The sequence below is a fragment of the Gossypium hirsutum genome, chromosome D12 (assembly GCF_007990345.1).
Source record: "Gossypium hirsutum isolate 1008001.06 chromosome D12, Gossypium_hirsutum_v2.1, whole genome shotgun sequence".
NCBI classification, from domain to species: Eukaryota; Viridiplantae; Streptophyta; class Magnoliopsida; order Malvales; family Malvaceae; genus Gossypium; species Gossypium hirsutum.
In genome coordinates, this window is record NC_053448.1 from 48,194,199 (window position 1) to 48,266,287 (window position 72,089).

Consider the following 72,089-nt stretch of genomic DNA (forward strand, 5'->3'; position numbering starts at 1 on the left):
CATTGGGTGCAAATGGTTGTTCAGAATCAAGAAGAATTCTGATGGTACTATTGCTCGACATAAGGCTCATTTAGTCGCGAAAGGATGTTCCCAAGTTCCAGGTTGTGACTTTAAGGAAACGTTTAGTCCAGTGGTCAAACCGGCTACTATCAGAGTTATTTTCTCTATTGCTGTGTCTAAGGGGTGGTTGCTTCGGCAAGTTGATGTGAATAATACGTTTCTAAATGGCGATCTGGACACTGAAGTTTTTATGCATCAACCTCCTGGTTATGTTCAATATGACTCACATGGTAGACCTTTGGTGTGTCGTCTGAAGAAAGCGTTGTATGGTCTTCGTCAGGCTCCTCGTGCCTGGTTTGAAAAGTTAAAAGGATTTCTACTCTCTGTGGGGTTTGTGGTATCAAAGTCTGATGCTTCTTTGTTTGTTCGAGTGGTATCAGCTTCAACATTGTATGTTCTGGTATACGTTGATGATATCATTATTACTGGTGATGTGCCTTCTGTTATAGAGTGGTTTGTTAAGTTGCTGAATAATAAGTTCTCACTTAAGGACATGGGTGATCTCTATTATTTTCTTGGGATAGAGGTTACTCGTTCTTCCTCCGGTTGTCTTCATCTATGTCAGAAGAAGTATATTCATGATATTCTCATAAGGTGCTCGATGGAAAATGCGAAGAGTGTTCACACTCCGATGATTAGTTCCTCTATCTTAACTAGAGATGGTGGGGAACGTTTGGAGGATCCAACTGAATATAGGAGTCTTGCAGGAGCATTACAGTATGTTACTCTTACGCGGCCTGATGTTGCGTATGCTGTAAATCGAATATGTCAGTTATGCATTGTCCCACTTCCATACATATGACCGCTCTGAAGCGGATTTTGAGGTATCTAGGTGGAACGATTGATTTTGGGATTGTATTTCGTCCGTCTACCTGTTTGTCATTAGTTGGGTATGCTGATGCAAACTGGGGTTTAGATTTTGATGACCGGAGATCTACTACTGGATACTGTGTGTATTTTGGACATTCTCCTGTCTCGTGGTGTACGAAAAAACAGCAGGTTGTTGCTCGGTCTACTGCTGAGGCAGAGTACCGAAGTCTTGCTGCAGTTACTAGTGAGGTTACGTGGCTTTTATCGTTACTTCAAGAGTTGCATGTTCAGTCTACTAGCATTCCTGATATTTGGTGTGATAGTTCTGGGGCGGTTGCAGTTGCTGCTAATCCTGTTCTTCATTCCAAGTTTAAGCACGTTGAGTTAGATTTATTTTTCGTTCGTGAAAAAGTAGCTAATGGTATTATTGCTGTTGGCGAGGTTCCAGCTTGTGATCAAGTTGCTGATGTTCTTACTAAACCGCTTTCACTTTCGAATTTTACTCGATTTCGGAGTTTTCTACAGGTGTTACCTGTGGAGAAGATGGATGAATATTAGAATATAGGAAGTTGTTAATTAGTTATGAGTCTGGTAAGGTTGTTGAGAAGTTTAGACTAGTCAAAAAAGTCTATAAATACTATAAGTTGATAATTCAGAAGTAAGCAATTTTGAATACAAGAGAAAGAAATTCATTTTATCCTCTCGTTTATTTCTGTTTGGCTAGTTCTTTCAAGGAGGGTAGAAAACAATGAAAAAGAAGAAAGATTTGTATTTTTAATTTTAAAAATCAAGCTCGTGTTTATAAGGTTAGTTTCTAGTTATTTTGTATGAAATTATTATTTTTTAATAGGAGCTACTATTTTTTTCATTTTTAATTTATTTTACAGATATTGTATTGAAAATGAATAACCAACTCTTCATATACGTTCAATTCAAGATTATTTTACAAATACTGGATGGTTGTATTTTTTAATCTTGCCAACAAATAGGAATGAGGTTTAGTAAGATGCAAAAGTTGAAGATATGAAACAAAATATATTAGTGCAAAAATAACTCAACATTGTGAGAAGAGGATGTTCAGACTATTTTACAAATTTATAGTTTCGTCAAATCATATCAAATTTATCGAGATGAAACTTGTAGATGATGAAGATGTTAAAACAATGGTTGCATTTTGTTACTCGACAGGGAACGTAAACGCTGAACCAATATTTTAATCATTTAATTTTATTATTTTAATCAAAATTTTATTAAATTTTTATATAAATTTTAATAATATATGTTTTACATAATTTTCTTAATTAATTATTATATTTATTTTTGTGGGATTACATAAAAAATAGTATATTAAATCTAAAAAAATAATCTTAAAACACTTCCATATCTTTTTCTCGTTTTCACTCCATTCTTCTAACTCGCGTTTCTTCTACTACAAAGCCTTCTCCACCACGACCACCACCATATCCACTTTCGCCTCAACTTTTTCTATCCCGAGGTAGGGTCCCACCGTCGAATAGAAATCTCGTCTTCCTCAAGTCTCTTTCTCATAAATACCTCTTCTTCTTCACCCAACTACCCCCTCCTCTTCTCCTCCTTTAACTTCCCTGTAAGAACTCACTCAAAACCACATTAAACCAACCAACTATTCCTTATTTCTTCTTCTCTTTCATTTTTTTTTCAAAACCCACATTTTTATTCTCAAGAAAAAAAAGAACAGAGAAAAGGGAAACTGAGCTGCTTTTAATTGATCATGAACAATTTTCTTCTCTTTACTCTCTTCTTCCTATTCTGAAACCTAAACCCTATCATTTCACTTTCCCCTAACGGTCTTTCTCTCCTCTCTTTAAAATCAACCGTCGACCTACCCGCCGGTCACGACTCACCTTTCACCGACTGGAACAAAAACGACGCCACACCCTGCCGTTAGTCTGACATTTCCTGCATAAACATTACAGGCTTCCCCGACCCACGTGTTGTCGGGATCGCCGTTTCCGGTAAGAATCTCAGGGGTTATATTCCGTCAGAGCTTGGAACATTAATTTACCTCCGAAGTTTGAATCTTCACAATAATAACTTTTACGGTTCCATACTGGGCCAGCTGTTCAACGAAACGTTGCTTCACAGCTTGTTTTTGTACGGTAACAATCTTTCCGGTTCGTTGCCTCCATTGATTTGCAATCTTCCGATGTTACAAAACCTTGACCTCTCCAACAACTCGCTGTCGGGTTCTTTGCCTGAGAATCTTAAGAATTGCAAACAGTTACAGAGGTTGATCCTAGCTCAAAACAAGTTCTCGGGTCAAATTCCCGGTGGGATTTGGCCAAAAACGAAAAACTTAGTTCAGCTCGATCTTTCCTCCAATAAATTTAATGGGTCGATTCCCATACCATCAGGGAGTTAAATTCATTGTCGACGACTCTCAATTTGTCTTACAATCACTTGTCTGGTAAGCTCTCGAAAACATTAGGTGACTTGCCGGTTACTGTCAGCTTTGATCTCAGAAACAATAATTTAAGCAGTGAAATACCAAAAACTGGATCGTTTGCTAACCAGGGACTAACGACATTTCTAAACAATCCTCTTTTATATGGGTTTCCTCTTCAAAAACCCTGTACAAACTCCAACATTAGTCTTTCAGGAACTCAAAGCTCGAGCCGTAATAATTTAAGCGAAACTCAAAAAAAAGGTCTTGGACCTGGACTAATTTTGTTAATCTCAGCAGCCGATGCCGCTGGACTGGCTTTCTTAAGGTTGATTATAGTCTACATTTACTGGAAAAGGAAAGATTCGTCAAATGGTTGTAGCTGCACTGGGAAATGCAAATTTGGTTAAAGTGATAGAAGAAAACTTTGTTCATGTGCTTGTATCAATGGGTTTCAAAATGAAGATTCAGAAAACGAAGAGCATGAGAAAGGGGAGAGATCGGCGAAGGGAGAAGGAGAGTTGGTGGCCATTGATAAATGGTTCAACATTGAACTGGACGAGCTGCTTAGAGCGTCAACTTATGTGTTGGGAAAGAGTGGGCTTGGCATAGTTTACAAGATGGTCCTTGGAAATGGGGTCCCTGTAGCTGTACGTCGATTGGGTGAGGGTGGATTAGATCAGCAGAGGTACAGGGAGTTTGCTGCTGAAGTTTAAGCCATTGGGAAGGTTAAGCATCCCAATGTTGTGAAGTTGAGAGCTTATTATTGGGCTCTTGATGAAAAGCTTCTTATTAGTGATTTAATCTCCAATGGCAATTTGACCAATGGCATGAAAGGTTAGCTTCTCTTTTCCCTCTTCTTCCACCCAACTCTACTATTTCCTTATTCTCCATACTTTTTTTATTGTTTTTTCAAAAATCTGTCTTCCTATCCTTCAAAAACATCATCCAATCAATCACAATTTGATTTAAGTTTTTATCATTATTTAATACAGTTTGCGTTCTTTTTTTATTATATATTTTTCTATGATGTTGAAGGTTCAACCCTGTTCATTCCTAACATTAGTTGATACATTTGCTTCTTTTAATCGTGTGTTTGTTATGTTAATAAAATTTAGTATTCCTTCCCTTTCTCTTTATTTGGTAGATTTAAAAGCATAAATAATGGCAATAATAATAATAATAATAATCTAACGTTGGTCATGCTTAATTATGATGATCTAGAAATGAAGTGGTCCAAAGTGGGCGACCCCTTATGAGTGTAATTACTCACCCACGGGGACTCATTAGGCCTGCCAGTGTAGTCCCTTTCCGTTACAATTATACTCTCATAGTGCGGAAACTTTTGTTAAAGATCTTCACTTTCCGATCTATTATAAAGATGTTGTATTTTAAAAATATATATTTAGAATAAATATTATTTTTAAAAAGATAAAAATGCATGCATAATAAAAGATCTTTTGAAGAAGAAACCACCCAAAGCGGGAATGGTTTAGTATAAATTTAGTGGTAAATTACAGTAGAAAATCTAGTAATTTTTGCTTCTCTCTTATTTGTTAGTGAGTTTGACAGATTTGTAGGTTGGTACGGTTGCTTTTAAATGAGTTGTATACCAAATGGTAGGTCCCTCAACAGTCACCTTTGGCCTTGTATGATATGGTTAAAAAAAGAAGTCAATTTAGTATTATCTTTTTAAGTTACCATACCACACATGTTACGTAGAAGAAAAAGAGTTTAGAAACTCATTTGATATATCTATAAATACACGTATGATTACCCATTTTCATTTTTTTCCAAATTATGTAGTTTTATTATGTCGCTAATAAAAAAATTTCAAGCAGAAATGGTCAGCCACCAACAAACCTTACATGGTCAACAAGGCTGAAAATCACAAAGAGATCCGCTCGTGGCTTGGCCTACCTTCACGAATGCAGTTCCAGGAAATTCGTTCACGGCAACGTTAAACCCTCCAACATCCTCATTGACCATTAATTCCATCCCTACATTTTTTATTTTAGCCTCAACAAACTCATCACTACCGGCAGTGATCCCTCTTCCTGCGGTGGCTTCATTGGCGGACTTCCTCACAAATCGATCCAAACCGAACGAACCAACATCTACCGATCGTCGGAGGCTCGAGCCATCGGTGGTCGACCCACCCAAAAATGGGATGTCTATTCATTTGGAGTGGTCTTACTTGAACTACTCATCAGGAAGTCCCCTGAGCTATCTTCGACCACATCCAGTTCTATGGAAATTGCAGACCTGGTGAGGTGGGTAAGGAAAGGACTCGAAGAAGAAAACCCCTTGTCGGATATGGCAGATTCGATGTTATTACAAGAAGTACATGCCAAGAAGGAAATGTTAGCTTTTTTCATGTAGCGCTTGCATGCATTGAAGCAGACCCTGAGATTGGACCCAGGATGAAAACTGTTTCCGAGAATCTTGAAAGAATTGGAACATAAATTAACAGCATATATATATCCTTGTTTTGTCTTTTGTCTGTGAAATAACATGGTATACTGATTTTTGTTAGGGGTGGAAGATTAACTATATTCATTCCTCTAAATGGTTTTCCAGATTAGGCCCAAAACTTTCTTGAAAATTCAACTGTCCCGGGAGAGCCAATAGGAGACAATGTGTCCTTTTTTGGCTACAATTTTTTTTTTGTAATTTTAAATTTCTGTTTATAGTGGGATGTGATTGTAATAATTTCTTTCTTTTCTAACAATTCAAGGCCACAGTGCTAAGGCATTAATTCTATCTATATAGGGTTAAATGCGCATTTCATGGGTTAAGTATATCATTTTTGTTAGATATTATTTTTCTGACATTAAGTTTGACCCTTTTACTTGACATTGTTGATCATATGGCAAGTGTATCCTATAAGGCCATGGAATTTGAGAAGAAAAATCTAGTACTCAGATTTTATGTTTTTAGGAAAACTAGTACTCGGATTTTATGTTTTTAGGACAATAAATAAACCATGAGGGAACTCGCCGGTTAGTTGGCAACTTCTAACTCTTAATAGAAAAAGTAAATATAGATGAAAGTTGAAACTCAATCATTCTAGACTTGTAATGAAATTAAGAGTATAGTCTTATTAGAAAACTCATTAATCTAACTTAACAATTATAATCGACATTCAATACTTATACTCCATAAATGAATCACTAACAAAGTAGAAAACTACCCTTAACTACTTAACTAACAATGAATTGCTCTTAATTAATTCAAGTTACTTAGTTACTTCTAATATTCCCCCTCCAGACTCAATAGCAATCACATTCATCTTAGCATGAAAAAAAAAAAAAACACCTATGGTTAACGGTATGGTCTACTTGATCATTCCCAAGTACATAGTTGACCTGAAGTTGTTGCTGAGCACCTTGTCACGCACAAAATGTAAGTCAAGCTCAACATGCTTAACATGAGCATGTAGCACTGGATTTGCTGCCAAGGACACCGTGCTGGAATTATCACACCAAATTACTAGTATGCCTTTAATCTTCATACATATTTCATCCAGCGGAGAACGAAATCATGTCAATTCGCATGTTACATTAGCTACACTTCTATACTCAGCTTTTGAGGTGGCCAACACTAATTTTTGTTGGGATATGGCGTTGTATGTGTTGGTATAACAAAATCAAAGTTGAATTCTTCAGTCTTTGGTGATCCCTACAATACAATACAATGGGATCTGAAATTATTCAAAGCAAAGCAAAGATAAGAAAAAAAACTGTCAAGTTGATTTAGATTCAGGGTTTCTTTTATATACTGAACTTAGCATACAAGTTTGGAACGAGGTTTATGTCAGTAAAGCAAAGTTAAAACAAATCCAAAAAAGAGGAATGATGAAACCACCCCCACAACACCTTTATTTCTTTTCCTGCAACGGCCATGAAAATAATAGTTCAGTAAGAAAGGTATCAATCATACAAAGATAATGGCACAGTATAAAGGCCAAATTAGGAGATCATTGATTATGGATGGACCCAAGCTAGCAAGCAGTGATATTTCTTTACTTTTAAGAGTAATTAGCTCCCCACTCCCTTCCCCTTATTTTGGTTGATTTAATTCAAGCAAAAAAGAAGAAGCTAAAACCCCATATTCCTATCCTTTCTCTCTCAATTTTCTTCTCTTTCTTTCTTGGCTTGCATTGAAGAAAAACAGGTTGGTTAAAGTGCCGCCTCATGAATGTGTAGTAAACAAAGTCATTGTCACAAAAAGACATGGGCAATTGCTCTAGAGTTTGCAAGAACAAAGATGCTATAGACATGAATCTTAGTGCCCAAATTCACTCCTCCATTAAGAAGAACATTTCCAGAAAGGAGCACTCCATTGTTGAACTCGGTACTAGACGTCAGCCATCATCAATAGAATAAGAAATCAGTTGTTGAGACTTGAGTTTGTTCTCTAACCTGGCTTTCTTAACCTTTCTTTTCTTTTCTTTTTTTGTCATCAATGGATTATTACATTATGCAGATCTTTAACCTTTATTGTTGCCTGGAAACTAATTTACTCAAGTTTTTAACATATCTAACTGAAGTGTGCCTATCATTTCTATGCAAGTAACATAGAAGAGAAGTTTTTTGATTCCATCCAATGGTTAGAATCTGACAGTGAAGATTTCTTCAGTGTGAATGGTGGTGAGATTTTCCCCAATTTTGTTGAGACAAACTATTTTCATTTCCTCATAATAATAGCATTGCTAAGTTTCTTAAATTCAAAATCACATCGTTGCTTTTGACAAAGCTTAGTTTCATCCAGATTTTACTTTTTCTTGCGGAAATAGCCCTAAAAACCTGAAAACCTGGAAGGAAAATTCTCTCACAGATACAAAGAAATAACTAATTGAGTTATTTAGAGAGAGCTCTAATGATTATGATGATGATGATGCTGTGAATAATTACCCAAATATGAAAGATGAGTTGGAAGACAAAGCTGTAATGTTGAACAAGCTTCTAAAGTCAAGAAGCAAAAGTCCACATGAATCCATCTCCAACTCCATTGGCAGCAATAAAGCAAGATGCTTCCTTGGGGAAGAAAAACCAGCCCACGAAATATGAACTTTAATGAGATAAAGAAAGGGCTAATAAACCCTCACAATAACTGATATTTATTCTGTATAAATCTCTTGTAAACAATCTACAATCTACAATCTCATAATTGAAAATAGTTCAACTCTAGTTTTTTCTTTTTACTAGTGTGAGTGTGAAATTTAGAAAAATTAGCAAAATGGCACAAAACACATTATTAACAAATAACATCCATGTACATACCATTAAAATTTAACCATAACAAATACATAAGTGTTAAACAATGGTATAAAGATTGTTAAGATGGTTAGTTTGTTATAAAATCTGTTAAGTAGTTGGTTAGGAGCTATTATTCCCATATGTGTATATAAACCTCATCAATGTGTTTATTCAAAGATAAGGAATAAAGACTAAAGAATTATACTATACTTTATCTTTCTATTCATACATATTTTGCGTAGTACCTTACATAGTATTAGTCGCCTAGTCCTGGTACGTACTTCCGCTTTCGCATTATGGCACCATCAACCGATTCTAACTCTGCTGATCCTATGAGTCTATCGTTTTCCAGTGCACTCCTGGTTCAATCTTTCCCTCGTCATGACACGGTGAAGCTAGAGGAAGAAAATTTTGTCCAATGGCAACAACATGTCCTATTGATAATAGATGGATATGAGCTACAAGGATCCTTGGAGGGTGTGTTGTTTGCCCCACCTAGGCTCGTCGCATCTCCAGAAGGTGCACTTACTCTAAATCCAGATGCATCTGTGTTTAATCAACAAGATAAGTTGTTAGCTTATTGGCTCTTTTCTACAAATAGTTCGTCGCTTCTATCATACTTTACATCTGCTAAATTTGTATGCAAAATATAGAGCACCGCAAATCGTCTTTTTGTTACTTTAATTAGTGCGAAAGTTTCTCATATTAAACATGATCTTCACTCTACAAAGAAGGATGAGTTAACTGTAAAAGAGTATATTGCGAAAATAAAAAATATTTGTGCGTTACTTGCAGCTTCTGGATTGGCAGTGTCAGAAGCCGAAAAGGTAAAAGTTATTTTGGCTGGCCTCTCGTCAAATTTTGACGTAGTGTTGACCTTGGCTTAGTTTTCGATGGAGTCTCTTCTTTTTCAGCGATTAGTTGACGTTCTTATGGATTTTGAAAGTCGACAAATGCGAGTGACGTGTGAGGTTCCAATGCATGCTCATCTAGTTGAAACGCCTATGGTTGTTGCGGTAGTCGATTCAGTTTCACGCGATGTACATGGAGGACGTGCTACAGTAGGTTCGCAAGGGCGTGGTTTTCGATCACAAATGCAGTGTCAAATCTGTAACAAATTCGGTCATGTGGCGCAGTGCTGCTTCTATCGTTTCAATTGCTCCTACGACGGCCTGAATGCTTCCACCAGGACGCGGTTTTCTTCTTCTACGCATAATAGACAAGGGCTACAAGGTTCTGGTTCGTTGGATAGTTCTGGATCTGGTGGTGATTTTTTGGGAGGCTAGATACCATTTCAGAATCGAGATGTTTATCCCCCGTAAGCTAGGGATTTTTACCCTAATGAAGTTGGTTATGGGATTGGATTTGCTGGTGGATCAAATGGTGCTTGGTTTGGGTCTATTGGTGGCCCATCTGAATTTTATGGTAGGCGTGATATGCAGATAGATGTGGGGCATGCTTTGGGCCAACGATATGCACAGCGTGTTGGGCCTTCTGCTGTAGCACACAGGCCGAGTTATGCAGGCCAATTTTGTGGGCAGCATACTGGGCAGTGTTTTGGGCCGAATGCAGGCCAGTCTCTTGGGTTTGTTAGTGAGAAAAATAATGGGTAACATTTTGGGCCAAATGTAGGCCAGTCTCTTGGGCCTGTTAATGGGCAGAATAAAAGGCTGAATGGTGGACAGGTCAATGTTAGTCAAAACTTTGGACTCAGTTCACTTGGGCCTAATGCTAATTATGTTAATCTTGAAGGCTCTATGCGAAATAATGCTTTTGAAGTTCCATGGCGGACTAAACTATGAGCCCGTGTATTTGATTTTGATTCCTCACAGTGTGTTGGGCTACCCCGAATTCATGAATTTTATGTGTCTAATTTTTCGGATGCCACACAATATGATTCCAAATTTGATAATACTAACTCATGTGTTCCTGTGCCGATAGGAATCTTATTATGGTATCCAGATTCAGAGGCCACTCATAATGTGTGTCAGAATGCGTCTAATTTAAATGCCTCCACTCCATATATAGGTATTTCTTCTCTTTTAATGGGAAATTGGGCTCCCACTAAAATTTCTTCTATTGGGAATACTATTCTACCAACAAAAAAGAAGTTATTACATCTTTCTAATGTTTTGTGCTTGCTAAGTATCCGAAAAAATCTTATGTCTGTTTCTCAATTTGCTATTGACAACAATGTATTTTTTGAATTTCACCCCTCTTATTGTGTTTTTAAGGACATCCAGACATAGGAAATTTTACTGCGGGGCTAAGTTCGTGATTATCTCTATCAATTTTCGACCGGTTCGTCTGTTCTTTCTGATTCAATTCCCTCTATTAACAACACTGAGATCCAAGATTATCGATTGAATGATGATGATGTCTTTTCACTGTGGCATAAAAGGCTTGGTCACCCTTCTTCTGTGATTGTTAAACTTGTACTTTACAAGTGTCAAATTGTTTCAAATAAAAAATGTTTTGATAATGTTTGTGTTGCTTGTCAGAAAGGGAAATCAAATAAGTTTCCCTTTCACACTCTACCACTGAATATATTGAATTGTTTGAATTGGTTGTCTCTGATTTGTGGGGACCAACTTCTGTTGACTGTGGCGGTAATCTGTATTATGTTTCATTTATTGACATGTGTAATCGTTTTACCTGGGTTTATCTGATTAAACATAAATCTCAAGCTTGCCATGGGAAGACTATTAAGAAATTTCAAAGTGATTGAGGCAGTGAGTTTCGTACTTTTGCTTCAGTTATAGCTAGCCATGGGATTCTTCATCGTCTTTCCTACCCTCATACTTCAGAACAAAATAGTGTTGTTGAACGCAAACACAGGCACATTGTGGAAAATAGTCTTACACTTTTGGCCCAGGCTAATCTACCTATAAATTATTGGGGCTATGCATTCTACAGTGCTGTGCATCTTATTAATCGATTACGCACTTCAGTCTTGAAAGGTTAGTGTCTGTATCAGAATCTTTATGGTCGTGAGCTTAAGTATGATCACTTAAGGGTGTTTGGTTGTTGTTGCTTCCCGTATTTACGTCATTTTATGTCACACAAACTGGATTTTCGCTTATAGCCATATACGTTTTTGGGGTATAGCTCTCAGTATAAGGGTTATCATTGTCTCAAACCAGAGGGTAAGGTTGTTATTTCTCGTCATGTTGTGTTTGATGAATGTCGATTTCTGTTTCATTCATTTGCACTGCCCACTATTCAGTTGTCTTCTCATTCTCCCACATATATTCCTGTTGTTCGGACTTCTTCTGCCCAGTTTACTGCAAAACCCAGTAGTGCCACTGTCCAGTCATCGATTCTGCCTCCTGATCTAGGTTGCAATTTTGACCGATCTGTTATGGTTGAGTTACCAGATATGTGTCATCCCAGTGAGTTCATCTTAGTTGGTTCACAGGCTAAATGTGAGAGTAATATAAGGAGCATTGTCTTTCGAGTTCGTCTACGGAAGCTAGTCCGATTGGTCAATCCAGTATGTCTCCAAATATTCATTCTCTTCTTGCAGAAAATACTCATGCTATGGTTACTCGGTCTAATACACAAATTTTTAAGCCTAAAGCTTTTTCAGTCGACGTTGTAGATTTTGAGCTTCGATCTGTTGAGGAAGCTCTTGCTCATACGGATTGGAAATTCGCAGTTCAAGTTGAATTTGATGCTTTAATGGCCAACTCTACCTAAGAGATGGTTTCTCTACCTCCTGGTCGGAAAGCAATTGGATGCAAATGGCTTTTCAAAATTAGAAAGAATCCTAATAGGTCGATTAGTCATCAAAAACCATGGTTGCTTTCAAAGGGGTGCTCTCAGGTTCGTGGCTGTGACTTCAAAGAAACGTTTAGCCCAGTGGTCAAACCTGCTACTATTCAAACCATTTTTTCTGTCTCTATGACTAATGGTTGGAAACCTCGTCAAGTCGATGTAAACAGTGCCTTTTTAAATGAAGACCTGACTGATGAAGTGTTCATGCAGCAGCCTCCAGGATATGTTCAATATGGTCCAAATGGTGAGCCATTGGTGTGCCATCTGACAAAGGCTTTATACGGATTACAGAAAGCTCCCCGTGCTTGGATTGAAACATTGAAACAATTTATTATCTCTGCTGGGTTTGTCTTGTCTAAAGCTGATGCCTTTGTAATAGCCCAATTTAGACCCTAGTCGGAACAGTAGTTTTGGGACCACAAATTTGAGTTATAAAAATATTTTAATATTATTTTTGGTGTCTACAACATGTTAATTTATATGTTTGAAAATTTCGTGTGAAAATTTTATCGTTTGTGTGCTCGATTTTATAAAAAGACTTAATCGTGTAAAATGCAAAAGTGGCTAGCTATTTGTTAAAGTGCTATATTGCTATGGCTTTTATAATATGGGGCCCTTATGTTGATATTATACCATTGAAATTATGAGTGGACTTTTATGGACATGGTTAGTTAATTATTAAAGTAATTTCAATAAGGTTAAAATGGTAAATGGTTTATTAATATGTATTAAATAAAAAAAACATGAATTTAGTCTTTAGTTCATTTTTATTTCACCAAAATAAGAAAAGAAAAAGGGGTTTTAAAGCTTTTGTACATTCGGTCTTTGAAGGTTTTGATTGAGGTATGTTTTTTATTCAGTTTTTGATAATTTTTATGTTTTTGAGATTGTTGCTTTGAACTCTATCTAGCCCATGTCACAATTTTTGAAATTTTTAGTGATTTTGAGATATTCCATGGATGAATCCATGAGTTTGTGTTGATAGTTGGTGAAAAATGAAAGATATTGTTGGGTTTATATGTTTTGTATTGTGATTTTTGATGAATTTGCTTAGTATGGACTAATTTGTGAAAATGAGAAATTGAAGGGTTAAAATGTGAATAAATGAAAGATATGGGCTTATATGAATTATATGAATATTCAGCCAAGCATGAGAAATATGAAATTTTATGTATTTTGTGATTTTATGAAATATGGACTAAAATGTCAAAAATGTGAATTTTAGGGGCTAAAGTGAAAAACACCCTAATTATGTGTTTGTGGTTTAAATTGAATGAAATGTGTTATTAAATAGCCAATTTTGAATTTATATAGATCAAGAACAAAAGAAAACGAAATTAGATATGGAGAAGTCGAAAGTGGTTGAGTAGTCGATTCCATCTGTTCGTTTTCGTACGAAGTAAGTTCGTAAGTAAATAAATGTCATTAAATTTGAATGTATATGTATTATAAATGTTGAATTTATTTTTAATGAATATATGTGTAAATGTCAAATTGTTTTAAGCATGGGGGAATTGTTTACGAGCTTGATTCGATTGAATTACGACATCCGAAAGCTCGTACGAACCATAGGAATAGTTAGGATACATATGTCATGACATAGGATTCCGATATGTGATATCGTGTAAGACCACATTTGAGATGTTGGCATCGATTTGAGATTTACGTGTAAGACTATGTCTGGGACATTTACATCATATATGATTTCGTGTAAGACCCTGTCTGGGACAGTGGCATCGTTATTTGATTACATGTAAGACCACGTCTGGGACGTTGGCATTGTATGAGTTTTTCGAGTTATCCTTATTGATTTTGAACAGTTCGACGGGCAATATCGAGAAATGAATGATTATGTAAAAATGTATCCGATTCAGGCACGTGTGATTTGTTTATGTAATTCAGAAATGAAAAGTGAGTATGTTTCAAATGACTATACGTGAAATACATGACAATGAATGATGCTTATGTAGTAAATTAAATCATATGAGAAAAGTGAATGTATATATGTTTGAAATTGTTTGTATTCGGCCTATTTGAATTGAATTGTTAATAATCTTATAATGATTTATTTGCTTATGGATTACTAAGCTTTCCAAGCTTACTTTGTTTGCTTATCCGTTGTTTTATAGATTTTGAAAGCTAGCTCCAAGCTCGGGGATCATCTAGGATCATCGTCACACTATCGACTATTACTCGGTATTTTTGAAGTTTGAAACTATGAACATATGGCATGTATAGGCTGCTTTTTATATGTTTGTTTTTGAAATTTGTATATAGATAGCGATGCGAAAATGGCTTGATTATAATGTTAAAGCTTGTGTGTATGTGGCTACGGCTTAAACTTATTTTGGAAGTATGTTTCTTGGTATATATGTTTGTGATGTTTGGTTATATGATTCGGCAATGAGAAATGGTAAGTATGATGTATAATCGACTTAATAGTTAGTTCATTTTGGAAGTATGAAATGTGGAATAATTTGGGTGGTGGATGATTGTATAATTTGGTTTAGTAATGAGGTAATATGATGGATATGTATTTGATTGATATTGGCTATATAGGTTTGGTTGCTAAATGGTAAGTAATAAATGTGTTTCATGATTGTTTTGGTTGATTGTTTTGGTACGGATCCAAATGGTAAATGATGGTTATGATTTAGGTATATTTTGGTTAGCTTTTAATGGATAGTTAAAAGTGTCAAGTTGATGTTAATATTAATATAGGTAGGCGTACATGTGTGGTTGTAAATTCAGTTATGATATTTGGTCATTTTGATAAGCATAAGATCTTGATAATGGTGTGACCGAATCAATGATTAGTTAATAGGATGAAATATGAAGTTAGATAGACTAATATATATATGCGAATTAGGTGTACATTGGAATGTTGTTTGTGTTCAAATGTTAAATGTGGCTTTTGTTTTTAGGGTAAAATGAATACTATATATATGCATCAATAGTATGTTCGGCCTCTTTGTTTGTTAAAGTTTCAACCACGTCTACTGTTTATATCTTGGTTTATGTGGATGATATTGTTATTACTGGCAGTTCGACCAATGAAATAAAATGTTTTGTTCAGCAACTACATAACAAGTTCTCTCTAAAGGATATAGGTGAGCTTCACTACTTTTTAGGAATTGAGGTCAGTCGATCCTCCACTGGTAGTCTTCATTTATGTCAGCAGAAATACATTCAAGACCTTCTTAACAAGAGTTCTCTGGCTAATGCAAAGAGTGTTCATACGCCAATGTTTAATTCCTCGACTTTGTCTAAAGATAACGGTGATAGGTTTGTTGATCCTATTAAATATAGAAGTTTAGCTTGTACTCTTCAGTATGTGGTTCTAACTCGACCGAATATTGCCTATGCTGTAAATCGTGTCTGTCAATTCATGTATGAACCTACTACGGTTCATTTGATAGCCTTAAAACGTATCCTGAGATATTTACATGGTACTATTACTCATGCGCTGGTTTTTCGACGATCCGGCAGACTATCTTCGGTTGGATATGTTGATGCCAACTGGCGTCTTGATTTTGATGATCGCCGGTCTACGACAGGGTTTTATGTCTACTTTGGTCATGCACCTGTTTCGTGGTGTTCTAAGAAACAACAAGTTGTGTCTCGGTCGACGGCAGAAGCAGAGTATAGAAGTCTAGCTGCAGCTTCTAGTGATATTGCATGGTTAGTATCTTTGTTACAAGAGTTACAAATCAGTTTTGCTGATCCTCCTACAGTTTGGTGTGATAATTCATGTGCGGTCGCTGTTACAGCCAATTCAGTCTTACACTCCAAATTGAAACATGTTGAACTTGACTTGTTTTTTGTCTGTGAAAAAGTGGCTAATTGGTCTCTTGTTGTCGATGAAGTGACAGCCTGTGATCAAATTGTTGATACTCTTACTAAAACATTATCTGTCTCTTTGTTTACTAGTTTTCGAAGTTTACTTCAGGTCATACTCATTGAGAAGCTGGGTGAATGTTAAACAATAGTATAAAGATTGTTAAGATGGTTAGTTTGTTATAAAATTTGTTAAGTAGTTGGTTAGGAGTTGTTATTCTCATATGTGTATATAAACCTCATCAAAGTGTTCATTCAAAGATAAGGAATAAAGACTAAAGAATTATACTATACTTTATTTTTCTATTCATACATATTTTGCGTAGTATCTTACGGGCAATTTACACAAAAAAGCCCTTTTTTTTAAATTTACCGAAATGGGCCCGGTATTTAATTATTTACCGGAATAGGCCATTTTCCAGCAAATCGCGTCCACGTCAACGCGATGTCAGGGGACGCGTCAGCAAGTCACAGCCACGTCAGCGCGCTTTGCTAACATGGCAACAAATATTAACTGTTTATTGATAATTGTATTAATTGTTAGTAAAAGTCAAAACATTTTTTCAAATCTGACATTATGTGAATGTAAAAATATTAACTGCTAATTGTATTAATGGTTAGTAGAATTCTCAAATAATATCAAAATATTCAAAATATTTGTACAAATTAATTAAGCTCATGTTATTACATCAAATAATATCAAAATAACTCAAAAAAAATTCTATTTTATTACATCAAATAAACTTCTATTTTATTACATCAAATAATATCAAAATAACTCAAAAAAATTTATATTTTATTACATAAAATAATATCAAAATATTCAAAATATTTGTACAAATAAATTTAAATACAAAAATCAATGTCTATGCCCGGGGGATTCAGTGCCACATGGCAGCCGTCGACCGTTACGCGCTGGATTCCTCCTTTGTCTAGCTTCTGGTGGCGGTTGTTGTTCCTCTGGTGGGGATTCTGGTTCTTCCAGTACGACATCTGGTTGTCGGACTTGGGACGATGATCCACCTTCAAAGAATAGTATATGTGGAGGTGTTTGCATCACGAACGGCGACGGTGTTTCAAACCCATACGTTGGTGGGGATTGATAAAAAGGAGAGCTCCCTGACAGCCCCTCTTGCAATCCATCGTACGCCGCTGGTCTATACATCGGCGGTCCACTCGGCATAACAGGAAATGGAGCTGAACCGGGCATTTGGCTCCAACCTGCCATAGGACTCAGAAAAGGATATATATATAAGGGTTAGGATACATATAAGGGCTAGGAAACGCACCTGGCATCATCTGAAAAGGCTGTTGTGTGGGTATCATTGGTTGAACTGTTGCGTCGGGTGACTGTGTCGGTGCTCTCGTTGGGCCTGGTGATTGCATGGCTCCTGATGATGAGCCGGGTGAATGTCTGGGCCTCGTTGAGGGGCTGCCTTCGTCGTCTTGTTGTCTTGGATTTAGAGGCCCTCGCATTTCCCTTTCGACACGTATTTGCAGCTGCCTCTCCTCTGACGTTAGTAAATACAGCTTGCCATGGATCCTAAACCATGGCATGTATTCTAGAACGCACGCTAACTCCGGAACGATGATTGGTTCCCGAGTAGGTATATATTCATACCAATCTTGCCACATTTCCTTATACTCGAACCAGTATCTCGGCCAATCCGTATTCAATTACCGAAGGTTGACTTTGTGTTGATCGTCAAACACCTCAGGATCTACAGGAATCAGTTGTCTACATCCAAACTGTCGTAGCACTCTGTCTGACTGGTGCAGCTCCACGGTTGTGTAGTTGATCAACACGACTTTCACGTGCCAAGCTAGTGGATTTTGTAAGAACTCTTCCGGAATTACTACCCGAATTGCTGGATCCTCGTATGGTGTCCATTGAAACTATATGAACATGATAGATATATTAGTTATATACATAATACTAAATAATAAATGCTAAATACCAATCGACTAGCGAATGTATGGAAATATCTATTTTATTTAATACTTACTTGTGCTTCCAACCGTTGGTCCAATAGAAGCCGTATATCTTCAAGAGAGGTAGGTAATCGAGCATGACTTGCCGGATGGTTCCACCTAATTAAATAAATTTTTAGCATACTTTTATTTTTAAAAATCTACATAATAATTGTAAAATCTAATATAAAATTTACCTCGTTATGAATGGGAATGTATATGGGTGGTCTACTCGAGGACGTAGAAATGGAAAGCGAAACTGTGTCCATGACTGCAGTAGTGACAGGCAACCTCCGATTTTTGCTCTCCTCGGTCGTGTCGCCCCTCACATCTCCCGATATAAGATTGCCAAGACGGCAGACCCTCAACTCAATTCACCGGCTCCTCTAAAATCAATTAGTTTCAGCAGCCATCTTAGATGTACGCGGCTCCGTGACGTGTCGGGCATCAGATAACCTCCAATTAATTACAGAATGTATGCCCGAGCATATCGGATTCTTTCAATTTCGGTTGAATCTCCATTCGGATCAGGGAATGTGTCACATAACCAGCCCATCTCGATCTTACCTCCCTCCGTTTTCTCCGGAATAGAGCCCAAAAGCTCGTAGCACACCGCCTCCCAATCGCTAGATTGGGCAGACCCGGTGACTGGTACCCGTCCACCGGCAATCCCAATTGCAGACTGACATCTTCTAGAGTAATAGTGCACTCTCCACATGGAAGATGAAATGTGTGCGTCTCGGGTCTCCACCTCTCGATCAACGTACTAATTAGTTTCGGGTCCACCTTGCATCCCCGGCTAGAGGTGCTCATGGGCCGGGCCGGGCTGGGTTCGGGCCAGACCCATAAAAAAAATTTGGCCCGGGTCTTAGGCCCGGGCCCTGCCCGACCCAAAATATGGGCCTAAAATTTTGCCCAGGCCCGACCTGGGAAAAAAATCATAAGCCCGGGCCCGGCCCGGCTCGGCTCATTTTTTTAATAAATACCAAAAATTTATTTTAAAAATTAAAAAAAAATATTTTAAAAATATTTTAAAATTAAAAAAATTTTAAAAATTATTTTAAAAATATTTTAAAATTAAAAAATAATAAAATAGTATTTTAAAAATATTTTAAAATAAAAAAAATTAAAAAATAAATATATTTATTATATCGGGCCGGGCTGGACCGGGCCTGGGCTAAAAAAGTGGTGCCCGAGGCCCGACCCGTTTTCTAAATGGGCCTCGTTTTTTTGCCCAATCCCATATTTCGGGCCTATATTTTTACCCAAACCCTCACATATTTCGGGCAGGTCGTCGGGCCGGGTGGCCTTTGAGCACCTCTATCCTCGGCCTACAGTCGCCACATGCCAAAAACTCGCTTCCCGCAGGTAGTTCTCTACCAACGGTAATGAAGGAGTATGCATATTCCGGATATTGCATTCCAATACCCGATCTACAGACTTTTATAACAAATAATAATTTAATAATTATCTAAAAATGCATAAATAAAAAATTCTTAAATAATATTTAAAAATTATATTTAACGCTTACCATTTTCATTTGTTCCACCGATATGTGATAATTATCAAGACGAGTCAATTCTCCGACCATTGCTGAAATCGTACAAAATTTTACGGTATAAATTTTTTTAAAAAAAATAATTTTTTTAAAAATTATTTAAAATAGGGATTTAAGAGAAATTTAAGAAGAACTTGAGAGCAAATTGAAATTAAATATGGATTTAAGAGAAATTTTGAAGGAATTTGAGAGCAAATTGAGAGGAAATTGAGAGGAAATTGAGAGGAAATTTGAGAGAGGATTAGTTTGTGAAAAAAACAAAGGGGTGGGGGGTATTTATAGTTTTTTTTTACCTTTGGAGGGGGGAAACGGTCAAAAATTTGATTGTTGTGCACTGTTCACACGCGGGGCATATCGCGACCACGTCAGCGCGCTTTGCTGACGTGGCAGCAAATCGCGTCCTAGATGGAGTGATTTGTAGCCATGTCAGCAAAGCGCACTGACGTGGCTGCGACTTGCTGGCGTCCCCTGACATCGCGCTGACGTGGACGCGATTTGCCAGAAAATGGTCATTCTTGTAAATAATAAAATACTGGATCTATTTCGATAAATTTTAAAAAAATTGGCTTTTTTGGGGAAATTGCCCATATCTTACACTTCAGGATCCCAAAATAGGGCATTTTACCAAAAAAACCCATTTTTTCATTAATTACCGAAATGGGCCAACTATTTAATTATTTACCGGATTGGTCTATTTTCCCCGAAGTCGCGTCCACGTCAGCGCAATGTCAGGGTACGCGTCAGGACATCGCTACCACGTCAGCGCGATATCCTGACTCAGTAGGAAATCGCGTCATAGAGGAAGCGATTTCCTCCTGAGTCAGCACATCGCGCTGACGTGGCAGCGATGTCGGCCGACACGTAACGCGTTCCAGGGGACGCGATTTTGACTTTTTTTTCACGTTAGGTTTTTTTAGCTTTTAAGGCTTAGGGTTTAGGCTTTTTAAGGTTTATAGGTCCGGGAAGAAATAATTTTTTTGACCTTTCTGAGCAAATAGTATAAAATCGCTTCTAGCAGGATGCTATTTGAGAAGAAAATTTGAAATCGCGCCCTCGTGGACGCGCTCTTGCTACAGTAGGTCATGGATGAAATAATTTTTTTTGACGTTTCTAAGCAAATAGTATAAATTCACTTCTACCAGGATACTATTTGAGAAGAATTTGTGAAAATCGCGCCCTTGGGGACGCGCTTTTGCTACAGTAGCATGTTTGGGCTGAGGTTATAAATTAGGGAGAAAATGTTCTTAGAATGCATAAGTCAGAGCAGAAACAATTTAGAGAGGCTAAGAAGTTAGAGTTTCAAATATGAGTGAACGTATTAGTGCTGTTATTTACTACGATGGTGAGGTTTGCCACACCGAGAATGGTATTGTTTTTTTGCCGGAGAATACGGTGCGACTGGTTTTTAACCAGAACATAGATTTGACAGAACTTCGTAAAAGAATTAGGCGTAAAATTTTCGGAACGACGCCAATGAAAGTTCTATCTATCACGTATCTCTTGCTCCTTTTAAGCTGTTACCGGATAGAGAATTACGTCGTAAACCAAAGGGTAGACCTTGCTCGACTAGAATACGTAACAATATAGATATTCGAGAAAGAGCCAGTGAAACGAAGTTGTGCGGATGGTGTAGGAATCCAGGCCATACAAGTCGATCATGCCCTAATCGCAATAGTTGAATGTAATTGTAAAAAAATTAAGTTTGTGAAATTATTAATTGATAAATTGTATTAATGGTTGGTAAATATTTCAAATTATAAAAAATTATTAATTGTTAGTACCAGTGAATTTTTTTTTCCAAATCTAACATTATGTGAATGACAAATTATTATCCGATAAATTGTATTAATTGTCAAATTTTATAAAATTATTAATTGTTAGTACCAGTGAAAATAATTTTCCAAATCTAACATTATGTGAATGTTAAGGGTTAGGGTTTTCAACTTAATTAGGTTAGGGTTTTCAATTTAATTAGGTTAGGGTTTTTAATTTAATTAGGTTAGGGTTTTCAACTTAATTAGGGTTTACAACTTAATTAGGTTAGGGTTTTTAATTTAATTAGGTTAGGGTTTTCAATTTTTATCACATCAAATAAACTTCTATTTTATTACATCAAATAATATTAAAACAACTCAAAAAAATTTCAATTTTTATTACATCAATAAAACTTCTATTTTATTACATCATATAAACTTCTATTTTATTACATCAAATAAACTTCTATTTTATTACATCAAATAATATCAAAATAACTCAAAAAAATTTCAATTTTTATTACATCAATAAAACTTCTATTTTATTACATCATATAAACTTTTATTTTATTACATCAAATAAACTTCTATTTTATTACATCAAATAATATCAAAATAACTCAAAAAAATTTCAATTTTTATTACATCAATAAAACTTCTATTTTATTACATCAAACAAACTTCAAAATATTCAAAATATTAGTACAAATAATTTTAAATACGGCAATCAATGTCTATGCCCGGGGAATTCAGTGCCACATGGCGGCCGTCGACGGTTACGCGCTGGATTCCTCCTTTCTCTAGCTTCCGGCGGCGGTTGTTGTTCCTTCGGCGGGGATTCTAGTTCTTCCGGTACGACATCTGGTTGTCGGACTTTGGACGATGATCCACCTTCGAAGAATAGTGTATGTGGAGGTGTTTGCATCATGAAGGGCGAGGGTGTTTGAAACCCATACGTTGCTGGGAATTGGTAAAAAGGAGAACTCCCCGACGGCCCCTCTTGCGATCCCTCGTGCCCCGCTGGCCTATACATCGGCGGCCCACTTGGCGTAACAGGAAATGGAGCTGAACCGGGCATTTGGCTCCAACCTGCTATAGGAATCGAAAAAGGATACATATAAGGGTTAGAATACGTATAAGGGATAGGAAACGCACCTGGCATCGTCTGAAAAGGCGGTTGAGTGGGTATCATCGGTTGAATTACCGTGTCGGGTAAATGTCTTCGTGCTCTCGTTGGGCCTGGTGATTGCATGGCCGCTGATGATGAGCGGGGTGAATGTCTGGGCCTCGTTGAGGGGCTACCTTATTCGTCTTGTCGTCTTGGATTTAAAGGCCCGCGCATTTCCCTTCCGACACGTATTTGCCTCTGCCTCTCATCTGGCGTCAGTAAATACGGCTTGCCATGGATCCTAAACCATGGCATGTATTCTGGGACGCACGCTAACTCCGGAACGATGATTGGTTCTCGAGTAGGTTGATATTCATACTGATTTTCCCATATTTTTATGTACCCGGACTAATATCTTGGCCAATCCGTACCTAATAGTCGAAGGTCGATTTTGTGGTGATCGTCAAACTCCTTAGGGCCCACGGGAATCGGTTGTCTACATCCAAACTGTCGTAGCACTCTGTCTGTCTGGTGTGGCTCCACGGTTGCGAAGTTGATCAGCATGACTTTGACGTGCCAAGTGTTCGCATTTTGTAAAAACTCTTCCGGTATTACTGCCCGAATTGCCGGATCCTCATATGGTGTCCATTGAAACTATATGAACATGATAGAAATATTAGTTATATACATAATACTAAATACTAAATACTAAATACAAAATATCTATTTGCAATAATACTTACTTGTGCTTCCGACCGTTGGTCCAATAGAAGCCGTATATCTTCAAGTTCGGTAGGTAATCGAGCATGACTTGCCAGATGGTTCCACCTAATTAAATAAATTTTTAGCATACTTTTATTTTTAAAAATATACATAATAATTGTAAAATCTAATATAAAATTTACCTCGTTATGAGTGGGAATGTATATGGGTGGTCCACTCGAGGACATAGAAATGGAAAGCGAAACCGTGCCCATGACTGCAGTAGTGACAGGCAACCTCCGATTTTCGCTCTCCTCGGTCGCGTCGCCCCGCACATCTCCCGATACAACGTTCCCAAAACGGCAGACCCCCAACTAAATTCACCGGCTTCTCTAAAATCTACGATTTTCAGGAGCCATCTTAGATGTACGCGGCTCCGTGACGTGTCGGGCATCAGATAACCTCCAATTATTTGAAGAATGTATGCCCGAGCATATCAGATTTTTTCAATTTCGGTTGAATCTTCATTCGGATCAGGGAATGTGTCACGTAACCAGCCCATCTCGATCTTACCTCCATCCATTTTATCCAGAATAGCGCCCAAAAGCTCGTAGCACACCGCCTCTCAATTGTTAGATTGAGCAGTCCCGGTGACTAGCTTCCCGTCGACCAGCAATCCCAATTGCAGACTCACATCTTCTAGAGTGATAGTGCACTCTCCACATGGAAGATGGAATGTGTGCATCTCGGGTCTCCACCTCTCGATCAACGCACTGATTAGTTTCGGGTACAGCTTGTATCCCCGGCCTACCGTCGTCACGTGCCAAAAACCCGCTTCCCGCAAGTAGTTCTCTACCAACGGTGATGGAGGATCATGCATGTTCCGGATATTGCATTCCAATACTCGATCTTCAGACTTTTATAATAAATAATAAATTAATAATTATCTAAAAAAGTATAAATAAAAAATTCTTAAATAATATTTAAAAATTAAATTTAACACTTACCATTTCCATTTGTTCCACCGATATGTGATGCCTATCAAGACGAGTCAATGATCCGGCCATTGATGAAATCGTAGAAATTTTTACGATTTATAAAAATGTAAAAAAAATTTAAAACTATTTTAAAAAAGGAAATTGAGAGCAAATTGAAATTAAATATGGGTTTGAGAGATTTTTGGAATGAAATTGAGAGGAAATTGAAATTAAATATGGATTTATGAGAATTTTGGAAGGAAATTGAGAGAAAATTGAGAGGAAATATGAGAGAGGATTTGTTTGTGAAAAAATAAAAATGGGGGGTATTTATAGTTTTTTTTTTACCGTTGGGGGGCAACGGTCAAATATTTGACCGTTGGGCACTGTTCACGCGCGAGCTGACATCGCTGCCACGTCAACGCGATGTGCTGACTCAGCAGGAAATCGCTTCCTCTAGGACGCGATTTCCTGCTGAGTCAGCACATCGCGCTGACGTGGCAGCGATGTCCTGACGCGTACCCTGACATCGCGCTAACGTGGACGCGACTTCGGGGAAATGGACCAATCTAGTAAATAATTAAATAGTTGGCCCATTTCAGTAATTAATGAAAAAATAGGCTTTTTTTGATAAAATACCCAAAATACATTAAAAAAAAATAGAACCCAACTAAACCAAATTCTAATGACACCCACACTTCTTGCAATCATATCATTGTATGTTGTTTTCTAAAGCTGCAAAATCTCACCTTTTTCATAAACTTGCTAAATCCATCAGAGTTCCCACTTTGTTTCAACAAATTATTCTTAATCCTCATTTCGATATATCTTATTCTTCATCTCTCCATTATATATCACTTCAATCCATCCACCACCTTAAACATAAACAAATAAGTTAAATACAAAATTTTCAACTCTAAAACAAATCATTTAAATAATTTTTTAGTGTGATAAATTAAATAGAATTTTCTTAAATAGAATTTTGAATTGTAGGAGATGACTTATGGGTTTAAAGGTTTTAATTCGATTTAACAGCAATTACCTTTTATTTAGGTTTTTCACAAAATATTATAATATCCATGTAGAATTGCTGTTTTGAAAAAAAAAAATCCTAAATTTTATGAGTATTCATTTTAGCCCCTTAAATCTTATTTTAAATTTTATTCCCTTATAATTAATGTCTAAAAATATGATAATTTGTGTTTGTCCCTCAAAGTTTTCCAATGTTCTTTTAGCTTGATTTCTTTTATATAATTTATAAAACTTTATATTAAATTTGTTAATATTTTTAGTTTAATTTGATAAACTAATATAAAGTAGTATTTAAATGTTAATTTGGTAAAAATATAGCATCAAATATTTGCAGTATATAAATATAAAGTAGTATTTAAATATTAATTTAATAAAAATGAACTTATGGAATTTCAACCTCTAATATAAATTGAATATTTAACCTATTTTACTTTTTTAAATGCTAATTTGGGTGACTAAAAACTAGCTCAAGTTAAACACATCTTGTTTGGACTGACCCATATGGATCGGGCCTACTTTAAACATGTCTGCTTTATAGAAATATCTCACCCCCCTTATAAATATGTTTGGCTTTGCCTCTTTGGCATTTACTAACGGTATTAACTCTAAGTGTAATAATAATACACGGATTGATGATCAAGTATCATATTAAACATTTTTGAAGTACAAATATTATATATGACATTTATTCAAAGTATAGATGTCAAATATGACATTATCCAAAAAAAAAAAAACAAGGACAAATAGAGGTTCAACGAATCCTCCTACCTCGAAGTGAAAAATAATGATTCAATTGATTAAACTCACAATTGTGTTGTTATCCAAACATCAAAGTCTAGAGAATTTGGAGTGAAATTGGTTTCGGTAAAATTAAAAACAATAGTAATTGCGAAATTGAATATTACAGTGATGAGATTCAAGCTCAATAGTTGGATACATGTTTAGATTCAAATATACAGCTCTAACAGTAAAGTGAGAATGAAAAATGACTATTAAAGACATTATTAATATGGTTATATGGGAGTGTTTTTTTCTTGAGAGCAATTTTCTAAGTTATTTTTATATATTTTAAAAATAATTTAAAATTTCAATATATTATTATCGATATTAATCAACTAATTATATACTTAATAAATTTAAAAATTTAACCAGATTAAAATAATTAATTCAAAAACATTTTAATAAAAAATGAATAAAAGTAGGAGTTTAGAAAAACTATTAAAAATTAAATAGTTCAAGATTTAAAAAGACTGTCCAAAGAAAGAGCTAAACCATTTTTATTTCCATTGGATGTTCAACTTTGCAACTTCATCCAAAGCCTCCAATGAGTAAATGGAGCCATGTTTACAAGTTCTCCACTCAAAGGCACAAAACAGTGCGATGGATTTTTAACTTGTGTTATAGAAGTGTTGAGATCCCAACGCAGTGAAGGTGTGTGAATCCAAATGAAGCCATAAAATTATCAATCAACGATTCATTCAAACTTTGATTGTGACACTGCATAGGCACAAACCCGAAGGCTTTATATTTGAAGTTTGCCATTCCGAACCAGGCCTTGCATTTGGATCATACGAAAGGGTTTGATAATCATGGGCGCCCTCAACCGTGAACAGTAGAAGTTTCCCATCCAATATTCCAAACCGAAACCCTACACTTGTGCTCCCTGTCAGTGGAACCCAAACCCTTTTCCAGGAACCATCATTCGGGTCAAATATTGCCAACTTCCGTGGGTTCTTCCACTCCATGCAGAAAAGCTTCTTCTCCACCACGGCATGGGTGGTGACCATGACGCAACCACCATTCTTCATCTCACACCAGTTGCGGTTCTCGGGGTTGTACACATCCACAAATCTAGAGTTTCCAATTGTAAGGCTTGACCTTCCGCACCATACGTAAAGTTTTCCATTCAATCCGCATGCAAAGCAACCCCACCGTGGTCGACGGAGACTTTCGATTAGAGTCCATGTATCTGTGTCAGGATCATACACCTCTACGGTGGAAAGGCTTTCACCTTCAACCCCGTAGCCTCCGACAACATAAACCTTGCCATTTACCTCTGCGCAGGCGAAATCCGCACGAGCAACATTCAAGTCTGCTAGTCTGCTCCATCTGCAAACATAGAGATATGTCACGGATGATGATTAAACCTATCAAATGGACGGCCTATCCTTTGCACCTTGAAGACTCATCCATATCTCAGAGAATTTGGTTAAAAATATTATCCTAAAAATGTGCTTTCCCGAAGAAAAAAAATATCAAACTAGGTTGACCCGTTCTTCAATTTTATAATATATTAACTTTAATATGAAAATTAAATAATATTATTATTTAAATATTAAAAATATGTTTTTCTTTTTTTTTTCAAATGGTTATTTCCTAATTAACCAGTAAATAATAGAACAAACCTGTTGAGGCAAGAATCATATTGGTAAACATCAGGTGAGGCAGAAGCAATTCCGTCGATAACTGAATAGCCGGCTATGGCAAGAAGCTTTCCATTAACGACAGTTACCCCAAACCCTACTTTTGTAGGCCCTGGCATTAGTTGAAGAACTTGACGTTTATGTCCCAAACAATCCAAAACCTCCCACCGACTTTCTTTTCCGTCAGATTCCGTAGTTAAAACATAAAGCCATTCTTCAACCATACCCGCCATTGTTCGCTCTCTCAAGAATTCTTTACTTTCAATGAACGACCTCCACCTCTTGCATACACCGCCCATGGAACGGAAGCTCGAACGAGGAACAAGAGCCAAGCAATACTTAGCCACATCATCTGGAAGCCCCGGAAGCAACGGGATGGCTTCAAATTTATCACCCTCATTAACTTTTGAATGAATCCATTTATCTTGGTCAACCAGGGAAGTGAGACATTCGATGGATCCTTTGTTCCTCTTCTTTCCTCTCTCAAAAGCAGGCATTTTTTCCTAGATTTTTTTTTATCTACAATAATAAAATACTAGTTCATGTCCGAACAAAAAGCAACGTACAACCTTTAGAAAAATCCATGTAAAACCTTCTCTCAGTCTTAACAAACAAGTAATAGATTGAAGGAAAGGGTTACCTGGAAATAATGGAAAAGAATTTGCTTGTGTAAAAAGAGAAGCAGATGAGGAGATTTGATGCAAAAGAGCGAGGAATGGGGGACTGAATATATAGTATAAATATAACATCGAAGATAGAACAGACAGAGCATCACAACGTCATATAAAAGAGATATACGATGACTTCCACTACGATATGGATAGGTGCTGACTTTTTTTATAAAAGGGTATGTGCTGACTTAAATTAATTATTTTTATACGATCCCTATCCGTGTTTAACGAAGGCATCAAATTTGTTTTGTTCAGTTCATAAATTAAAGGAATCAACTTTTTTGCTTAAATAAAAAAATTTATCCTAAATTATGGAGGGTTTTTTCATATATCTAAACTTTTTTTTAATCAAAAATTGTACTTTAAACTTTAACTTTGTTATCACTTTGGTCCAACATTCCAATTAAATGTTAACACATACAATAAAATAAAATTTAATATAAATTCTTTCTTTTTTCCTGCTCTCTCCTATCTTTCTCTTTCTGAAACTACACAAGGTGAAGTGAAAAAAATATTGTGAATCTCTCCAAAATATAGATGTTAGAAAAATCGATTTAAAAAACACTGTTTCTAAACCCAACAAAAGTTCAAAAAAGGAATTTTGTCAAAAGTTATCCTAGATTATAGAGTTTTTCTCATTTATTTAAACTTTTTTTTTTGTCCAAAGTTGTAGTTTAAACTTTAAATTTATTATCACTTTGGTCCAACACTCCACTTCCATTAAACCAATTAAATGTTGACACATAAAAAATTAATATAATTTCTTTCTTCTTTCCTACTCTCTCCTCTCTTTCTCTTTCTGAAGCTACACAAGGTCAAGCGAAAAGCATCATGAATCTCTTCAAAATATAGATGTTGGAAAAATTGATTTAGAAATCAGTGTTTCTAGGCACAACAAAAGTTGTTAAACCGATCTCTACTTTCAACCAAACAGTCTTCTCCTTTATTCTTTAATCACGAATTGTTTTATGTGTGGGCTCAAAGAATTATGAACTAATTGCATAGAATAGAAAACTTTATTAACTTTCAGTAGGGAAATTAATTCTCTCTATAACTAGAATTATGTGGTTTTCCCAAAAAATAAATTTTATTTTGTAAAATAAATTTTCACTATTTTTTGATAGAATAACAACGCTTGTGAAGTGTGTAAATAGTTCAACATATAGTTCCTATTTATAGAGAATCGGTACAAGAGTTATGTACAAATAAGGTCTTAACTAAATAATTAGAGATTGCCGCCCCTTGATTTTCATAAGGCCTAGTTGGGCTTTTCATGTATTAGATCCAATTACATGTGTTATCTGAACTTTTATCCAACACTCATAATTTATCCAACCCAATATTTATTCTTTATTTCTCAAATATTATTTATTTAATCAATTAATTTAATTAGTTACATTAACTAAATTAATTTTTTAATTAAATTATTTTCTCAACTCAATTCTAATACAGTTAAAGTCATGGCCACTTTACAAATCTATTAAGAAAATATATTTAATTGACTTGTTCAATAAATTCACAATGACTAATAAATTTAATTCTTACTTCGAACATCAATTATTTAATTAAAATTAATTAAATAATAATTCGAAGAACTTAAATTAATTTTTAAGTCATCTTTTGTACTTAGCGCGAAAACACATTCATTGCGAATAATAATACATGCGATCTATTTATTTTACTTTATCATTTTCATTCATTTCAAATTATTTGCTCTACATACAATTCATTTCTAGTTATCTTGAGCTAGCGGAAGGACCGATTGGATATATATAATTCGAGATAAAATAATTTGTAACTAAGTTCCAGCTCTTTGCCTATTAATTAGAATATTATTTAGTCATGAAATCATTCATTAAAGTATCATGACTGAGTTTTCTCCTATTATATACCATTACGAAAGCTACTCAATAAGTGTTTGTCCAATAACCTTGTTATAAGTGTGTTATCCTCACAGAATATCTTTAATCTCATTGGGATAAATTCATTCTACCAATATAATCCTATTTAATCTCATGGTAACCATTATATCTTCCTTCATGAAAAGTTAATTACTATCAAATAGTAATTTAATCATTTATACTAAAACAATTGACCCGTCCGTGGCCTCGTTACTTTCCATTTATCATATAATGTCGATGGGAGGATATTATTTACCCTTTATTAGGCTAAGAATTCCACTATTGTTGAATGATGCAACATCATGTAGAAGTCATACACCGAATGTATCAACTTTTGGTTCTTTATCAAGTTGAACTCAGGCTTTCATTTACATCAAAATATACAAGTCACGCGTACATAGTCCTATTGAGAAATGTGCCCATATTGTAGTAAATATGCAACTGTTTTCTATGTATTTAAACGATGAATAAATAAATAAAGTTAATTTCCCATTTCACTATTATATCTTTTGTGTATGTTTTGCATACATAGCAAAATTGTGAAAAACAAATGCTAGCTTATTGATTGTTTAAGTTCAAACTAATGATAAGTGACACTGTAAGAATGTTTACATTGAAAGAAAAACAACTTACTTCAGTAGATAATCTAAATAAGTTGTAATCCCGTAAAAGAATCAAAGTGAGCATTTGATTCAAATATTCGGAATGAGTATTATGTCACCTACAATTCCAATTAGGGGGATAGCTAGTCTTGACTATCAGAGCAGTTGGCTCCACTGGTAGAGGCATAAATGTAATCATTGAAAGAATGGTACATTGGATTGGACACAAGTTGAATTAATTTTGAATCCGTTCGTGAATTAATCCACTTGCGACCTTCATAGTGTAACTTACCTAAATCCTGAGTTAGTCACTGACCATGACTATGTAACTCATGTGCATTGATATAGGTGGAGGCTTATGCTCTGAAGATGATCGTGAAGTACATGGCTTTACTAGCAACAATGAAATTAATAGTTTGATTAAAGAGTTAACAATATTCTCTTGTTGGCATTGTGTGAATTGATGAACATGAAACGTGGCCACGAATTGCTCGTCCTCAAATGAGCAATTTATTACAGTCATTAGTTGACAATGATCATACTAATCATTAAGAAAACCCAGTGGTGACAATGAGATAAAATAGGATTGTGTTGAATGAACGAATTTAACTCAACGGAATCAAGGATATCATATGAGGGTAACACACACATGACGAGGTCATTGGACAAAGTAGTTGGATGAATTGCTTTCGTAAATAGTATATAATAAGGAGTTTTCAATCATTGTATTTATTGTGGACTAACTCCATGATTAAGTAAATTGCAAATTATCAGAACGATGCTTTTGGACATAATTATAATTACTAGAGCTTAATTCTATATGTCTAATTGGTCCCTCCACTAGCTCAACAAAAGCTCGATTGAATTACATTTGAATGAGAACAAAATTCTACAACTTTGAAAATAATTTAATTGAGTTGATTTATTCGATGTGAAATTAAATTAAGCAGTCGTGAGAATTTGTTCAACAAAAGAATTTGATTAAAGAATTTTTTTTGAAAAATTAATTTGAAAAATCTTAATGATTTTTGGAAAAATTAATTTTTATCAAGTAAAATTAAATTAATCAAATTAATTAAAATAAATATGATATTTTTGAAAAGTAATTTTCAAGTCAGACAATTGGCCCAATAGGTAATTGAACTTGAAAATTACACCCGATATTGAAAATTGAACCCGAGAATTAAAACCCAAAAACTGGTTGAATTGAGCCCTGTGTATGAAACTAGACTGACAGTCCAACCGGTGGCTGGACTGGAACAATCGAAACGTCGCTGGACCAGATCGAACCGACCAGGCCCATTTAGGCAAAACGATGACGGTTCGAGGTACTGAGGATAGTTGGTGGCGGTGGTTCTTCAGTGGTAGAGTAGTAGAAAAATTAGACTTCTAGTAGGATTCTACTAGTTAACTTGTTTTCAAATTAATTTTTCCAAAAATAATATTATTTTAATGAATTTAATATTGATAGATATTAATAAGAGATATTAAATTAAATTTAATATTTATCTAGAGAGTATTATATTAATTTAATATTAATGAGATTAATTCTAATCCTAATTGAACTTTCTCTAAACTCTCCCTATATAAAGAGAGCATGAGTCATCATTTTCATACACTTGAATTCAAGAAAAGTTGAAGAATAATTTTTTTCTAAAGAAATAATTTTAGAAAATTTCTAGAGATATTATTGTTATTTACAACTTGATCGCATAAGTTTAGAGAAATTATAAAATTTCCCCATTGTTAATTTTGTGAAAAATTTCTAATTCAAAGCGAGCCCACACTCGACAGACATGAGCTTGAGAATAGCAGAGAAGACTACTCGATTAAAGCGTTCATCCTAGACAAATTATAAAGGTACGATTTTAATTAAGTATTTATTACTTTAGATAACACAACTAAGTTCTTATTTTCGGGAAAAAAGTTTTTAAAACTCTGGTTTTCCCTTAAACTTATTTTCCGTTGTGTTTTCCGGACTCAATTTTCCAACAAGTCCATCATCCACTCAAGTTAAAGTATTTTGGAGTTGACATTAGCAGTCATTTCTTCTTTAGTAGTCCAGGTTGTCTCGGCTTTAGGAGTTTTTACTCCTTCAATTCCTGTAAAAGGATGAGTTCATCCCGTTAAAATAACCTTCTAGGCTAGTTCAGTTGTTGACTTAATAAATGATTTCATCTTAGCTTTCCAATATACATAATTTGCCCCATCGAGCATAGGGTGGCATGAGACTAAATATCCTTCCATTGCAAGCAACTGTATCAACCAGGATAATCACTATCTATGTTTTGCAAACATAAATTATGTCTAAAATAATGCTTGGAACTGTAGCCACAATTTTAACCACAAAATCTAAAGTACAAAAACATAAAGATGAACACTGAGATTGTTTACGCAAATCAACCTTAGTTTACGTCTGCGAGGCCTAGCCTAGAGTAATGATCCATTATTTTTCTCAGAATACAACCAATTATTCAAGTCCTAACATCAATCTAACTTTCACTAAATTGGCGACCTCACCGTTATACAAAGGCTAGATCAATCTCCCACTAAGTTTCCCCCTCGAAAGCCTAGTTTTGCAATTGATTGCAATCTAACACCATGTTAATATCGTTTGCTAACATGACAATGCCATATCATCACCATTTACTTATGTAGCAATGCTACATAGTTGCATGTTGCTTGCGTGGCAGTGCTACATCAGCAAAAAAAATAAAAATATCAAAAAAAATATTTTAAAATTAGCACACAATGAATCTAGACAATTAATTGTCCAAAGTCACTTGAATCTAGACAACCATTTGTCTAGATTCATTCTAGAATTATAAAAAAACAAAAAATCATTAAAAATTATAATAATTATTAAAAATTAATAAAGAAAAATTATTTGATACATCACCAAAGGAGTTTCTTAGACTCCACAAGCGAGTTGAAAGTTTGACAAGTGTATCATAGAGTGTAGTAAAAAAATAAAAATAAAAATAAAAATAAAAATAAATAAGTATATAAATAAATATGACACTTGTCACACCTTAAACCCACTTGCGAAATCTAAAAATCTTTACCATTAATTAAAACCTATAAAATTTTATATAATTTATAAAGAAAATAATTTATTAAAAATAAAAAATAGAAAAAAATAATTTATAAAAATATTTAGAAATTAATTAGAAACCATAATATTTATAAAAAAAATAAATTAATTTTTGTAAGATTTTATAAAAATTATTATTCTCATTTTTATTAAATCATTTGATTAGTATAACTTTCACAAAGTGAAAAAAGAGGCAAAAATAAAGCAATATTTGTTAATCTTGATTTTATGATATAAGTTGTTGATGTTACTTTTATGATTTAAAATATAAAAATAATAATTTTTAATTTTTTTATGATGTTTAATTAATTTCTAATAATTTTTATAAATTTTAATTTTTTTTATAATTTTATGATTTTTTATAATTCTAGAATGTATCTAAATAAATGAGTATCTAAATTCAAATGAACTTACACAACTATTTATCTAAATTCATTGTGTTCTTGTTTTTAAAATAATTTTAATTTTTCTTTTCTCTTTTTATGTTTACTGTCATGACAATGTCACATCAACAATATATAATAATGTGACACTATCGTGTTAACAATCAATCATAACATGGTACCACTACATCAACCATTAATGATGACATGGCACTACTACGTCAACAAATATTGCTGACATGGTGTATGTTAACTACGCAACGTTGTCGTTAAATACTAACAGGTAACAACATAGGGCCAATCTGGGCAATTTTGTTAGGAAGCAAAAATTTGGAGCTTAATTGATTTTTTTTTAAAGTTAGGGCTTATAATACATCAAGCCTTTTTAATATTATAATAATTTTTAGTTATCTTAGAATATACTTTTTAAAGCTTGTGTATCTAGTCATTCTAGGACTTGAATCCAGTTAGAATAAGTGTGTATTATACTGCTATTAATTAATATCTTGTCTAATTTAGTTAAACAAAATGAAAATATAAGTTAGAAATGAAAATGAATAATGAAGACGGTTTAATCAAAGAGGATTTTGTGTCATTTACCAATATGAAGTAGTGTTTTGAAGAAGAGTGAATTCTAAATAGCCTTGCAGATTCTTCATTATTATAAAACCATGGAATATATAAAACACATATATATAGTTACGCCATCAACAATAAAACAACTCCACTAATGATTTATTGATTTTTTTTTTCAAAAACCTAATTCCATGACATGACTCGAGCAAGAGTGATATATACTGACATGGCAGAATTGTCCCATACACTCATTTCTCATGTAATCATTCGCATAAGCACAAATGCATCTTTATCTTGCTAATGTAACTAGGTTGGCCGTGGGAAGAGATGGGTCTAATCTATGAGCAGGTTCAATTGTCCCGGAAAGTATAAAATGATTTCCATTATATTAATTTATAAACAACCAACCAACAACAATAAAATCAAGGAAATCTAAATCAAAATCCAATAGCAACAATGTAATATAGTAGAATTGTCAAGAAGGAAGAGAAATTAATGCATAAGAAGGTTACTCTTCAATTAATTGTTTCATGGTTCAAAAAAATTTCAGGAAAATCAGGTCGACTATAGTATCCATCGAAGCACATAAAAGATGAAAACATCAATTCAGTCCCCTAGAAAACTCTAACGATGCTAAGATCAAATCGAATGACCTTACTTCTTGGAGCCTTTCTTTTTCGAAATCACAGTCACTTGTGGCTTGGGATGCTTCTCAGCTTCGCTGGGATCCAACCAATTGAGTGGATGGCGGTTGAAGAAAGGCCAATTTGGAATTGTAATCAATCCAGTGAGTGTCACACTACCGGCATATACGAGAACCATCATCTGAAACGATCCCAATACATAACCGGCAACGAATGCAGTCACTGCAAACACCAACAGCATTATCTGCATTATCTGCTCCGCTAACTTTTGCCCTTGCCAATCCATCTACAATACAATTCAACAACAATCCAAGCTCTAAGTGCCAACAAAAACAATCCCTAAAGCAATTAAAAGAACTATTACTAGAAGCCCATCCATCCTTATCACTTGTCTCCCATTAAACCTTCTAATGATTTAGCATTTCAGAGCTTCGCCAATAGAGACATCTATATTTGCGTGCTTCATTTCCAATTCTGCAACTGGAATATGGAAAATTTACTATTCACATGAATCCCGATCCCCAAATAGGTTTCCTACAAGTACGTTTTTTTGATAAACCCAAGAGAACGTTGATTATGATTTGGGAGCGAAGACTGCTAAATCAAAACCCTATATGATGTTTGGTTAGCGAGAAATCGAATGGCAAAATAAATAAACTTAAGATCACCAAAATCACTCGCGATCAGAAGGTAGGAAATCAAGAACAAAAAATTGACGGCTAAATATTTGGGCTACGCTTGTTTTCAGAGAAAATAGACTTTAATAATCCACGAATTCACAGCGGGAATGTGCAATTCCCTTTCATTTCCTCCGTAATTGATAAATTTCGATCAAGAAGCAAAAACAAAATCGAATCAGAAAAGCAGAAGAGGGGGGAGGGAAACGATGAACGGATTAGAAAGTATAAACCCTAGGATTTCAATTTTGAGCAAAAAAAAAGGTGAAATCTTACCGTAAAGTGAAGTGAGGGACCGGAGAGAGGAAGAAACGTCTGAAGTGAAACGGGGTAACTAGGAACGAAAGAAGAGAGTTTTGAGTGAAATATGACATTTACAGATATTTAATATATGGGGAACACACGATAATTCATCGCCTCACGATCCAAAGCAAGGACGTATCTGATATCCGTTGGGTCATATTATCCAAACTAGTTTGCAACCTAAATAAATAAATAAATAATAAATAATAATATTAATAATCTCTAGTTAAATTATATATTTGAAGTCAGTTTTCAATTTTTTTATCTAAAATAATATTGTTTTATTATTGTTGTTGAAATTAGATTAAATCAATCGGTCGAATCAAGAATTAAGAGAATTAATGGCTAATGGTTATGTGAATTAGTATAAACTATCTGAATTGAGATGAAAAATCTATAGAATTAACAATTTGATTGGATTTTACAATTTTTTTAATGATTTTTTTTATTTAAAAGAATTCGCAAATCATTTCACGTTATCATCCTTTCATTTGGGTTTAATTTTAGTAATTTAATAATTTAAAACATGTTGAATTATTTTAGATTTAAATTATACTCATTTTTCTACTTTACCCAATAAAGATTTAATTAATTTTTTAATTTTAAGATAAAATTAGATTAAAGTTAAACATGTTATTTATTCAATTTAAATTTATTATAAAGTTGATAGTTATTATAAATGATTTTTAAAATAAAATACACAAAAATACTGTAAGTTTAAATCAGTTAACCTTAATAAAAATTGCAATAAATTGATCCCTAATTGAAAGTTAGTAATCACCCTCTTAAATATTGTTTTTTTTCTTTATCAAATCCCTTAACGGGTCATTAAGTGATAATGCTAAAACTAACATGGTAATTAACGTGAATAAAATTTTTATATGACAGCTGACATGGCGTTGGATGTGAAAAATCTCCACATGAAGGATTGAATTGGGGAGAACTTTAATTCAAAGGTGGTCTAAACTTGATCTTGACGGATGTAGCTTGTTTCATATGTCATTATGACTTGCTTTTGAAACAGGTTTTGACTGGAAGACTGCTTTCTTTATAAACAAATTCTCACCTCCTTTCTTTGGTTGAACAAGATAGGAAAGCGGTTTTTCTTTAGAACTAATATGATGTTTTTCAGGATTTCTTCAAAATTTTCTTGAGATTTTGGAGAGAACATCTGGTCTACAAAATCTTCCCTTTAGAAAACTTTTGGATTTCTAAACTAGTGAAAGTATAGAATGGCTTGGAACTAATTCCCTTTCATAGTGTTAATCACTTGAGTAAAAGAGAGTTATTGTGGAATGTAAACTCTTTATTTGAAGCGATTCGCAAATATTAAACTCTTTTATTTTATCTTTTATTCGTTTAATTAATTAAAGATAATAATAATTTTTTATTATTTTAATTAGTTTAAATTAATTAGAGAAAAATAGTTTTGATACAATATGTGATATCATTATTAGTTTAACCCAAGGTAATTTTAACTTGACCCAGGATAATTTTGACTTGACCTGTAATATTTTCTAATTGATTCAATTTTTTTCGTCTATTGTGTGCATTATAGATTATGTATATCCCTTAAATTAAATAATTTATTAATTTATAAAAACAAATTTTTAGTCAATTTTTAACTAAGTTGATGTTCCATCAGTTCATCAACTCCTTAAAGGAGTAAGTGGTTAAAATTTTGTGTTGGCACCTTAAAGTCCAAGGTTTTAGTCCTAGTGCTAACACCCCCTCCTCCCGAAGATTAAAATATGATCCAAATTCATATACTCTTCGTACATTTAGAATTTAATTCTTTTAATTTTATTTCTAGTAATTTAGTTCCTTTACTTACCATTTTTTAAAATTTAGGTTTAATTGTTAACATTATTAAAATTTTTCTCTTAAACTAACCAGTGTGATATTTTGAAATAAACAAATACTCACTTGATAGCTATGAAACAAGGAAAATGATGATGTAATTAACATGAATTTAACAAAAGAATATTAATAAGATTAACAATTGGGCTTACACTTTTAAATCTTAAAAATAAAGGAGCTAAACTCCATGAAACAAAAGTTCAGGCTAAATCTTAAAAATAAAGGACTCAAAAATATTTTAACCTTGCCTAAATTGTAATGTAATTTTTTATTTTACCGAAGAAGATAATGACATCAGTTCAGTCATGAATTTTAAGTATAGTATAAATATAAAAAATTTCAATTTAAAAAATAATATTTTTTCACCGAGAGAATGAATTTCAATGCATCTAGTATCTATACTATTATTTAAAGAGTTGATTGAGTTGGTGTCACCCATTAGTTGAGTTCCAACTTAGGGTGTGTTAGGTAAACTAAAAATTTAAGCACTGGAAAATTAAGTAATAAATTTTTACTACTAAATTTTATAAGTGCTGAATTTATATTAGAAAATTGTTTGGTAAATTAATAAAGATAAATACTGAATATAATTATGTTGTTTGATAAAAGTAAATATTGATTTTTAAAAAGGTTATTTATTTTTTAAATTTTAATCTTATTAATGTAATATTTTATATTATTTTAAATAGTTTTGGATAAAAGATAAAGATGGTAATTTAAATATCTTATTTTTTTATAAAATATTTTATTTCAAATTTTCAATTAGTTTCTAAATTAACTGTTAAAATGATTAATTTCACATTAAGTAAAAAATTAAAATGATTATCAAACACATTTAAAATATTAAATGTTAAAAATTTTAATTTTGATAAAATTAAAATTTTGAATGGTTTATCAAACACACCCTTAGGTGTTGTTTGGTAAAATGAAAATTAAGTGTTAAAAAAATAAATATTAAAAAATTAAATCTAAATTTAAATTATAAAATCTATTTGGTATGTTACTTAAAATTAAGCACTAAATATAATTAAACTATTTGGTAAATTTAAATTTTAAATTATGAAAGTTTTTTTTTTACATTTGTATCCTTACATTTTTAAACATGTAATATTATTTTAAACAAAGTTAAATTCCTAAATAACATTTTTACATATTAAAAATTTGGAATAAAGTATATTGTTAATAAATATAAATATTATAAATCTAAAAAATAAATGTTAAATAAAAAATAATGTGAAATTCGAGTTCAATATCTTAAAGAAAGTAATTAATTTGAATGATCATATAATTGATATAATAGACTACAAAATAGTTAAAGGATAATATAGTCTTAAAAATAAATCAATTTAACGTATTCTTTATTAAGTGATAAGTAGCTCTTATCTACTTATTATTTTTAACATTTTCTTATTAAAAAATCTAGCAAATAATTTTTATTTTTATTTATCAAACACATTTAAGAAAATAAATTACTATTTAAAAAAAACCCTAGAAGCCAAGAGTGTTATCCCTGGTGTCCTAGCGAAAACAGTGCCTGCTGCGGCTTGGGATGACGGAGAGTGGTGGCAACGATGGGTTTGGGGGAGATGGGATCTCCCTATTAGCAGAGGAACTCATTCAACTATCTGTCAAGAGTTCGATGGTGGAGGCAAACGGTAAACCTTCTCTGATCTGTTCTGTATGGACAAAGAAATCTTACAATTAGGACAGTTTTAAAGCACAGATGAAAAGCATATAGAAAACAAAGAAAAAATTTGAGATTCAATCGGTTGGGCAAAACTTTTTTTTAATAGTGTTTGAATTAGACGAAGACTAAGAAATTGTTATGGAAGGTCAACCTTGGTTGTTTAGGAAACATTTAATTGTTTTTGATCGATTGACAAAATCAATGAAGAGAGATCAAATTAGACTTGTCTCATCACCGTTCTAGATCAAAATTGGGCCATGTTTACCTGAATTTGATAAAAAAGATCTTTTGCATGCTATTGGAGTCACTTTTGGAGGAGTGATCAGATCTGAAATTATTGGTGAGTTCTGTCGCCTTAGAATAAAGTAAAATGTGTAGAAACCCCTTCGCAGGGGTATTTTTGTTTCAACAGGTAATGGAAATAAATGTTGGATCCCTTTCAAGTATGAAAAGCTACCGACTTTTTGTTTTGGGTGTGGTCGAGTGGGACATGGTCTTCATGAATGAACAGAATTAACCCCTGCAGAGAAGAACAGAATTAAAGAGGATCCGCCTTTCTCTTTAGCATTAAAAGATGAATTAAATTTGGTTGGCAGGGAGAGTTTAAAGTTGAATGCTCTATCAAAAAAACTTCAAACACAATGTTCTTACACAGAAAATATTAAAGAGAATCGGGAAACGCACTTATATTGTGAAAAAAGAAGTGATACGATGCAAGAAGTAAAAGACGATTCTTGGTTGACAACATTAGGAGCAGAGATGAAGATACAAAAGAAAGGAGATATAATTGAAGAAAAAATAGAGAATAGCAAAGCAGATGAAGACATACTGAAACCAGTCAGGAAAGCCAGCTGGAGAAGAATAGAATCAATGGGAGGGATGAGACACAATGAGGCAGAAAGTATTATACAGAAAAGGAAATTAGCAGAGATTTTATACGATGATTACGGTACAGAGAAGACTTGGGAAGGCACAACCAAAAGGATGAGGCAGGATGGAAAAGATTTAATTAATTAGGGTGAAATCAGTTCGTTGATAGAAGACCCCAATCAGAATAGATCGGCGGCTGCGAAAAGGCAAGCCGACCGGACGCAATAAAAATTATATGCTGGAATGTCCGTGGATTGGGGAGTCCACGAGCAATGAGAAGGCTTTGATTTTTACTAAAGCAAAATAATCCCCAACTGGTCTTCTTGATAGAGACTAAAGTTAGTGGAAAGCGCATGGAGGAAATTAGGAGGAAGTGTGGTTTTATGAATGGGATGGACGTAGGAGCAGTAGGTACGTGGGGAGGGATTTGCCTAGCATGGAGGAAAGAGGTTCAGGTTAATCTTAGAACTTTCTCAATGAACCATATTGATGTGCTAATCAAAGAAGAAGATGTTGATGAAGAATGGAGATTTACAGGTTTTTATGGATCACCTTATTCACAGAATAAAAAGGCCTCATGGGATCTATTAAGATTTTTGGGGTAGGAACAAGATCTTTCTTTGTTAGTGAGTGGAGACTTTAATGAAATAATTTACTCATTTGAGAAAAGGGGAGGTCAACCGAGGGAGGAGAAGATAATGGAAGAGTTTCGCGATGTCCTAAACGAATGCCAACTTATTGATGTGGGCTACTCGGGAACATGGTATACATGAGAAAGAGGAAATTTACCGGAAACAAATATCAGAGAAAGACTGGATAGGGGTGTTGCGAATAGAAAATGATTGGAACTTTTCCCAGAAGGAAATATTCATCACTTAACGTCTTCACTTTTAGATCATTGTCCCCTTTTAATAAGCACAACCAATGAAAACAGTTTCAGAGTAGCCCCAAGTTTTAAATTTGAAGCATGGTGGATCACAGAGGAATTGATTGATGAGGAAATTAAGAAAGCCTGTGAGTCTTCAAATGGATCTATTTTTGAAAAGATTGAAAGATTACAGATCAGCCTATCAAAATGGGCAAAATCAATAAAGAAGAAACGGAAGGGGTTGACGAAGAAACTTTCAAAGGAGCTAGAAGATTTAATGGAGAAAGATCGAGATGATGACATATTGGCGCAGATAATTGACACGAGAATCCATCTGAACATAGAGATCGACAAAGAGGAAGTGTATTGGGAACAGGGGGCACGGGCTAACTGGCTTAAGCTCAGGGATAAGAATAAGACATTCTTTCATAAATATGCCTCAATGTGGAGGAGAATCAACACAATAAGCAGGTTGGATACAGCTGATGGAAATGGAACTTGCGAGGATTCAGAAATTAATAAGATTGCAACGAAGTATTTCCAGAATCTTTTCTCGACTAATGGCGTAGGAGATATGTCCCATATTTTAATAGGTATTGATAACAACATTTCTCAGGATGTAAACACAACTCTTTTGGCAAAGTTTAAGGCAGAAGATATCTATGATGTAGTCAAAGGAATGGGTCCCACCAAAGCACCAGGTTATGGTGGCTTTCCGGTATTATTTTTTCAAAAATATTGGCATATTGTAGGTAAAGATATTGAAAACTTTTGTTTGGGAGTTTTGAATAACGGAAAGGATTTTGAAGGTTTAAATCTAACGGAGATTATACTTATACTGAAGACTTCCAAACCCACAAATCTTGCTAATTTTAGACCTATTAGTTTATGCACAGTTATATATAAAATTATAGCAAAATCTATTGTCAATCGTCTTCAGGGAATTATTGGAAGGTGTATTGATAGTGCTCAAAGTGCATTTGTTCCAGGGAGGCTCATATCAAATAATGTTTTGATTGCTTATGAACTTCTACATACACTTCGTCAAAAGCGAACGGGGAAAAAGGGATTCATGGCAATGAAGCTGGACATGAGAAAAGCTTACGACAGAGTTGAATGGGTTTTTTTGAAGGAAGTTATGATTCATATGGGTTTTGCAGATGAATGGGTGTCATTAATTATGAGATGTATTTCTACAGTCTCTTATGTTGTAACCACCAATGGGAGGAGAGGCAGTGTTTTTAAACCTTCCAGAAGACTTCGACAAGGTGACCCACTCAACCCTTTTCTTTTTTTTTTTTATTTGTAGTGAAGGACTTTCATCTTTATTCAGGATTGCAACAGGGGAGGGTTTGATTAAAAAGGTGAAGGCTAGTAAAAGAAGCCCGGTAATTTCACACTTATTATTCACAGACAATTGCATTCTGTTTGGCGAAGCCTCAAAGAGCAAAATAAGAATCCTAAAAGATATTTTGAAGGAGTAGGAAATTTGTTCGGGTCAACGTATTAATTTTAATAAGTCCATGATTTTCTTCAGCTCTAATACAGTGGAAGGGGAAAAAGAGAGTATCTCAGCTGAAATGGGAATACGGAGATCGACTAATATGGAGAAGTATTTAGGACTACCGAATATAGTTGGAAGAAAGAAGAAGGAATCTTTCCAGAATCTAAAGGACAGAATCAAGCAGAGAACACGGTTTTTATCTCAAGGGGGAAAAGAGGTTTTCATTAAATCAGTACTTCAAGCAATTCCAACTTATGCTATGACATGTTTTCTGTTACCAAAATCGTTTTGTGGGGAATTTGAAAATATGTTCGCTAGATTCTGGTGGCAAAAATGCAAGGGCAAGAAAGGAATTCATTGGTGTAAAGGGGATAGCATGTGTAGTCTTGAAGAGGAGGGAGGTCTGGGTTTTCAGAATATGGCATAATTTAACATATCTCTACTTGCTAAACAAGGGTGGAGGATTATCAACAATCAGAATGCTCTTGTTACGCAGGTTTTAAAGCCAAATATTTCCGGAACGACCATTTTTTAAATTCCAGTTTGGGCAATTCCTGTTCTTACGTGTGGAAAAGTATTTGAGCAGCTAAAGCTTTATTGATAAAAGGTCAATGTTGGAGGGTGGGAACGGGTACTAGTATATCCATTAATGATGCTTGGATTCCAGATTCAGTTAATTTTAAATTTTCATCAGAGTTCAACTCTATGAGCGTATCCAAAGTTAATGAGCTAATTGATGGTAATAAAATAATTTAGAAAAAGGAGCTGATTAATAGTACATTCACAAGAAAAGACGCCACAAGGATCCTCCGAATCCCTCTGGCACGAACACCGCATGAAGATTTTCTTATTTGGGGAGGTGAGACGTCGGGTGAATTTACAGTCCGCAGTGCTTATAAACTATTACAGAGATCGAATGGTAATCCTAGAGCTTATGCTTTACATACCATCCACAGGAAATTCTATAAACAACTCTGGAGCCTGAATCTACCAACAAAAGTAAAGATTACAATATGGAGGTTGTCATAGAACTATCTGCCTACAAAAGTAATATGCAACACAGGAAGCTAGCAATAAGTACAAGTTGTCCTCGATGTGGAAACAGTGCTGAAACTATGAATCATTTATTCTGGGAATGCCCTGTTATAGTAGGTGTATGGAGAGCATTATCTTTTCAGAATATTATGTTGAATCAAAGTGAGAACTTTGTACACTGGCTTACCTGGGTGATAGAGCAGCTCAACACTTGTCAAGGTCGACTTTTCTGTTGTACACTCCGGGCCATATGAGGGGACAAGAACAGAATAATACATGAAGGAAAAGTCAGTAATGGGAAGGAGATTGCAAACTTTATTAACAGTTACATCACTGAAATAACTGGCTTTAAAAGAAGAGATCTGAGGATAATAAAAGAAAACAGAAGATGGACGTACCCACAGTGGGAGGTCATCAAGATTAACTTTGACGGTGCATATAAGGAGAGATAGGACCGGTCAGCTTCAGGTATTGTGGCCAGAGATTCGGAAGGAAAAGTTCTCTTATCCTGTTCAGAAATTCACAATGACGTATCGTCTGCTTTTGCTGCTGAAGCCATAGCCTGCTGGAAAGCGGTCCAAGTAGGAGTCGAGAAGGGATAGCAGTCACTTATTTTTGAAGGAGATTCCCTCGCAATAATCAAGAAATGTAATACAAAGGGTCATGACCGATCAATGGTAGGAGCTTACATTTATGATATCCAACAGAAAACATATGGACTAAATAATTTTAGATTTCAACATACACCAAGATCTACGAACAACCTTGCACACATTCTTGCAACAGAAACGTTAAAAAGAGGAGAAGAAACATACCTGGAAATGGGAGTTCCTGAGTACGCTGAAGATCAAACTAGGTATGATGCGGTAAGCGAGCCAGACTAGGGGAGTCTAAGGAGACGAAGATTGAAAGAGAGGAAATTTCAAAACAAGAAGAAAATAAACGATTTACAAGGATAGTTTTGAAAGTGAAATCGTCAAAAGGAAAATGAAATGATAGTAGAAAGGAGAGGACAAATTTCAGTTTTTTTCTGATTGGGCAATGAACTGGCGCTTTTAATGCTGCTTCTAGAGTTTTCCATTTTAATGTCTAGATATTTTTAGTTGTTTATGGCCATCTGATTCGGGCCGTGTCATTAGGTTTCTGGGTCTAATTTATGGTGTTGGGCCGTTTGTTTTCTTAGGTTTTAGGCTTCATTTTATGAACAGTTTTTATACTTATTTCATTAATAAAGCCCAAATATGAAAAGTTTCAAAAAAAAAAAGAAAATAAATTACTAAAAATAATAACTTTCAGTCAATGGAATTTTTTCAATAGGCCCTTAGTTAGGAAATTAGCAAAAGAACCTATTTCTTTTATAAAATAAAAAACATTAGTAAGAGGATATATTTGTTATTTTATATTTTATGTAAAATCTAGAAAATTATTTCAACTAGGGCCTTAGAAGAGTATTTTATATTTTTGTTATTTTGTATATTTATAAGTTTTACCATATTTATGTGTAATAGTAAATCTTGGTGTGTTATTTATTAGAAGAATGAAGGATTAAAAAGGAAGAGGGTTGATTTTAATGATAAAAACTAGGAAAGTAAATGGTTATGTTATTCAGGAAAAAAGTAGAGGGTTGTGGTTGGATAGGAATGATCTGCAAAGTCGATAAAACAACCTTTTAAATGGGTTGGGCTTCACTATTAAATAAAGATAGACCCAATGAGCATTAATGAAGAAGAATAAGTGCATCTCTGATTGCATCCCCACCATCTCTACTTTAATGTAAAAACTCAACGCACACTTGCGAAATGCATCTCTCCCACCAATTTCACTTTTTGAATATAAAATTTTCTGGTCAGTCCTTTTTTTGACCACCAAAAAGTCGGGGAGAGGGAAAAAGTGGGTTGAAAAATTATAAAGGAAACCCCATTGTCTGCCATACACTTTGCCTCCCTCTTTTCTTTGTTGGAATTGAATGAAATACAACTTCACAATTCCATCCACATACCTAATTTTGTTTTTATTTCTTATCCAAATTTCAAACCCACTTTGCAAGCAATGCCCAATTTCAATGGAATTATTCTCCTACAAATTACCCAAACATTCACTTTTAATTTTTACTCCATTTTTCCTCTATAATTTATATAATACAAAAAGAGAAGAGTAAAACTCCAATTTTCAATCTCAAAATAACTCCCAACTTACACCCCCAATTAAGGGAATGAATGGAAACTCTGCCCTTTCAACCACCATACTAAATTTTCCTTTTTTCAGCTTTTAGGGCCTCTGAAACAGTAAATTACCATGGGCCTTTAACTTCCAGCAATAACATCATCATTCCCAGCAACAGCATGACCACCATCAGCTTCTTCATCCAGCCACTGCTCAACAGCCGCGCACTCTGCTTTGTGCCGAAGCTTCCAATCCAGAGCCTGGCAAGCGCGTGAGCAGTAATTTACAGCCCCACAAACCGAACATCTCCGGAATTCGTGCTTTCTTGTCTCCGGCCTCCCGCAACCAACGTGCGAGCAAAGTCTCAAACCAGGCCCCGGTATCCCGCCCCGACCTTCATACCACTCCGCTAAGAACCTGCTCGCTGGATGCGCCTCCGGTGCTGGTACATTGCACCCAAAATCACTCAGCAATGGGCATCCGGGCATGGCCGGATGACGTTGGCTGGCGGGCGGGATTGGGTGTGGGCTCCACGTGAGCCAAGCATGCGTCGTTTCGTTAGAAGCAGTCGCTGATGACAACACCGCCGCTAGCTCTCGGGCGTTGGCTTGGACGAGGAACCGACGTCCCTCGGCGATGTTTTGGCGGACGCCATACCCGTCCTGCAGGCAATGGCCGAGTTCTCGTAGGGCGTCGATGTGGCCAAGAAAAGCAGCCCGGGCGCACAAAGCCACACCGGCTCTAAGGTCCTTATCATTTTTAGAGCCGCCGCTGCCGTTGAACTGAATCACAGCCAAGGAGTAAAGCGCCGGCGCGTGGGAGTTAATCGCCGCCTTGGCCATAAGAGAGGCTCCACTCCCTCGATTTTGTAAACAGTAAAACCGAATCTGATAGCAAATCGTTAAACAGTAAGAGACTCGATAAAAATTAACAACAAATCATAATCAGTTGGTATTGATTCCGAGTCAACTCACCATGCCGAGAGTGTAACAAGCTTCAACATTTCCGGCATCAGAGCAAGTCTTCAAGAACCGGTGAGCTGACTCCGACCAGTTTATTGCTTTTATCGCAAACATTTTCGGAGATGCCTTGGATAACACCACCGAACTGAGTGCTAAACTCTTAAATCTCTTGCATCTGGTTTCACAAAATAAAATAAAAATTCGTAAGAAAAAGAAACCCAAACTTATGGCTAAAAACACAATCGGAAATTCCAGTGGAGGTGGACGTACGTAATCAAGACGTTGATGAAATCAGAAGGGGAAAGGGCAATAGAGCTGAGCTTGGAGAATATAGAAATGACAATATCATCGGGTAAAAGATCGAAGAAATCAGGGTTTCCTGCAATCTCCGGGGAGAATCTTTGGCGTTTCCGGCAACCCATAAAATCTCGGGCGAAATCCTGAGTTGTAACAAGAAGTTTGTCTACACAAACATCGGCGGGCCTAGGGTAACAAAGGCCTCTTCTTGTTCTCATTTTCTCTATCCCTATATCTGTTATCTTAGTGGCTCAAAGCACAAAAGATAAAGAGAGGAAATGAAAAGCCAAACTGAGACCTTATATATAACCAGAGGCCTCAAAGGGATAAAAGGAACAACGACAGAACCGAGTTGAAATAATCTTAAAATTAATTAATGTTGATAATTGAATAATTAGTAAAAAAACATATGCTGCCTACTGATAACCTAAACAAGTTTGGAAAGTATAAGAAAATAACAAAAGAACATTCAATTACATTATTGACCCTGTTTAGTGGCTGTTTCTACGGTCAAATACCGTTGACCCAGATCCCTTATCTCGTCGTCGGTTTTATGATTCACTGGGAAACTCAACAACTCCGACCACTCCCTTGTAACTTTTTTTTTTTTATCAAGACGAGAGAAATGTAAATAAAAGAAAAAGATAAAAGCCAAAGTAAGCGATAAAATACCTCGTATGTTTCCCTTTTGTCTCGCCCGCAGCAGTACCTTGTCCAACTCCAGAAATAGTTGTGGGTTTGTTTTGAAAGCGGTTAAATTTGTTTCAAGTAAAAAAAAAACTAACTACGGTTATTTTCTGTTATTCAGTTTTGCTCCAAGGTTATACGAGAATCAACGTAGGTCCGGCGCGTGAACACCGCCGGCCATTTTGGGCTCTTGTTTTGGGAGTGATTCACACGCTCTCTCTTTGCGGGTCCGACGATTTTAAACTTCTCAGCTCAGCTGCACCAACGAGCAAAGGTTCACTTCGGTTACTGTTATTTTTATTTCCGTTTCTTCTCTTTTAAGCCACGTTATTATAGAATACATCCGTCCGTTACTTCATTTTGATATTTTTGTGGACATACAAGGATAACAGTTTTGTTCTAAGAATATAAGCAAATTAGGTTGTTTAATGCAATTGATTTATGTAAATATTTTTATTATTTCTTCCGCACTCTCCCTTAAAAACACAGTTAGCCAAATGAATGTCCCTCATTTAATAAATTTAATAAACACAATTTTCCAAACTGAAAATAAAGTTGTTAAAAAACCTTGAACCTCCCAACTTCACTCAGGTGGATCTACACACCAACAATTGTTTCTCACCACAACCTCCGCGAAATTCGGCAGCTCCTCCACTCAATATTTGTTCTCGTTAAAATCGAAGCCCCACAAGGTTGTTGTTCCTACTGCAAATTTTGAACCCACAAGCACCAAAACGAGTCGTACCTTGCTTCCCATCAATACAAGTGCTGATAACTGATTGGTACGTCTGGGTATCTATGAGTCTCCTAATAATCGTTTCACCCATCAGAAACCCGTAAATACCAGTTTTTCATTGTTTTTGAAAAGTGCTGTAGAAAAATACTTTTAAGAAGTGCTTTTGAGAAATTTGAATGTTTGGTATTGCTGTCAAAAAGTACTTTTGAGAAATAAAATGTCTATTTTAGACATAATATTATAAAGCAACAAATATTTATTTAAATAATGTTCAAATTAGTAAATATTATGATATTTTAGCAAAATTATAAAAAATAATTTATTATAACTTATTGTTAATATTTTAATATATAATATTAATTTTAAATATTTCTAAATAATTAATATTATTTATTTATTAAATTTAATTAGAATATATAAACTATATTTAAATATTTAAATATAATAATTAAATATTTATAATTAGATATTGACACAATTGTATTATTTTAAAATTATTTTTTATTTTTAATTAATACTTTTAACACATTTGTATTATTTTATTTTAAAATGCATTTAAATATATAACTCATATTAGATATTAACATAACATAGAAATTATAAACCTAACAAATTAAAATATTACATATATTTAGATTAAAGTTTTAAAAATGGATAATATTTATATACCAAATATAAATAGTAAAAATTTTGTGAGAAGGCAAATGTTAAAAATGTAAATAGAAGCCAAAAGCACTTTTGACAGATAGATCCATCTGCCAAAAAGTGTTTTTTTTTAAGTTAAAATTTTTTCTAAAATAATGTCTGTTCTTTATTATTTTTCAGAAAAAAATACTTTTACATACAAAAACTCATCTGAACCTAAATGGGAGAGACGCAAGCGAGGGGTTGAACTGAAAAAGCTTCAGGTATGTTCTTGTTCATCACTACTGTCGGTCCTAATATTAAATCATCACTATTCCAGATAACAACAATTGATCTTAATTGTTTTAATTTGACTTTAAACCCCGCACCAAAGTTAACTTTAACAAACGAGGTTGAGGGGAGAGACTGACACCCATGCAACTGACAAGATTGAGATGGTATGTTACCATCTAGCATTTTTAATTCCCCTGCTAATTCGTTAGTCTCATGAACCAATTTGTTACAAGAATACCATATGCTCCCGATTACCACAATCATACGACTGACTTCATAACGAGCATTATTAAAAACATGAACCATCAAATCCTTAAAGTTATCTGAATTGTTCGATGTTGGCCAAGAACATACCTACAACATGCGCAAATTGGTGAAACTACAATCCTCTTATTGTACAAGTTCTCAAAAAATTTGATTTTGCTAGAAACTTGTACTTGCCATAATTTTGCGTAATTAGGGGCTATAGAGTTGTCGAGTAAAAGCCTATAAGCACTACACACAATATATTCGTCAATATTTCTGACCTTCTAAATTAACATACCTTTTTAAACTGATATTGCAAGTAAAACACTCGTTATTCTCTCCGCAACAATGTTATTAAAAAAAGGATTGATGAGATATGCTTTCCAAATCTTATTTTCATGGCCAATAAAATCAGATACTACGGAAACATTACCACTAACCTCAGACCCTAAAAGCCAATTGTACATCCAAATGAAAATATTTTGCCACAATCCTACCTTCCAACGGAGCCCCGATTCCAACAAATAAGTAATATAAATAAACAATATATATAACTTTCAAATGCATAACGGTTGTAGTAGCTAAGGCTGCCGCGTGTAAAAATGGCTTGTCATTGACATGAGTATAAATTGGTGGTGTGTATTTGGATAATTTTCAATAAGGTGTTCCAATCACACTAGTGAATGAACTCAAACTCTTGTAACTATTTTTATTTTATCTCTTCCCACTTTTATTACTAATACTAATCTAATTTTAATTTTTATTTAATATAGACATACCTTTTTGTTATTTTAATGTTTTATTTAAGAACTTTTAATATAATAAATAAATTTTATAATTATATAATAAAAATGATTTAATGTATAGTTACTATTTTTAATTTTTTTGGGTTTTTATTAATAAAATTATTATTTTACATAAAAATAGTTCTAAAATTTTTTATTATTTGTTAGAGTTATAATAAAAATAATTTTTGATGCATTATAATTTTTAGTTATTTATTAGTAAAATTATTATTTGATATAAATATAATTTTAACAAAATTTGATTGATTTATTAATATCATAAATATCAAATAAAATGAAACTTCCACGATATATATTTATTTATACCATATATCCAATATGGTATGCCTTAAAAAACTTCTTTTATTTTTTTAAAATATAATTTCAAATATATATGGTATTTATTTTCTTTTAACTTGGAATATAGTTACATTGTCAACAATATTTCAATATAACCGATTTATTTTTTAAAATTTAACTCAAACAAATTTATTTTTCTTGATTAAAAAATGAGTTAGAATGGTAAATTAGGATTCAGCAACTCGATTAAGTCAAAAAATTTTCATTTCATTCAACTTGATTCAATCGAACACTCACCCTTATTGGGAACTTTGAGGTCTCAATTTGAGTTTCACCATAACCATAGGTGGCTTTTGGTACTTTCCCAGATTTCAATAGAATGTGACTTTTGCGAATGTGATCACTAAGAATCTTATTACTAAGAATGTAACATGATAGTGTTTGATATACATGAGAAATTATTAATTAAAGTCTCCAGAAAGTTATGTTGATACGCTTGGTTCATCAAGCACTTTATTAAGGATGTGATGGTAAATCTTGAAATTACCCCTAGTGAATAAAATGAAAGTTTTATTAATTTTAACATTTTTAGTGATATATATTATTAATAAAAGTTAGTTGATTATTAATAAGCATGTTATACATTTATCACAAATTTAATATATGATTAAATTTAAAATAACTAATATGTATTTAAAACAAAACTAAATTTAATTTGATAGTATTTAAAATAAATTTGATAATTTTTTTATAAAAAAGTATTGTATAAAAATAATGAAATAAATAAACAGAAAAGGGTAATTTTGTCTCAAAAATATATATTAGCTTTCCTACTATATTAGAAAGTTAGCTTCCCAACATTATTCCAAGGATTTGCATTCCATAGTTGTAACTACTAAGAGAAAGTAACATTCTCACAAAAAGATAATACCTTTTAACCGAAAATCTTTTATGCCAGTGGTAAAAGCATTATTTTATGAAGCTTGAGAGCTTGGATTCAATCTAACAAAACCTAATCCTTCGACTCTGATTATAATAAATAAATAAATAACTTTTTAACACACGAAATATAAGAATCATTCTCTCACCAATTAAATTCTGAAAGTGATGCTAAACCCTCTCCTAATTATTAATTAGGATTAGGATGCAGTATTAAAGTGCAATACTATAAATTTCAAGAAATATGTGGATTAATAAAGAAATTAATTAAAATCACAAGTGTAAGCAAATCTTCACTAACTAAGATAGTTAAATCTGATACATATATATACATGGATTAAGCAAACCCATATTTAATTCAAATCTAGACATTGCAATGTATTGGCGTTGTGTATAGTTTTTGATATGGTAATAGATATTGAAATTTTAATGTATTTGTACCAGGCAGGTATGTTTTGGTGTCATGTCATGTTTTGATACTGTGTGTGTTTTTTGTAGAGAGAAAATGAAACCCAAGAGGTGTGGTTGAGAGATGTGGGGGCTTTATCCATTGAAGAAGGTGATAAGATGAGGTAACTAACAAACAAAATTTGTCATTTGTAACTAAATATTCATCACTGAACCTCCATTGGTATTGTTTGGTGGAAATTCATGGCAGTAATAATGCTGCCATGTGCACCGTGAACAAGAAAAATGCAAACCACCCATTATTACTCTAACACAAGTAGATCGGTTAAAAATAAATAAATAAATGAAAGGTATAAGCTATTTTAGAAGTGAAGATTAAAGTCCTTGGGGAGTGGTTAACGTAGGAATGCATCAATTTGGTTCGTCCCTGAAGAATTGTAACGCTTGAGTGAGGGACCATTAAGCTATCTATCTTATAGCTTAAATCAAACTTTAAGACAAAAAAAAAAAAGAGAGAAGAAGAAGAAGAAGAAAAAAAAACTGCACTTTTATCTTAATATTCAAACAATAAGGAAACAGAGAATATGAAGGAGACAATGGAGAGGATGTTGCTTAACGCATTTGCCATTGATTTTGCCTTTCTCTTTCCCCCTCGTATCTGCTGTGAATACAAACAAAACCCTAAAAGAATGGTGAAGTTTTGCATGCATGCATGGGCAACCACGTGATCATGTGGACTGTGGTTGAGTATGGTTGAAGCCAATTTTCGCTTGTTTGTTTGTTTTTTGCCCATTTACTAGGATATATCCTAATCAAAACTATACATCAAACACGCTTCTTTTGACCCAAATTCTAAATACAACCACCAATTGGTGACACTTGCTTTTGCAAATTTACCAAACATAACTCCAATTTAATTCAGTTAAATACAAATTATTGAAATCCACTAAATCAAATAATTCAATCTTTATGTCTTTCATTCAATTATTTTAAGATTTATTTTATTTGGAAATTAAATTTATTCATATTCAAGTGTGTTTTTCTTCTGATTTTATAAACTAATATAAAGCAGAAATAGAATAAAAATCTCCCCAAGTGCTCAAAAGATTTGGGGCTCCACATTTTGCCACTGCAAGGCCACATTTCAGGTTAGCATGAATTTAAGTAGAAAATTAGAAATATTTTTTAAAGAATCGAATTTTAGGGGAGTTAAAATGTATACATCAATGTAAATGTTAGGTATTAAAACATATACTTTTTTCCCTTTTGGAAGGGTTAAAACTGAATTTTAAATTTTAAAAGAGTGGTAATATGTAAATTTACCAAAAAAAATTAGCTTGTAATTTTGTAATTTTAAGAGAGACGAAAGAATAATTTTCCATTTTGAAAAGCCAAGATCTATCCCTGCCTCGTCTAATACGTCCAAATTTATATATAAGAGAAAAAAAAAAAAAAGGAAACGAAATTTTAACGAGGGCAGAGACGAGCGTTGCGAAGCGCTCTATATAACTCACATCTGCAAAATTCTGAGACGGTTGATGTAACCACACATGTTTTCTTCATTGAAACACGTGACTGAGTTCCGACCAGATGTTTGACCGGTCTTTATTATTACATCATCTCAACTAAATTTTGTTTCCAGAAAAAAGAAAAACCCTTTACATTACAAATAGATGGAGTTGGACACGCCACCTCACACTGCCAAAACTTTTCGACACTTCCCCTTCACTTTTGTATATGCAAGTTTCTCTGAATCAACTTTTCTCCTGTGGACAGTTCAATGTTGTTTCACTCTTTTCTAATTTAACAATAAAATCCGGGTGAGATTGAGGGACAAGGTGGAGAGTGGTAGTGGTAAAAACCAGAGTTTGAGATATCACGTTTATTGCTCCTGCTTTCTAATCTAATGTAACGTACAACTACATTATTATTACTTTATTAAGAATGATTGCATGCACGGACCCCTTGTAATCCCAACCATACTGACTTTAATTTCTTTTAACTTGATGAGCATGAAATAGGAACAAGGTTTCAGATTTTTTTAGCCGAAATTAAAACTAACACTATACACCAATACTTTTGATAATAAAAAGGGTTCATGATCTGAAAAATGCAAAAGAAAAGAGTGGTCGGTGACAAACTTTGACCGGGAGGAGGGGTGATTAAATAAAATAGAAAGAGCTTAGTAGAGGTGGACTGGCTGGGAACATTGTGCCGGCCTCTTAACAACTGTTGTCTCATTCTCATTTTTCACGTTTTCATGACCCTCTCTCTCTCCATTGATGAAATAAACGTAGAGTGGGTTAATTGTTTAAATAAATTGGCGCCATATCTTCTTCGAATGCTGACCTAAAAGGAATGAGAAAAAGAAATAATTAAAATAGGGAAATGTGAGAATTTAGCGTAACGAACCATAAATGGGATTAGGGGGAGGGAACTACGGATGCCGCACCTTAACGCATTCCCCATTTCTTATTTTATATCATCATTTTCTTTTTTATAAATAATCATAATCTTAGGTGTTTATTTTTCAATCACAATTTTTTTAACCACCAAAATAACTCCTTATTTACCAATTTTAATTAATTAATTTCAAAATATACCTATAATTTTAACCCCAAAAATAGCCCCCATATCCTATTTATTATATATGACATTTGAACTATTATTGTTGTCACCATGAATCTGGTGCTGTTAAAGGACAACAAAAAAGAAGCGTCATGCCGGAAAGCAGGATTTAGTTTGTAATTAAATAAGAAATGGAGTCAAATTCTAACGTTTCGAATTGTTTGGTATTGATATGAACAATAATGTCATTATCAAATAGACTCCACAACTCTACCAAAAAGTTTTTCACTTTTATCTTAAATTTTCCAACTTTAAATCTTCATGAGGTAATGTAACAGCTTTTACACTCAATTTTATGCATTTAAATAATCTTGTTAATTTAGATTATCATTTCTTTTCTTTTTAATATTACCCATCAATTTATTAGTTCAATTCTTTTTATTACTTATCTTATTTAGAAATAATGGATCACCTAATTTTGCATTTGTTATTTAAATTGAAGAGTTTGGATAATCCCACCTTTTCCCCTAATTTTGTTTTTTAGTTGAAACTAAACTTCATAAAACTACGGGAGTTAGATGAGATGGTAAGAGTCTCTCCTATCTTAATCAGTGGTTGAGGGTTCGATCATCGCCTTGGATATGGAGTAGCTTTAAAACTTGTGGCTAACATCTACCTTCTGAATGGGCCTACAGAATACGGATGATTAGTTATTGGGCTCGCTCCAATAGATATCTTAAGGAAAAAATTATGTCAGCATTATAATTGAAATAGTTAACGACTAATTAATGATATTATAAAAGTATTAAGACCAAATTATAGATTCAATCAAGTTTCAACATAATATAGGGGGCAAAACTGAACTTTGACCATTTTCTTATAATGCAAAAAACAAACAAAGCAAACCCAAAAGATTTGTCAATCTCTAATACCCTTAAGACATTCAAATTATATATAGTTTTCACACCCCAAAATATAGGGGGTTAATTGAAATAATTAACCAAGTAATGACCTAAGCTTTGTGGTTAAGTAGTTAGTGTCCCTTTAAGAAATCAAAGGTTTAAGCCACACTCTTTTCATTTTCTTTTTTCTTTTTTTTTTCAGCAACCAAGGAGCAAAACTATACTAGGATATATAATAGTTTGGGTACAAATATAATAAGTATGAACGGTAGCCCAAATGGCTAAACATTTACAGGTTCAAATCACGACATTCTCACTATCATTTCTTTTATTTCTGGCAAAATGAATTAATTGCTCAAACAACCTCTAAAGTTTGAAAACCCTAGTTATTTAATCTCTTTTTCAAGTCATAATAGAACTATAGTTTCATTTTCCCAATTAAACTAAAAGTTTTGCTTTCTTTTCCCTATTTATTTTCCCCTTTCTTTTCCATCTTTTTCTTTGCAAATATTTCCCTCCCATTATTGAAATTATATTTCTTTTTGCAACTCGAATCAAAGTTCATCCCCGATATTTACTCGTTTTTTTGCCAAAATCAAAATTATCGTTAGAAACGTTCCCAATGCTTGCCAATAATCGGTAAATTCAATTCAAACCAATAATTAATCTCGAATTCTTGTAGTATTTACATCTGGTGTTAATCATTCATCCAGATTAATGAATCCTTTACGAATCTAGCCGAAAATCTTCCAAAATCTTGATTTTTCTAGAAATCCGTTATTAATTCTCGCATAATTGTTGGTTGAAAGACTCATTCTATGTATTTCAAATCAGATTTGGACTTGAGGATCTTTGTTCGATCTTTATATAACAGGTGTGTATTCTTTTACAAGTGAATCGATGTAAAATTTTGCCTAGGATAAAGCTACACTGTCTACCACATGGGCGTGTGAACCACATGATCCTCTCATACGACCATGTCCACCATGAAACGCTAGGAGTTTGATTCGCACATAGCCTGAACCTTTCCACGCAATCTGCCATATAGCCGTGTCTTTCCTACATCTTGATTTTACAAATTCCACACGACCTCAGTCTGTTACATGGTTTGACCACACAGTCGTGTACCCCATTCACACGACCCAGGGCTTCCCACACAGCCGTGTGTCCCCTGATTCCCAAATTTTATATTTTTTCCCAAAATTTTTATAAACTATTCAATTTAGTCCCTGCATGATCCATGAACTATTTTTAGAGTTTTTTTTGTTACAATTATGCATCTGATATTTTGAATAATGTGGAATCTATGATTTGGTTGATTAGATTATTTCTGTTTTTGCATGATATGCATTGAAACTTGTTTACTGTTGTCAGGTTATTGATGTACTGTCATTATTACTTGTACTACGGTATTACTGATTGCATGAACAAAATACCTACTATTATTGATAAACCGAAATTACGACATTCATATCCACTACTACTGTTAAAACTGAGTACATTTTATGCATGTCTACTATTTCTGTACTATACTCTTAATAGCATGTCATATTGCATTGCATGGGGAGGGATGCTTTAAAAGGAGGAAGTATTGGCAGTTTTAACTACAAACACTCGTGGTTTATCCACAAATTACTAGCAGCTTTAATCTGCAAACCCGTTGTGTATTCACAACTACTTGTAGCATATTAACTTGCAAGCACTCGTAGTTTATCCACAACTTATACTGACAGCTATTATCTACAAACCTGTTGTGTATTCAAAACCACTGGCAGTGTATTAACCTGTAACACTAGCAGTTTATCCACAAATTAGAGTTACTGTGGAGTGTAGCGGTGGGGGGGAATTTATTTATATTGTTAAACTGGAATTGCTATGTATTGCATCATTACACATAAGCATGCTCGAATGTATTATCACTTTCTGTTATGCAATGAGATTGCTAATGAAATGTAAATTGTTATTACATATGCTTGGATTATTGTTTGTCACTAATTTACTTGTGATGGAACTCACCCTGAGCGCCATAGCTCACTCCCCCCTTAGTTTTTATCCTTATAGATAACTCACCAGTTAGGACGCGGGCGTGACATACGGAGGTCGTCGACTTGGTTTTTAATTACAAATTATTTTTAAGTTCATTACATGATTTATTTTATTATTTGAGGACAATAATATTTTATTTTAAGTTGTGGCATGAAACTTGAATTTGGGTATTTCCTTATATATATACAACTCGCATGACATTAAGTTGTTTTTAGGATATCGAATATATGATTATTAATTTGCTATACATGAGCCCTAATTTTTATTTTAAACACATATAAAAACTTCACTTTTCCACTGCTAAATTATAATTAAAATTTTGGGAATAATAAATCGGTAAGCTTTCAATTAAAACTAAACAAATATTTTAAAATAACGATTTTCAAAACTCTGATAGCTTACTGGCCATTTCGGTAGCTAATGTAATATTTCGAATGCAAGTCTAACGTCTAAGCTAGGTTGGGGAGGTTACAATAGTCATGTAACTTTTTAATAAAAAAGTTCATGATATTAATTATTTAGGCTAACTAATAATATTATAAAAATATTGGAACCAAATTATATTATGAATTAAAGTATATAGATTAAATTTTAAATTTAAACATAATAGATGAATTAAAATAGAAATTAAACATTTTATAAAAAAAGAATCAGACTTTTATATATAACTAGCATGGTTCCTACCACACTTCACATTGAGTTTGTGGGGGGTGCCTCATATTTATCGGACGTTTTATAGGCATTTAGGAAGACGTTCGACAATTTACTGAAGAAGAGGTAAAGTAGAGGTGACATCGTGACAACATGATGAAACCCCAAACGAATATGACGGCAACATCGTGATGAGCATGCATGGGACGTCATGACTTTACGACAAATTCTCCCAAGTTATGCAGGCGTGTTTTAGACTCCAAGTAAGATTTCTTCTCCGAGTTAGACTTTGATTATTCCAGGGGTATTTTAATATGATTATAACTCTAATCTAAGCCTATTTAAAGGGGTTATTGTATCTCTGTTCAGACATGCCAATCAACAAAGACTTTTCTTTGAGGGTGACAAGATGTAGTCACATATGAGTTTTTGGTGTGAGTTTCTTAATAACTATAGAGAGAATTTTGTTGTTGAGTTAAGATGTTGTTTTTGGGGTTTAGGTAATGTACATTTAGTACATTTAGGTTTATTTTCTCCAATTTGTACTCTCGTTTGTTTACTCATTTAGTGAAAAGTCGATACCTTCTTTCCTCGTGGTTTTCCCTCTTTGAGGGTTTTCTACGTAAAATATTTGTGTTCGTTCTTTTCCACTTTTACTATCTCCTTGTTTATACGGGTCGATCCCCAACAGAGTTAATTGTCTTTTAGGTTAAATTATAGAGTAAATATTTAAAAATTAAAATATACTCCAAGTCTCTGTAGTCTTCATACATTTAAAATTTAGTTTCTATATTTTTATTTTAAAAAATTTAGTCCTTTTATTTTTTGAATTTAAAAATTCAAACCTAATTGTTAATACTATTAAAATTTTCTGTTAATTCCACTGGTGTGACATTTTGTAATTTAAAAAAAACCTTTTTAGTAGCCATGTAAAAAAAATACAATGGATTTGAATTTAACAAATAATTTTAATACCATTACTCTTAAAAGTTATATCAAGATTCCAATCAAATATAGTATTTCAGCTAATCAATAACATTGTAAAAGTTGAGGTACCAAATTATATCAAACTGTTGAAGGATAAGGATTTGACCATTGTAAAAGTTGAGTGTAGCATGTATACCAAAATAAAAAATTGACCATTGTTATATGATCTTAAATTTGAGAGTAACATAAAGACTAAGTGTCACAACATCATTAGCATCACCATCCTCACGAGTCGCACAACATAAGCTCGAGCTAGCATTCTGGCTTCCGGCTGTTGAGTAACAACATTATTTCCCTTTCTAGCACCACCTCTCTAAAATGAACCACTTCGACTCAACCCGCGACCCCTAGAAGCAAGCATAGATCTCTGAGAAGTAACAGGTGTAGCATTTTCATTCTTTGGACACTCTTTAACAAAATGTCCCGTAGATCCACAGCGAAAAAAACCTCGAATTAGCTTTCAGCATCCGCCACGGTGCTTTTTCCCACAATGTTCATAATTCGAAATATCAGTATCCCTGGATGGACCTCCCACACTACTCGTAGACACAGTTAATTCGCTATCATGATTTCTATCAGTTCTATCTGACTTAAAATTTGATCTCTTGCTACCACGAAATTTTTTTGATCTCACTACACCAAAACAGGCTTTTAGCGGCACATTTTGCGGCGTTTAGATAGAAAACGCCGCTAAAAAATGAGAAATAACGGCGCTTCATATAAAACGCCACAAAAATCGAAACCCAACGACACCGTTTTCTGACTTTTCGGGGGCTTTAGTGGCGTTTTTATGTAAGCGCCGCTAATGTTCTGGGCTTTCGCGGCGTTTTTATGTAAGCGCCGCTAATGTTCTGGGATTTAGCGGCGTTTTTATGTAAGCACCGCTAATGTTCTGGGATTTAGCGGCGTTTTTATGTAAGCGCCGCTAATGTTCTGGGATTTAGCAGCGTTTTTATTTAAGCGCCGCTAATGTTCTGGGATTTAGTGGCGTTTTTAATTAAGCGCCGCTAATGTTCTGGGCTTTAGCGGCGTTTTTATCGATGTGCCACTAATTCGCAGGCCTTTAGCGGCACTTTTTTAAAAAACGCCGCTAATGCTCTTCATTTAGTGGCATTTTTGGAAAGCGCCGCAAAAAAATTATTTACCTATTTATTATTTAATTGATTTATTTATATTAATTAAAATTAGATGTTTTCATTTAAGTTACCATTAAGCTGTTAAAATCGACGCCGGCTATATGGCTGTCTCAAAACCCTTTAACCCTAAATTCATAATTCTTAAAACCCTAAACCCCTAAAAATTTCAAAAAAATATATTAATGTAAAAGCTTATATATGTTTATAAACATGCTGTACATGTATATACATAGATATATATATTAATGTAAAAGCTTGTATATGTTTATAAAAAATTGTGGAAGCAGTACTTAATATTGATTATAAATTTTGGGGTTTAGGGTTTAATTGATGGTTTAAGGGTTTAGGGTTTGTAGTTTAAGGGTTTTATAGTTTAAGGTTTAATGTTTACTATAGTATGTAGTTTAAGGGTTTTATAGTTTATGGTTTAGGGTTTGTTATATTGGGTTTGTGATTTAGTGTTTTAAAGTTTGGAGTTTAGTTTTTATAGTCAGAGTCTTAGTGTTTAATTATAGTTTTAAGGGCCGGTTAGGGTATTAGGGTTTAAGGGTTAGGGATTTTGGTAAAAAATATAAAGTTATTTTAGGGTTCAAACAAGCAATAAGATTCTTTTTAATTACTTTTAATTGTAACTTATATTAATATATATTTATGGTTTAAAGTTTATGGTGTTAGGGTACATTTTGTGTTTAGTATTTTAGGTTCAGTGGTTAATGTTGTTATTTGGATTTAGGGTTTACGATTTAGGGTATGGTTTATGGTATAGTTTTTAATTGTTAGTGTCTTATTGTTTATGGCTGTAACGGTTTAAGGTTTATAAAAAATGACAAAAATTAATTTAATTTTAGTGTTTATGCATTAGTGGCGTTTTAGTAAAAAATGCCACAAATATGTCACAGTATGCAAAACGATGACGTATTATTTTGTGTTTCTAGTGGCGTTTATAGAAAACGCCGCAAATTTGTTTTAGAAATGGAAAAATGTTGCGTTTTGATCTGTGTTCTTAGTGGCGTTTTCTACAAAACGCCGCAAAAGGATAGAAATTAGTGGCGTTTTTTTAAGCTGCACCACAAAATTTGTGCCTGATACTGCAAAACGGTACGTTTTGATGCACTTAGTGGCGTTTTTTCTTAAAACGCTGTTAAAGGACTATGCTTTAGTGGCGCTTTAGCAGAAAACGCCACAAAATAGGTTTTAATAGTTTCTCAAACGGTGCCGTTTGTTCCTATGATTTTAGTGGCGCTTATTAAGAAACGCCACAAAATTTAATTAAAACTAACATAAACGGCATCGTTTTATTAACCCTGAATTTCTTTTAATTTCCCCCATGTCAGATTTCCCCGATTTTGAATGTTCACTGCTTGTTTGAATATATGGAGAGTAATTTTAAAAGTTGTTTTGTATTTAAATAAGATATGTATACTTTTATAATATAAAAATGAAATGAATAATAATAATTTAATAGGGATGAATCTAGTTTAAGTTTAAAATGGCATTAATAAGGTAAATTATACAATCGGTAATCCAATTTTTATAAGTTTTCATTTTAATATCTTATTTTATCTTTTTTCAATTTTAGTTTTTATGTTTTGGCTTTAATTTCAATTTTATTTTTTTATGATTCAGAATCAAAAATAAAATCGTTCAGGATCGAATTCAAGTCCTCATGTCTAAAAATGAACCAAAGTCAAGGGAAACCTTGGATTTTATAGGTACAAACTTGGATTTTACAAGGAATTATTTGAATTTCTATAGAAAAACCAATTTATATACGTATTTTTATAATTTCCCTTTTTTTAGAAATAATTTTATTTTAGTGTTTATTAAAAAAGACATGTGGAATTGATTTTATTTTAGTGTTGATGCATTAGTGGCGTTTTAGTAAAAAACGCCACAAATATGTCACAGTATGCAAAACGATGACGTTTTAAATTTTGTTACTAGTGGCGTTTATAGAAAACGCCGCAACTTTGTTTCAGAAATGGCTAAACAGTGCGTTTTGATCAGTGTTCTTAGTGGCGTTTTTACCAAACGCCGCAAAAGGATAGAAATTACTGGCGTTTTTTTAAATTGCGCCGCAAATTTAGGCCTTGATACTGCGGACCGGTACGTTTTGATGCAAAATTTTAGTGGCGTTTTTTGTAAAACGCCGTAAAAGGACTATGCTTTAGTCGCGATTTAGCAGAAAACACCACAAATAGGTTTTAATAGTTTCCCAAACGGTGCCGTTTTTCTTATGCTTTAGTGGCGCTTTTAAGAAACGCCACAAAATTTAATTATACTAACCTAAACGTCGTCGTTTTATTAACCCCGAATTCCTTTACTTTGTCCCCCAATTCAGATTTACCCGATCGACAAAATTTCCCCTATTTCCTTTCGCTGTTTCCCCTAATTTTCCCTAGGTTATTCTTCCCTAAATTTTTTCCCCAATCCCGAAACTTGCAATCCCATTGTGATCCAAACCCCCAATTCCCCAAATCCCATTATTTCTCATCCGGTTCGTCCATGCTACTTCCATTTTCTCCCAAACCGAAACTGTTTCCTATCAAAATTTAAATCTTCCAATCCGCCGTAAAGCTCGAATCTTTAACCTGAAGGTGTTGGAACTGCGTCACATACAAGACAGGAACAACGCCGTTACTCTATTCTGGTTCCTGCATTCGGCCCCTTGCTTATTCTCGATTTTGGGGTGTAAGTGTTCTTCCTTCTTTTTCCCGGTAGTATAGAATTTTAATTTAATTTTTTGTTGAATTGGTATTATCATTATAATAATCCCTTCTCTGTTATAAATATTGGTTGCAGTTAATTAGTTAAATGTTGTACTTAATTAAATTATTATCTACAACAACCCGTTTGTGTAAAAGTTTATTTTTATTGCAATGAAAAATATAGTTCATCTAATATTATAAGTTTAGAGCAGGTTAAGCCGTATATCAATTTTGAGTAAATTTTATCAAAAACCTAATACTTTTACGATTTAAAAATTGAATTGTAATTTGATTTTTTTAAATTTTAAAAACACCTTAGAAACACTTCTAAGCATCTGTGGACAAAAGTCAAACCTCTTATATTTCATTTTCGGTAAAATGACAAGTAAGAAAGGTTCAAGTAAGTTGTAGCATGGTGCCTTGCTTTCTGCTTTAATGTAATTATTTTGCTGATGTTTAAGGAAATTGTTGGTTCTATTTATAAAACTGTATTTTGCTGATGTTTAAGGAAATTGCTGATGCTTTAATTGTATTTTGTATTTTGGAAATCGTAAAACTGTTTATTTGTTATTTGTTATTGTTATTTACCATGTGTAGATCTAAGTATATCATAAAACTAGAGGCATTCGTATGTCTATTTTATATGTTAATGGGAATTATTATTGAAGTTGCAGTTGTTTATGCACCGAACTACCGAAAACAAATACTATTTTCGTTTGACTAAGTTTTATCTTAGTAGTTTTCTACCCTTAGATTTGACTAAGTTTTATCCTCTATAATGTTTTTTGTATTCTTGTATATATTCTGACTTGTTAATACTTGTCGGCAGCCCTCTGCTGCATTTAAATCAGTTACTGCTTCCTGCTCCTCCTGCAACTATATTGGTTCAACTGAAGCTGGCATTTAATCTTCGAATTGTGGAATGGTAGTGATATTAATAAAGTTTTTATATTTGGTTCAACTGACTTACATAATATTTTCATGTGCTAATCGTATAATCTTACATCTGTTCTAGGTACTATCGAGCACCTGAATTAATATTTGGTGCAACCGAATACACCTGAATTAATATTGCTTGGGCAGGTACACGATTCGTTGCAAAATTTATTTGCTTATTTATATGCATTTTCCCTTTAAATTACTCAACAAATACCATTTTTCTGACTGCAGCCTCTGTTTGCCAGTGAGAGTGGAGTAGTCCAGGGTGTTGAAATTATTAAGGTACCTTTTAGTTCAAAATTCTAATCAATAATAGTTTTATCATGATGATTTCTGAAAATTTAATCTTTTGGGGCTCCGATTATGTATAGATTTAATTGTTGGATTTCCTTTCAATTATTTGGACTAATTGATATGGTGGTATTATGGTGGTGCATGCTGCTGCTGCCGCTTCTTTTTTAATATATAATCATTCATCTATTACAAGTCTCTATTTAATTTATTTAAGGAAAGAATGCACATTTATTTAATTCACCCAAATACCATAAATATTTTGGGAAAAAATGTCTCAGATAATGGAGCAAATTTAGACAGTAGTATAATGTGGAATATTTGATTTGATTTTGTATAGATTTTGTATATTAATGTATAGGGATTAATTGATGACACTTTTACTAAAGGAATCTAAATATAATGTTTTCATGTGCCCTGCCATCAGCATTGCCGTTAATTACAGCATCGGTTACTGCATAGGATTCGTATGACCCAAATTAAATAAATAATTAAATTACATAATTGTATAAAATTGGGAGTATCCTTTTCTACTCTAATTTCTTTTCACATTTAACTTTCATTCATATCGATTATGATACCCTGTTTAAATCTTCTTCCATTTGTCAACTATTTCATTTCCAAAAAGATATTTTGGTTTGTTCTCTTTTATTTTTTATTTACCTAATTAAATAAATTTTGTGGCAAAGTTATATTTTAAATATTTTAATTTATTTTAATCACGAATTTTTTAAAATATATTTTTTTAAAGTTCAAATTTCATAACTTACGTATTTTACATAATTTACATAATTCATAATTTACAAAATTTAAATATATAATACTTGGTTCTACATAACTTATTAATATTTATATATAGTTTTAATACATATAATTTTAAAATTATATATCCTACATAATATCCTAACTTACATAGTATTGTACATAATAACTTACAAAAACTTACATAATAACCTACATAATAACTTATATAACAATACATAACCTACATAAATTAAAAAAGTTCTACGCATAACACACAAAAACAATAACTTACATAACTTACATAAACTTGCATAAATTAAATAACTTGTATAAATTAAATAACTTATATAACTTACATAACCTACATAACTTACATAAATTAAGTAACTTTACGGAACTTACATAACTTACATAACCTACATAACGTACGTAAATTAAGTAACTTACATAACTTACATAACCTACATAAATAAAATAACTTACATAACTTACATAACCTACATAACTTACATAACTTACATAAACTTGCATAAATTAAATAACTTACATAACTTACATAACGTACATAAATTAAATAACTTACATAACTTACATAAATTAAGTAACTTACATAACTCACATAAACTTGCATAAATTAAATAACTTACATAACTTACATAACGTACATAAATTAAATAACTTACATAACTTACATAAATTAAGTAACTTACAAGATTTAGGCCTTGGGTACAACAAAATCCATAGTTGCCAAAATGACTGTATGTTGTATTGGGGCGAGAGAAATGACCAACAGTGCTGTCATGTATGCGGCCAATCCCGTTGGATTAGTAGAAACACAGAAGATGGGAAGGACGATGAAAATGGTGCACAGTCGAGAAAGAAGCCAGTCAAGATTTTGCGGTATTTTCCCCTGATACCAAGGCTTCAAAGGCTATTCATGTCGTCCAAGACAGCGGAGTCAATGACGTGGCACCATGATGGACGAACCGATGATGGATTACTAAGGCATCCGGCAGATTCTTTAGCTTGGAAATCAATTGACAATAAATTTCCAGGCTTTGCAAGCGATCCTAGGAGTGTGAGGCTTGGTCTAGCATCTGATGGATTTAATCCTTTCAAGATCATGAGCACTGCGTATAGTACTTGGCCAGTAGTGCTTGTTCCTTATAATCTGCCTCCGTGGATTTGCATGAAGCAATCTTCCCTTATCTTATCTATGATTATCCTTGGTGAGAAAGGGCCCAGGAATGATATCGACATTTATTTACAGCCACTTATTGAAGAGTTAAAACAATTATGGGCTGGTGTCGAGACATATGATGTGGTGAGAAAGGAGAACTTTAATTTACGTGCGGCTTTGATGTGGACCATTAATGACTTTCCCGCTTATGCCAATTTATCTGGTTGGAGTACCAAGGGTCGTTATGCGTGTCCTTGTTGTGCTGCAGAAACATGTTCGCAATGGTTGTACAATGGGAAGAAGTTTTCTTACATGGGGCATCGTCGGTGGTTACCGGAAAATCATAGATTTAAATTTCAGAGTTCTGTATTTGACGGCACTGAAGAGTTCAGAGAAGCTCCTTCCCAGACCAGTGGCTCTGAAATATTGTTCATGTTGGAAGATATGAATTTTATATATGGGAAGATGAACCAACTGCCAAACACACAAAGAAACAGAAGATCAAATGATGAAGTTGATGAAAGCTCTGACTTGTGGAAAAAAAGAAGTATTTTTTTGAGTTGCCTTATTGGGAGCTTCACCTTTTACGACACAATCTTGATGTTATGCACATTGAGAAAAATGTCTGCGAGAACATTGTGGGTACAATTTTGAACGTCGACGGAAAATCAAAAGACAATCTTCAGAGTCGACTTAATTTAGTCCAAATGAGAATCCGACCTGATCTTCATCCCAATCCACTCCCGAATGGGAAATATCGGTTGCCGCCTTCTATTTTTTCAATGTCGAAGATGGAAAAAGAAGTGTTTTGCACAGTGTTGAAGGATATAAAGGTTCCAGATACGTATGCATCAAATATATCTCGATGTGTTAGTGTTAAAGATCGAAGATTATATTCGCTAAAATCACATGACTATCACATCTTGATGCAAGATTTACTGCCAGTTGCTCTACGATATTGTATGTCGAAAAAGGTAACGTCTTGTATAATTGAACTGTCCAATATAATGAAAGCCATTTGTGGTAAAGTTTTGGATGTTCAAGAACTTCAGAAGGTACAAGATCGAGCTGCTTTGACTTTATGCAACTTAGAGAAAATCTTCCCACCTTCTTTCTTCACTATTATGGTTCACTTGATAATCCATCTCCCGCATGAAGCAATTCTTGGCGGACCTGTTTTCTATCGATGGATGTATCCCATAGAAAGGTGTTAATTTATTTTTAAAATTTTTCCTCATTCACCTAAAGTTGTTTTAGTTACAACTTTTGATAATTTGTATATTGTTTTTAGGTTCCTATCCAAACTAAAGTCTTATTGCCGCAACAAGCGTTATCCAGAAGGATCGATTGCTGAAGGCTACTTGGCAGAAGAATGTATGACCTTCTGTTCAAGATATTTGGAAGATGTTGAAACAAGGTTGAACAGACCAAGTAGAAATGCTGGACTCACGGAACATAACTCTGCCGATTCTTATTTGTTCCAAAGTTCTGGAGAACCAATCGGCAAAGTTGATATTGCAGAATTAGATGATTTATCGTGGGTACAAGCACATCGATATGTTCTGTTTCACCATGAATCAATGGAACCATTACGGAAGTAAGTTGTAGAAATTTGATAAATATTCATCAATCCAAAATTGTTTATATTCTAACAAAGCGAACATTTTTTTTAACATAGTGAGTACAAACAAATATTGAGATCTCGTTCGCGCTCCCGAAGAACACAACATCGAGATATCAATAAGTTGTTTACTGAAACTTTTCATGAATGGTTAAGCCAAACGGTATGTAATTGGAGCTTCATTTAAAAATAATAAAGTTTTCTCATTACATTTTAATTACTCAGTTTACTTTCCATTCAATAGGTTTGGAGTGGGAAGAATGTGAATGACGAAGTTAAATGGCTTTCCCAAGGTCCAAATCGAGTGGTTAAAAGATATAGTGCGTTCCTCATCAACGGATTCAGATTTCATACAAAATATCGCGAGAGATTGAGGAGAACGCAAAATTGTGGAATAGTTGTTAATTCCTCAATTACAAGTTATGCTAGTGCTAGGGACAATAATCCTGTCCAGGGAAATGTGGAATATTTCGGACTTCTTACTGACATAATTGAGTTAGATTACTATGGCAAATGGAAAGTTGTCTTATTTCGAGGTGATTGGGCCGATGTTAATACTGCTCGTGGAATTAAGCAAGATCAATTTGGTTTTACAATGGTTAACTTCGCTCGATTGATTCACACAGGACAACAACTGATAGATGAGCCGTATGTATTCTCATCTCAAGTCAGACAAGTTTTTTACTCAAAAGATCCAACCGACGAGTGTTGGTACGTTGTACTTCGTAACATCCCTAGAGACTTGTTTGACATGGGCAGTGGAAGTAGAGATAATATCGATGATAGATCAGAAACTGTGCCCTTTCCGGAACAACACTTAAATGAAAATATCCCTAGTACTAGTACGCAATTTCAATGGGTTCGCCAGGATGCAGGTGAAGATATTTACGAATAATGATGTAGTAAGAATATACGATTGTTTAATTATATGTATATCATAATTTAAATCTTGGTCTTATTATATATTTTGACTATTTGATATTCGCTGTTACTGTTGTAATTAGTTACTAAGTTTTCAACTATTTTATATGTATTGCAGAAAAAATGCCCAGAAGAAAAATGCGAGAGGTAGGCATTGTTCAAAGTGCTCCAAACTCGGCAGAAATAAATAGTAAAGAACATACAGGAATTGGATCTTCGAATGTTCCGATTATACCTGAGGATCCTCCAGAAGTTCAAAGTAATTTTACATTTAATTTACATACGTGTTGACTTGTAATTGGTTTATTTTTCAAAATCTTATATTATAATATACCATTTTTCAGCTGAAAATGGTAGGACGCGCAGAGGTCGAGGTCGTACGCTACTTAGCAAGTTGTACGAGTTAGATCCAGTCGAGCGTGTCAAAGTATGCAGAAACAGTTTTGGTCAGCCTGTTGGAACAGAAGCTCGACTATTAGCAGGATACATGGGCATTTTAGCATGAAATGCGAATATGTTGCCTATCAACTACGACTCATGGCATCAAATGCCCGATAGTAACAAAAATCAAGCCATCGATAATATTAAGGTAACAAAACGTTAATGTCATCTGTAATACTTGGGAATTAGTTTCACTTATATTTACTTTCTTAACTTGTGTTCTTTGTAGGCGAGGTTTGCCTTAGAGGTCTCGGATGCCTATGTAAAGAAGGCATTGGGAAAAAGATGGAGAGAACATAAAAGTACTTTAAAGAGAGATTATTATAAGGTAAAAACAACCCTCGATGAGAAATTGCAAAATGTCCCGCCGGGTATGCTGAGGTACCAATGGGAAGATGCGGTTAGATTTTGGCATTCGAAGAAAGGCGAGGTATGATGTACTTCTAAACTCTTGTAATTATTTTGGTTTATTGTATTTACTATTTACGTACTAATAATTTCATAACGTAGGATCGTGAACGGGTTGGAAAAAACAGCAGGGAGAAACAAAAATTCACGCACACAGCCGGGTCGAAAAGTTTTGCTTGTGTAGCTGAGGCTGAGGTATTTTTAATTTTTAATACTATCAAATATGTGTTACTTTCCATTAAATAATATTTTTACTACTATATTGTAGGAACGGTCGTCCGGTCAAAAAGTTGGACGCCTTCAACTTTTTGAGATTACACATAAGAAGAAAGATGGATCTCCTATGACTCCTGAAGCTGCTGAAATAATTGTACGTTTACTTAATATGATTTTCTAATAGTTTAATTCATTGCTTGTAATGCTACTATTGTTAACTTGTGTTGCATTTGTTTTTTAATATATATTGTGTTCATAAATATGTGATTTATTTATTAGGAGAAACTAAATAATAAAAAGGCAGAGTACGAAGCGATTGCTTCTAGTGATAGTTCTGTTCATCTTGAAGACATTGATAACCGGATTATTACTGAAGTTATGGGTCCTGAAAGGTATGGCCGGGTTCGATTTCAAGGATCTTTTGTTAGCCCAACCCAATATTTTGGATCCAACTCGCAGCAATACATGCGTTCAGGGAGTCAGGCTCAAGCTGAAGTTCAGAGGTTAAAAGACCAGATGGCTCAAATGCAAGCGACCACAGTTGAGGTTCAAAAGAAATATGAAGAACTCCAGCTACAACTTAGAGTAGATACGGCAGCGAGAGAAGCAGAGGTTCAAAAGAAATATGAAGAACTCCAGCGACAACTTAAAGCTGATGCGGCATCCAGAGAAGCAGAGGCTGCAGCGAGAGAAGCAGAGCAGAACAGAAAGTACGACGAACTCCAACAACAGCTTCAGAGTATGATGAAGATGTTTCAGCACTCCCAACCTCCGTCGTCATAGTGTATTGTATAAATATTTTTATCATTTTAACATTTTATGAAAATAATAGAATATTGATATTAATATTATATTATTCGTTTAATTTGAAATATTATATAAATTTATTGCTATTGGCTGGTATAGATTTAGTTGCTTTTGATTTGTTGCTACAAGAGGGTTGAAATTTTTTTTTGGTATTTTTAAAAAACCCCAAAATTAGTGGCGTTTTTTAAAAAAGCGCCGCTAAAACAACCAACAAAAAATGGCGTTTGTGTAAAAAGCGCCGCTAAAGAGCATTAGCTTTAGCGGCGTTTGTGTTAGAAGTGCCGCTAAAGAACATGTTCTTTAGCGGCGCTTTTAAAAATAAACGCCGGCAAATATTTGTGGCGTTGTCATCAGCGGCAATTTTAGTGGCGCTTTATGAAGCGCCGCAAATACTTTTAGTGGCGCTAAAAAGCGCCGCTAAAGGCTTAAAAAAACGCCGCTAAAAACCTGTTTTGGTGTAGTGTCTCTTCGGTTGTGGATTTAAACTTGCAGCTCCAAGAAGCTTTCCGACAGCACGAGTATTCTCAGTCTTTTTGTTAAACCCCAGGACTTGCTCTACCATTCTTACCCATTCAACTAAATCTGCAAGCTCAGTAATTCTATGCTATACCAATTGAAATCGCAACTCCTCGCGTAAACCACGCAGAAATCACTTGCAACTGTCAATTTAAGTTGGCACAAAATCAACAGGATACCTACTAAGTTGCAAGAACTC

At 33.9% G+C, this 72,089-nt stretch overlaps 3 protein-coding genes, 4 long non-coding RNA genes and 1 pseudogene across 9 annotated transcripts; 3 read left to right on the forward strand and 5 right to left on the reverse strand.

Annotated features, from left to right (window-relative positions):
- The first annotated feature begins 2,665 nt into the window (after positions 1 to 2,665).
- On the forward strand, positions 2,666 to 6,080 carry LOC121224171 (receptor protein kinase-like protein ZAR1; annotated as a pseudogene).
- Positions 6,081 to 6,335: 255 nt separating this feature from the next.
- LOC121224173 (uncharacterized) lies at positions 6,336 to 9,858 on the reverse strand. The gene is made up of 3 exons (XR_005921742.1): positions 9,343 to 9,858; positions 8,209 to 9,099; positions 6,336 to 6,973 (listed from the first exon to the last, which is right to left on the reverse strand). It is a non-coding gene; the product is annotated as an uncharacterized lncRNA (long non-coding RNA).
- Positions 6,988 to 11,069, forward strand: LOC121224172 (uncharacterized). 2 transcript variants are annotated; one of them, XR_005921741.1, is made up of 4 exons: positions 6,988 to 7,944; positions 8,066 to 9,072; positions 9,349 to 10,581; positions 10,788 to 11,068. It is a non-coding gene; the product is annotated as an uncharacterized lncRNA (long non-coding RNA). The 2 variants fall into 2 exon arrangements; XR_005921740.1 differs by having other exon boundaries at positions 7,839 to 7,944; positions 8,066 to 10,581; positions 10,788 to 11,069.
- A 15,404-nt stretch (positions 11,070 to 26,473) lies between these two features.
- LOC107946273 (F-box/kelch-repeat protein At1g67480) lies at positions 26,474 to 28,457 on the reverse strand. 2 transcript variants are annotated; one of them, XM_016880530.2, is made up of 3 exons: positions 28,333 to 28,457; positions 27,675 to 28,211; positions 26,474 to 27,378 (listed from the first exon to the last, which is right to left on the reverse strand). In XM_016880530.2, exons 2-3 carry the CDS (start codon positions 28,187 to 28,189, stop codon positions 26,748 to 26,750), a joined length of 1,146 nt encoding a protein of 381 aa, XP_016736019.1. In that variant the 5' UTR covers positions 28,190 to 28,211; positions 28,333 to 28,457; the 3' UTR covers positions 26,474 to 26,747. The 2 variants fall into 2 exon arrangements, with proteins under 2 accessions (XP_016736019.1, XP_016736017.1); XM_016880528.2 differs by having other exon boundaries at positions 27,675 to 28,395.
- A 6,954-nt stretch (positions 28,458 to 35,411) lies between these two features.
- LOC107946272 (probable signal peptidase complex subunit 1) lies at positions 35,412 to 36,688 on the reverse strand. Its single transcript, XM_016880527.2, has 2 exons — positions 36,517 to 36,688; positions 35,412 to 35,849 (listed from the first exon to the last, which is right to left on the reverse strand). The coding sequence occupies exon 2, from the start codon at positions 35,847 to 35,849 to the stop codon at positions 35,574 to 35,576; it is 276 nt and encodes a 91-aa protein (XP_016736016.1). The 5' UTR covers positions 36,517 to 36,688; the 3' UTR covers positions 35,412 to 35,573.
- A 7,377-nt stretch (positions 36,689 to 44,065) lies between these two features.
- On the reverse strand, positions 44,066 to 45,441 carry LOC107946271 (uncharacterized). The gene is made up of 3 exons (XR_001696893.2): positions 44,766 to 45,441; positions 44,555 to 44,596; positions 44,066 to 44,472 (listed from the first exon to the last, which is right to left on the reverse strand). It is a non-coding gene; the product is annotated as an uncharacterized lncRNA (long non-coding RNA).
- A 732-nt stretch (positions 45,442 to 46,173) lies between these two features.
- Positions 46,174 to 48,479, reverse strand: LOC107946269 (F-box protein At1g67340). Its single transcript, XM_016880526.2, has 3 exons — positions 47,763 to 48,479; positions 47,505 to 47,667; positions 46,174 to 47,417 (listed from the first exon to the last, which is right to left on the reverse strand). Exons 1-3 carry the CDS (start codon positions 48,005 to 48,007, stop codon positions 46,671 to 46,673), a joined length of 1,155 nt encoding a protein of 384 aa, XP_016736015.1. The 5' UTR covers positions 48,008 to 48,479; the 3' UTR covers positions 46,174 to 46,670.
- A 16,156-nt stretch (positions 48,480 to 64,635) lies between these two features.
- On the forward strand, positions 64,636 to 65,257 carry LOC107947581 (uncharacterized). The gene is made up of 3 exons (XR_001697177.2): positions 64,636 to 64,731; positions 64,822 to 64,889; positions 64,977 to 65,257. It is a non-coding gene; the product is annotated as an uncharacterized lncRNA (long non-coding RNA).
- The last annotated feature ends 6,832 nt before the right edge of the window (positions 65,258 to 72,089 follow it).

Coding starts and splice junctions, on each gene's coding strand:
- LOC107946273 (XM_016880530.2), bottom strand. CDS start 28,189: ATGCCTGCTTTTGAGAGAGGAAAGAAGAGGAACAAAGGATCCATCGAA. Junction 27,379..27,674: donor TATGATTCTTGCCTCAACAG/GTTTGTTCTATT, acceptor CTATGTTTGCAG/ATGGAGCAGACTAGCAGACT.
- LOC107946269 (XM_016880526.2), bottom strand. CDS start 48,007: ATGAGAACAAGAAGAGGCCTTTGTTACCCTAGGCCCGCCGATGTTTGT. Junction 47,668..47,762: donor TTCATCAACGTCTTGATTAC/GTACGTCCACCT, acceptor TTGTGAAACCAG/ATGCAAGAGATTTAAGAGTT. Junction 47,418..47,504: donor CTTGTTACACTCTCGGCATG/GTGAGTTGACTC, acceptor ATTTGCTATCAG/ATTCGGTTTTACTGTTTACA.
- LOC107946272 (XM_016880527.2), bottom strand. CDS start 35,849: ATGGATTGGCAAGGGCAAAAGTTAGCGGAGCAGATAATGCAGATAATG.